The sequence below is a fragment of the Tenrec ecaudatus genome, chromosome X, assembly GCF_050624435.1.
Source record: "Tenrec ecaudatus isolate mTenEca1 chromosome X, mTenEca1.hap1, whole genome shotgun sequence".
Lineage (NCBI taxonomy): Eukaryota > Metazoa > Chordata > Mammalia > Afrosoricida > Tenrecidae > Tenrec > Tenrec ecaudatus.
This window is the reverse complement of record NC_134548.1, coordinates 11,777,844-11,849,932: the sequence shown is the minus strand read 5'-3', so window position 1 is coordinate 11,849,932 and position 72,089 is coordinate 11,777,844. Positions and strand designations below refer to the sequence as shown.

At 44.1% G+C, this 72,089-nt stretch overlaps 1 protein-coding gene across 1 annotated transcript; it reads left to right on the top strand.

Moving 5' to 3' along the window:
- The first annotated feature begins 30,869 nt into the window (after window positions 1–30,869).
- On the top strand, window positions 30,870–67,182 carry CLTRN (collectrin, amino acid transport regulator). Its single transcript, XM_075539414.1, has 6 exons — window positions 30,870–30,927; window positions 31,268–31,326; window positions 37,849–37,934; window positions 47,406–47,519; window positions 52,401–52,595; window positions 66,956–67,182. The coding sequence occupies exons 1-6, from the start codon at window positions 30,870–30,872 to the stop codon at window positions 67,110–67,112; spliced, it is 669 nt and encodes a 222-aa protein (XP_075395529.1). The 3' UTR covers window positions 67,113–67,182.
- The last annotated feature ends 4,907 nt before the right edge of the window (window positions 67,183–72,089 follow it).

Below are 72,089 nucleotides of genomic sequence, written 5' to 3'. Positions count from 1 at the left end.
TTGCCTTTGGTTGATGAAGCAAGTGAGCAGGGACTAGAGTCACCAGGCCACGGTCCTGGGAAAAAAGAGGGTTACAGTTTTACACAGGTACATCAGACAATAAATTGAGGGGCTCATGAATATGTAACAGATTTCATGGGAACAATCATGAATATGCATCAGGGTGGGATTATGGCTCTTGATAAGAAATGGCTCATCAGACGTCTTCAGGGTTGATTTGGTGATATCTTTCTGGGGACTTCAGGTTCCGAGGTGACCTGAAGGTTGTAACTGTCTTCTCTGTTCATGTTCAGCAGGTCATGTCGGGTCATAAGCAATGCTCACTTGCCGTGTTGGGATACTGTGCTGGGAAGCAAGGGGGTTCAGAAGAGATTGGTTATTAGCAAGGAAAGTGTGGGTAAATTGTGGATAATGCATGCTTTAGGTATATTTCAACACCCCATGACAACATCTCATGTCCTGAGGGTAGGTTCCTTGGGATAGTTACATTAATCAGGGTTACACTGGTCTCACTGATATGATGAAACGTATGAAGAGCGCTCTCCTACTGAACCATGTTTCCATGGTAAAAATGATGCTTGGATACAGTATATATGAGGAGGCTGCAAAGTGTTCATGGATAAAGGGAATTACAAGATAATGGAATTTTTCCCATAAACTTTCTGAAATCCTCTAGTGCTCCTTCTAATATTCTGTTGGATTATTTTTCTAATGTTTCATTTAGCCTCCCCCCCTCCGGTTGCGTGAATATTCTTCAAACATGCTGGCCTATTGTTTACCTGTGAAATTTTGATGAGTTTTGGTATCCATGTGCAGGGGCAGTGACTCATTTCCTATGGCTCTTCTTGTCAATCTCTATAACTCCTACCAAATAACCGTTTTCTGCATTGTTCTGGGTAAGTGGATGGGCAAAGACACTGAGAACATTCACCTGTGAGTCATCGTTCACAGACTCTGTGGAGATCGCCATCCTGCTGCATGTCAAATGAGCCCCCTGAGAAGCAAGAATGGAGAAATTTCACTACCAGAAAGAACCAGAAGTGGAGCATGTCCTCTAGAGCATGAGATTCCTGTGCAGCGAAACTCCTGGATCCAGAAGACAGCTGTGACACCAGAGGAGTGGCAGAGGAGCCACAGCAGAAGAGCACAGGACTCAGAGTGCAAGGCCGAGCAGTGGGCGTCCTAGCCCCTATAAAGAAACTCAGCGCTGTGGGGCAGGCAGCTGGTTGTGGATGGGGTGTTTCTGGGGAGTTAGTTTGCCGAACCATGGAGCTGAAGGTAAGTGCCTTTCGGTTGAGACTTAGAGTGGAGACGCATGTCCTTTGAAAAAACTTTGTAACATGTCCTGACTGATGAAATGTATCCTGAGCATTTACACCTGTGTTATTGCCTGTTAACTTTTTAAATAAACCATCATAGTGATTATTGTCTGTGAGTTCTGTGTGGCCAGTGAAGTGAATGAATGAAACTAGAAACTAAACTAGTATGATCGAAATCACAATGTTATCCTGGATTCATACAAAAGAACATGGAAGCATCTGTATTTGGAAACATGTTTTTCATCAAGAAAAATATCCCATACAATATGATAAATATAACTGCCATTAAATTGTACACATGAAGAATGTTAGGAAGGCAAGTGAGTTTCTACATAAATATTTACAATAAAAACATTACAAAGCTCAAACAAGTAAAAGCAATAATTATTGTAATCTAATTAAACAGGATTCTGTATGTTGATGTAGTTACCATCACTTATATTTAATTTCTGTGATAAAAAAACATAAGTCAAAACATCTGATTTAGAATAAAATCTCTGGGGATTCCACAAGGGAAAAAAATCTGTTAATGGTTCCAAAGGGTTTTGAAAGTATACATTTCCAGCTGTCATCCTTCCAACTAAAGGAGCCATACTTTATGTAGAGATTCACTTCACATTTAAATGTAAAATACAAAATACACAAATAGGGGCTGCGGAACGAGGAGGTAAAAAGCTTCTATTCTCCTATGTTTTAACTCCTATTGCTACTTAACTTGAAGCATCTCCTAGTCAAAACTGAGATAAGATTTTAGCACAGTTTTTTATCATTTAATTAGGGGCTCATACAACTCTTATCACAATCCATACATGCATCAATTGTGTAAATCACATTTGTACATTCATTGCCCTCATCATTCTCAAAATATTTGCTCTCCACTTAAGCCCCTGGCATCAGCTCCTCATTTCTCCCTCCCTCCCCATTTCCCCCTCCCTCACGAACTCTTGATAATTTATAATTATTTTGTTATATCTTGCCCTGTCCGATATCTCCCTTCACCCACTTTTCTGTTGTCCATTCCCCAGGGAGGAGGTCACATGTAGATCCTTGTAATCGGTTCCCCCTTTCCAACCCACCCTCCCTCTACCCTCCCAGTATCACCACTCACACTTTGTTGATTCTGAGTTAGATGGCTGCTTGTTTACCTTCAGGCCTTTAAGACCCCAGATGCTATATCTTTTGATAGCTGGGCACCATCAGGTTTCTTTGCCACATTTGCTTATGCACCCATTTACTTCAGTGATTGTATCATGGAGGTGAGCACACAATGATATGATTTTTTTGTTCTTTGATGCCTGATAACTGATCCCTTTGGCACCTAGTGATCACGCAGGCTGGTGTGCTTCTTCCATGTGGGCTTTGTTGCTTCTGAGCTAGATGGCCGCTTGTTTATATTTAACCCTTTAAGACCCCAGATGCTATGTCTTTTGATAGCTGGGCACCATCAGCTTTCTTCAACACATTTGCTTATTCACCTGCTTTGTCTTCAGCAGTTGTGTCGGGAAGGTGAGCATCATAGAATGCCAATTTAATAGAAGAAAATATTCTCGCTTTTAGGGAGCACTTGAGTGGGGACCCAATGTCCTTCTGCTCCCTTAATACTAAACCTATAAATATATGCACATAGATCTATTTACCCATCCTCATATGCAAATATATTTGCATATGCACATGTGTTTATTTGGACCTATATAAATGCCCGTTGCCTTCTAGCTCTTTCCTCTATTTCCTTTGACTTTCTTCTTGTCCCACTATCATGCTCATCTTTCTTTTGGGCTTCAGTAATTCCTCTTGGTTACATTACCCTTGATCATGCCCTACCAGGCCTCCTACAGCCGCCTCAACACCGGCTTGGATCACTTGTTGTTCCCTTGACCTTGGGTTTGTTAACACCACTACCTTTCACCACACCTCCCCCTCTTCCATGGTCCTCCAGAACTGTTGATCCCGTTGTTTTCTCCTCCAGATTGTTCATCCAGCCTGTCTTATTTACCCATCAGGCAGGAAGGGTTGAAAGATTCAGATTCCATAAGGGTGGCTGGACCAAGAGAATGGTCACCCAGTTAGTATTTGGTGGTGATGCTTCTCAGTATGGCTGGAGACCAGTAGTGGCCCAGGGGAGGCCAGGTATGTGTGAGGATCTTCCTGAGCTGTCACTCTTAACACAGAACCATGCCTATTATTTGTCCCTGCACTGTGCAGAGCAGATACTTTGTGGCAGGAGCAGCAAAAGAAACCCTCAGCCACCAGAAGAAAATACATAATAAAAATTAGAGCAGAAAAAAGTGAGTATGAAAACAGGATAACAATAAACAAGGTGTTGATTCTTTGAATGAATTAACAAATTTGACAAACCACTTGAAAACTTAAAAGAGAAAAAGATGCAACTGTCGCAAATAAGAAAGGACGGGGCGATATCACAACAGAACCAACTACAATTAAAAAAAGATAAAAATGCTATGAAGAACTGTACTCCAGTAAATTTGAAAACCTAGAATAAATGGAGAAATTTCTTGAAACATACTGCCTACTTTAACACAGACTGCTCTAGAAAACCTCAACAAAATACAACACAAGGAATCGATCAGCTCATTAAAAAAACAAAACAAAAAAATTGCAACGAAAAAAGTCATACACCAGACAGTTTCACTGGGGGAATTCCACCAAACATTCAGATTAAAGTTACACCAATTCTACACAAACTACTCCAGAATATTGAAAGGATTTCAAACTCTTGAACTCATTTAATTGTGGGATATAAAAAGACTTTTCCCCAGCTTTGTCTCCCCAAAGATATGCTAAACATCAGAGGCTGTTTGCCAGCACATGGTGGGAGGTCAGATGCTTAGAGACATCCTCCCTGAAGGCATTCAGCCATTAGTCTGGTCCACTGTAGGTGGAGCTCACACCCTACTGATAAGGATAGTAATTATTTCTTTGGAGAGCCGCAGAACAGGTCAAACCTGCTCAGGGACATCCAAATTTAGGCTGCCATCCTGATTCTAGGATTCGCCCATCTTGTCACAAGTGTACCCCAACCCCTCCCCTTCCTATTGCATGGATACCCCTAGATCGTCCTTCTCTCATTACTGTATGATCTATAGTACAACCCTTTCCTGTGACGTATATCTTAACCTGTGATTAGGGGGCTTGCATGATCCCAAAGATAATATAAGCCTGGGTTAGAAATAAAGATCTCTCTCTCTCCCGGCCCTCTCCCCTGGTCCCTGGTTCCTCCTTCCCCTGTTCACTCTCTCTCCTTCCCTCTGTCTCCCACCTCCATGTGTACCACCAAGAGGAGTTGAGGTGAGCATGTTACCATGAAATGTGTCTGACTCCTGGACAGGGCAAGATATGACAAAATAATAATTTATAAATTATCAAGAGTTCATGAGGGAGGGGAGAACTGGGAGGGTGGAGAAAAATGAGGACCTGATGCCAGTGGAGAGCAAATGTTTTGAGGATGATGAAGGCAGTGAATGCACAAATGTGCTTTACACAATTGCTGTATGTATGGATTGTGTTAAGAGTTATATGAGCCCCTAATAAAACCATAAAAAAACTGAAAAAAGATGGAAAGAAAAAAAAAGAAATGTGTCTAACTCCATTATTACAATTTCTCTTCTATCTCTCTTATTCTCTATGACTTTACTATAATCTTTACTTATTATCGCTGTACAATTATGCCTACCGGACCCATGATGATTTGTTAAGGGCTGGCTCCCCTGACAATTTAATAAAGTGAGTATAACCCTTATACCAAAATGAAAAACATTACCAGATTAGGACATTACAGATCTAATATATGAACATAGATGCAAAAATTATCAACAAAATCCTAGCTAACAGAATTTTAAAAATCAGTAACACACCATGATCTAGTGGGATTCATCCCAGATATACAAGCTCAATGAGGAGAAACTGAAAGCATTCCCTTTGTGAATTGGACCAAGATAAAAATGCCCTTCCTCACCACTTTTATTCAATATAGTCCAAGAAGTATTAGGCAGAGCTATTAGATAACAGAAAGAAAGCAAAGGCATCCAAATTGTCAAAGAACAAGTAAACTCCCAGATAAGATGATTTCTGTATGTAGAAACCCCCAAAGACTCTACAAGAAAATCATGGGAAATAAATGTGAAATATTCAGCAATGCGGGAGGGTATAAGATCAACATAGGAAAAAAAAAACCAGAATTCCTATATACTAATGAGGAGAGCTCTGGAAGGAAATCAAGAAAAGAATATCATTTACAATAGCTACTCAAAAGATGAAATACTCAGGAATAAACCTAATCAGAGAAAAATTTTAAAATTGTTTAAAGGAAACTAGAAAACACTACTACAAGAAACCCAAAGAGACCTATATAAAATGGAAGACTATACCATGTTCATGGATACTACCCAAAGCAATCTATAACTATAATGCAAGTCTGGTCCAGAGGCCAACATCATTCTTTAAAGAGATGAAAAAATTAATCACCAACTTTATATGGAAAGGAAAGAGACTCAAGGTAAGCAAAGCACTTCTAAAGAAGAACAAAGTAGGAGGTCTCTCACTTCCCAATGTACTTGTGTGTGTCAGGCTGGGTTGACTAGAGAATCAAATCCAGTGATGCTCATATATGTACAAAAGAGAGCTTTCTATCAAGATAATTATATATCGAGAAAACATCCCCGCCAAGTCCATAAGTCTTTCTACAGACTCACGCAGCCACATGCAACGATGCAGAATTCAGGAAGATCACAGGTTGGTGGGAGCAGAGTTGCATGGATCCAATGGCGGTGGTGGACACAAGGCAGCCATCAGGGTCAGCCAGCAGGAAGGTGAAGGCAGAGAGAGGGTTGGTTCTCAAGATACTCCCTATGAGAAGGCCACTCCCACAGGGAGGCACCAGCAGGCTGTGACCTGATTGACAGGTTGAATACCACCCCTACACTTTTCTATAGCTTCAAGTTGACATGTAACTACCACAGTTCTACATAGTCATGGTGGTCAAAACAGGTAGGTTCTGGTACAACAGGTACATAGATAATGGAACAGAATAGCTAACCCAGAAATAAATCCATCCACCTACAGACAATCCATTTTTGACAAAGCTGAAATACATGAAACATTGGAGAGCAGTCTCTTCAACAAATGGTGCCAGCAAAATTGGATTTCCATTTGCAGGAGAATGACCCATACCTCACTCCATATACAAAATGAACTCAATATGGATTAAAGACTTAAGTTTGAGACTTAGTTTTTAAATTTAAAAACTAAACTTAGTGGCCCTAATAACAGCAGAAACACACTAACAAACAATGAAAAAACATATGGCAAAAGCCAAAATAGATGACTGAGGCCTCCTAATAATAAGACATTTATGTGCACCAAAAGAGTAAAAAGAGAAGCCACAGACTGGGGGAAAATGGGGGCAATGATAGATTATAGTGGAGTTTAATCTATACAATCTATAATAAACCTCAACACTTCAACTAGAGGCATATGAATAAGCTAATTAAAAAATAGGCAGAGAATATGAAGGTGACCAACAGACATGAAAAAATACTTGAAATCATTAGATATTTGAGAGATGTAAATCAAATCAACAATTAGATACCACCACACCCTAACATTGATAGTGAAGTTTCAAAACAAGAATATAACAAACGCAGGAGAGGGTGCAGAGAGATTGGAACCCTCCTACACTGCTGGTGGGACTGTAAAACTGTACCACCACCGAGGAAAGCAAGATGGCGAGTCCTCTAACAATTGGGAAGAGAAATACCATATGACCTAACAATCACTGGACTCGGCATGGCTCTAAAGCAGTGGTTTAAAGTGGGTCTCAACCTTCCTAATGCCGGGACCCTTTCATCCAGTTCCTCATGTGGTGGTGACCCCCAACCATAAATTATTTTCATTGCTACTTCATCATTGTCATTTTGCTACTGTTATGAATTGGGCAACCCCTGTGAAAGGGTCGTTCTACCCCCAAAGGTGTCGAGACCCACAGTTTGAGAACTGCTGCTCTAAAGGAATAAAGAAGACAGCATGAGCTGATGGATGCATATCTATGTTTATTCCAGCACAATGTCCCTTGGTGGAAGAATAGAGAAACAACCTTTAGTATATTGTTAAGGAATAAGGATGAAACTCTGAACCACCTCATGACTTAGATGTATTTGGAGAATTTTATGCTGAGTGAAGTTAATCAATTGCAAAAGGATCAATATTATGAGATCACTGTTATAAAAAGAATCAAGATAAAGGTTTTCATATAAAGAGAAAAAGACCGATGGTTAGCATGGATAGGTGGGGGAGGGAGGGAAAGGGAAGCAATGGGCTACAAGAGGGAGATTAGTCAAAAAGTTGGGGAAACGTGAGGGAGCAGGGCAAGCCTTTGGGAGGTTCGATAAATTAGCTACACTGTTAAATGCAAAAAATATAATCTGAAAAAACATATAATCTGATATGTAAACCCTACCTAATTTACAATAAGCATTTTAGGAAGTAGACCATTACCACACCTAAAAAAATGCCAACATATCATTAAATAATCAGGGCTGGTTTTCTAGGAGCTAATTAATCTCAAAATGTAGGGGAAGCCTGTCCATCAAAAACATGAACTATCAATCTATAACAATTTCCTTGTAGGGAAACAAAATGCTTTTGCTGTACATTGAAGAGGAACATAGGAAACACTTTTTTTTTTTCTGCCTCTAACACCATGAGGTTGCGGCCAGTGTCAACCTGAAGTTGTGCAAGGACCAGCTTCCCTGTAGCATTGCCTGGGTGGACCCATATGCCCTAACTTTCTAGTGTGACTGTATGTTGGTGTTGAGATTCTGTAAGAACTGCTGAATTTGAGACATTGAATCTCTGCTTTGCTCCTCTGATGTCATTCAGAATGTCAAGTGTTCAGATGATCAACACCCAAACAATAAGAGAGATCACTGGCTCCCTACAGCTGCAACTTTCTTGGCTTTGGAAGACTCTATAGGGACAGCTCTGGCCAGCACTGCTTGTTTCTTCTCTAGCCACAAAACTGTAACCCTTGGGGGGTCTTTGAGAGGCATCCAGACACTTCCATTGTCAAGGCCAATACCTGGGTTCTCGGCCAAGTCCTTCTCATCTCACTTGCCTTGTGCATCCTGTGCCCCTTACTCTTCATTGACTACTCTCACCATGGCCACCTGCATCCTCCAGTGTTTACTGTGGTGGCTGTTTCTATAGTTTGGGCTCAAACCCCATCAATACTTGTAAGGCCCCTGCAACAGGCAGGAGGATGAAGCACTGCTTGGTTTCAGGGGCATCTAATTTCGTTGTTCTCATCTGCTCTACAAGATAGGTGACTCTGTAGAGTCTGGCCAGGAACCTCTTCCTCCTTCAGTGACACTGACACATACCCTTAGCTAGGCCATATCCTTCTCATACGCAATGAGTGCTTACTCACTGTCTTCTATTGCGTCCTGGCATTCCTGGAGCTCCTTGGCCCTTGGGAGTTTCACTGTAGCTTCAATGAAGGCATGTTCTGGACATTCAGCATATTGGTGGTCAGTGGTCTTTGGGTCATCTTCCTCCTTCTCTACCACACCACCATGGGAATGTCATGGAGACTGTGGAGATCGTCTCCATCTCAGCCTCCAGTCTGGTGGTCTGAATCTTTGTCCCCAAGAATATTATCCTGCAAAGTTCTGATAGGGACACCTTGCAAGGGATGAGGAATAAAACTGATTTTGGAGTCAATAAGCATTCTAATATTTTGTCCTGTAAAGAGAAAGGAGTAAGGTGGGCACAAATAAAACTTTCATTGCGACAGAATACTTGCACCGAGTGGTTAAAAATGCAATGAATACATATTCTCCAATTGAAAAGTTCTAATGTTCTACCGTCATTTCTGGGATACCTCCCCGATCCCCATCCCCGTTATCAGGTCCCAACGACTTAGATATTCCCTCCCACTTCATCGATCATTTGGGAAATTCTTCAAATCCTAAAAGAAAAAGCCACACAAAACCAATGATATGCTGACTACAACAGACACATCTTAGGTCCAAAGACACCAAGAGGTTGAAAGCGAAAGGACAGAAAGAAAATGTCTACACAGATAGTAACTCAAATGGGGCAGAGGTGGTGATTTTAATAGCAGAGGAAATAACCCATTATGGTTAACTATGTTTTAAGAGATAAAGAAGGATATCATAGAAAGACAAAAGGGTCAATCGATCAATTTGACAATTATGTAGGTAAAATAGAAAGGCAGCAAAAAAAGAGGAAGTCCCTCCATGAGACTGTGGACACAGCAGCTGCAACAATGACCTTCAACTTGGGAACAATTGTGAGGATGGCGCAGGGCTTCTTTTTGCTGTGCCTGGGATCACTGGGAGTCAGAACTGACTCGATGACACCTGACGGCAACATTAGACACCCTAAATATATAAAGCAAATACTGATCAAATTGGAGGACATTCTATAATAATAGTTAGATACTTCAATCCACCAATACAACAATAGACAGACTGAATAAATCAGTAAGGAAATATGAGGGGATTTAAACACCACCACTAACCAAGGAGCTTTAATGGTAGCATGAGTTAAGTGCGGGGCTGCAAACAGAAAGGTCTGTCATTCAAATCCAGCAGCTACTCCTCCTGAGAAAGATGGGGCATTTGGCTACCTTAAACATGAGTCTTCAAACCTTTGCCTCCTAATTTCAATCTCAAAATGTCTCCTAGCTGCAGGGACAGTTATTAGTTGGAAGTCACGTGGGCTCACCACTGATACCTCTCAGTGAGAGGGGGCTGGTGTCAATCACATCAATATAAACCAATTGTTGCAGCAGATGAAGGGGGAGGAGGAGAGAGTGGAGCACATCCTGGCCCAGGAGGCCTTGAGGATGATGTTCCCGATTAAAGCAGTCAGTCCACAGAGAGGACCACATGGCTGGCCCCACTACGAGACATGACAGCCCTCACTGACTTATAGCCCCACAGGGGACAACACCGGAGACACAGTGTGGGAATTGCACCCGATCTGATCCCGCCACACCGAGGCAAAACACTTCTTGTTGTATATTGTTGATTGTTTTTGCTCTGTCTTGTTTTTGTGCATGTTTTTATCTCCGCAGGTCTGTCTAAATAAGATAGGCTGGATGAACAATCTGGAGGAGAAAACAACTGGACCGACAGTTCTGGGGGACATGGGAGAATGGGAGGTGGGGGAAAGGAAGTGGTGTTAACAAACCCAGGGACAAGGGAACAACAAGTGATCCAAATTGGTGGTGAGGAGGGTGTAGGAGGCCTGGTAGGGGATGATCAAGGGTAATGTAACCAAGAGGAATTACTGAATCCCAAATGAAGACTGAGCATGATAGTGGGATAAGAGGAAAGTCAAAGGAAATAGAGGAAAGAGCTAGGAGGCAAAGGGCACTTATAGTTATCTAAATAACGGCATATACATATGCAAATATATTTATATATGAGAATGGGGAAATAGATCTATGTGCATATATTTACAGGTTTATTATTAAGGGAGCAGAAGGACATTGGACCTCCACTCAAGTACTCCCTAACTGCAAGAATACTTACTTCTATTAAATTGGCATTCCATGATGGTCACCTTCCCAACGCAACCGCTGAAGACAAAGCGGGTGAATAAGCAAATGTGGTGAAGAAAGCTGATGGTGCCTGACTGTCAAAAGATATAGCATCTGAGGTTGCTTTGAGTCTGAACCGACTCCATTGTGCCTGACAACATGAGTCAGAATTGACATAATGTCAGTGGTTTTTGGTTTTTGTTTCGACCTAGAGATATTGTACGCAGTTTTCAGGAGTATGTAAAGTGGAAAGGCTCTACGTGCCTACAAATGTGATTACTTGGGTAATTTTTTAAACAACTGATTATACAAATTTGAACATAGCATTGATGGGTATTTTGAGGTCCATAGGCCTTAGCTTGCTATGACGTCCATAAACCATACACCACAAACAGGAGCCAATACAGAGAGGTCAGTTGGGGCTCCTTTCTAGAACACAACTTCTCTACCCGGAGAATCCTCTTCACTTATGTCCATCTTGTAGCAGAAGACAATGCTGGTGTTCAGTGGCTGAGTGAGCAAGCACCTAGTCCCATCTCAGGAAGGTGTGCACATCCCTGCATTTTTCAGACTTTCCCAGCAAAATCACATGGGAGAGACTGGGCACTGATTTTAATAGATTGCCTGCCACCAGCTTCAAGGGGAGTGGATTTTTACAGTGAATGCCAGAGCCACTTACCAAATGCCAGAGCCACTTACCAAAATACCAGCGAGCGTATTTCAGCTCATGCTTTGTAAATCTTTAGGGAGCAGACAGCCTCACCTTTCTGCAACAAAGCAGTGGGTGACTTCAAACTGCTAACCTTGTAGCTAGCAGTTCAACCCTTATTCTCCAGCGCCACCAAGCCTCTTTAGAAAGAGTGACAGCCACTTGCAATGCACATGGTGCAGATTCTTTTCCTAAAGCGCTGGGCCCAGGCACAAAAAAAAAAAAAAAAGTGGAGAAGGTGCAGAGTGATCCCACAGCGCTGACAATGATCCACCTCCAGGGGCTCTGTCCAAAGGCCCAGGTGGAGTCAGAGGCACAGGGATCCTTAGCAGTGCAGTCTCGCGTCACCCCTGCCTGCTGATGACCTGGCTTCTGGAACCAAAATTCTCAGATCTGGCCTCTCCAGTTACTTGCATACAAGCACTGCTGGCAATGCCCTCTCCCAAAAAACAACTTCTCTCTGCTGCCCCCTAGGTCCAGGGGCTATTATTATTCCTACGAGTACAAAGTCCTGCTCCAGGGGAGTGCAGCCATCAGGCGACCCCGACGTAGAGAAAGAAGACTGGGTAAAGGAGTGGGCGATTTCCCGCATGCTCTCCTCCAGTCTCGTTCAATGGACTGCGGAGACTCGGGCCATTTTTGTGGACCCACTGCAGTCCCAGTCCGGGGTCCAGAGAGGTGGGAGCACTCATGCAGTAGAGAAAGTCCCATCCTTTCTAGAGATTCGCCGCCAGCCCTTATCTGCGCGTTTCTCTGAGAGTTCCCAAGTCCCGCAGTGCCTGCAAAGCGGCCACCTTAGCTACACCTCCCCGCCCCTCGCCACGCCCCTCACTCCAGGGACTCCTCCCAGGCCTGCAAACGCTAAAGTTGCCTGTGCCTGGGCTCCACACCCTCAAGCGGCCCTTACAGTCCTAACCACGCCCCCTCTGGCAGACCCGCTCCGGCGCTCCGTCCAAACCACGCCCCCACTAACGTCTCTCGCCCAGACCACGCCCCATCTTCATCTGCGCATCCCCCCCGCCCAGTGCTCCGCACAAACCACGCCCCCACTGACGTCTCTTGCTCAGACCACGCCTCATTCTCATCTGCGCTAACCTCCCCACCGCCCCCCCTCTGTCCCTGCCTCGCGCTTCGCCCAAGGGGTCAGGCTAAATTCTAACTTCCGCATCGGGGCCCTTGTTCCCAGGCCTTCAGGTCCCGTGGATCCCGATCCGTGCCTCCAGCCGTGCCATGCTCCTCCTGCGTGCCCTCTGCCCCGGGTGGGGACTGGGCCTGGGAACCAGAGCGGAAGGGCGGGGCCACCGGGGCTCAGGGACTGTAGAACCGGCTCCTAGTCAGTTTTCACGCCCTATAGGCCGATCTGTGCCCTTTTGTCCCTTACAGCCCCTGGATCTGCAGTGTTCCCCGGGGTGGGCAGCTCCCTTGTTCCCTAGGGCTACCCCTGTCTGCTCCCAGGGCCCCATTCATTCTTGCCCAGGGCCTGAGGACATCACCACTTGGACGATGCTTTCTGACAGCCCCCTGCACCGAGATCACTCTCCTCTCCCTGTACCCTCCACTTACAACTCTGGACCCCAGGCAAAAAGTGAAGTGGCTCTAACCAGCCTTCTTCCTTGGCCAGGAGTCTCTGAATCAGGGGCTTCTGTGGGTAGGACCCTTGCCTTTAGGCCTCCACTCCACCTCCCCTGAGCCCTATGTTGACATCAGGCTCTGGGCCAGAAACCTAGAAGACTAGCCTCTGCCTCGTGGTGTGTTGCGCGGGACTGGACGAGAAATTCTCAGTTAAGAAAGGTAAAAAAAAATTGTTGGGTGACAGATCCTTGTGATCCAATTAAGAGGGAAAATGTCCAGAGCTAATATTAAAAAGCACTGTTATGATGCAGTCCTTTACACAGTAATTGCCCAAGAATTCTTCATTGTAGACAGCTACATATCAGTAAGTTGGTTAGTTATGGTTCTTCGGGTGCCCCAAAGAAAGATCTTAGGATCCCACATGAGTTTCCTTCTCTTGTGAACGCGGTGGGAACATTCACAGACAACAGAACACTTTCCACAGAACACTTTCATCAAGCTCCCTCTGACCATGCATGAGAACCCCTGACTGAGAACCCTGCCTCATTTATATAAAATGGTTCAACTGTCAGTCATTTCTTTTTTTTGTTATTATTTTTTTCTGGTTTTTAACAAAATCATTTTATTGGGGGTTCATACAACTCTTATCACAATCTATGCATATATTCATTGTGTGCAGCACATTTGTACATTTGTTGCCACCATAATTCTCAGAACATTTGCTTTCCACCTGAGCCCCTGGTATTAGCTTCTCATTTTCCCCTCCCTCCCCACTTCCCCCTCCCTCCTGAACACTTGATAATTTATAAATTATTATTATTATTTTGTCATATCTTGCACATCTCCCTTCACCCACTTTTCTGCTTTCTATCCCCCAGGGAGGAGGTCATATGTAGATCCTTGCACTCGCTTCCCCTTTTCCAACCCACCCTCCCTCCACCTTCCCAGTATCACCAATTACCCCACATTCTCTCCACCCTCCAGGCATTGCCACTCTCACCCATGGTCCTGGAGGAGTCATCTGTCCTGGAGTTCCTGTGTTTCCAGTTGCTATCTGTACCAGTGTACATCCTCTAGTCTAGCCAGATTTGTAAAGTAGAATTGAGATCATGATAGTGGGGGAGGGTATTTAAGAACTAGAGGAAAGTTATATGTTTCAGCATTGCTACTCTGCACCCTGCCTGTTTCATCGCCCCCCCCCCCACAACCCTTCAGTAAGGGGTGTCTGGTTGGCTACCATTGGGCTTTGAGTTTCCACTCTGCATTCATCCACATTTTTAATGATATGATTTTTTGTTCCCTGATGCTTGATACCTGATCCCTTCGACACCTCGTGATCACACAGGCTGATGTGCTTCTTCCATGTGGGCTTTGTTGCTTCTGAACTAGATGGTCGCTTATTTACCTTCAAGCCTTTAAGACCCTAGATCTATAACTTTTAATAGTTGGGCACCATCAGCTTTCTTCCCCACATTTGCTTATGCACCCAATTGTGTCTTCAGCAATCGTACCAGGAAGGTGAGCACACAATGATATGATTTTTTGTTCTTTGATGCCTGATAACTGACCCCCTTGGCACCTCATAATCACATAGGGTGGTGTGCTTCTTCCATGTGGGCTTTGTTCCTTCTGAGCTAGATGGCCGTTTGTTTACCTACGAGTCTTTAAGACCCTAGATGCTATATCTCTTGATAGCCAGGCTCCATCCGCTTTCTTCACCACATTTGCTTATGCACCCGCTTTGTCTTCAGTGACCCTGTTGGGAAGGTGAGCATCATGGAATGTCAGTTTAATAGAACAAAATATTCTTCAATTGAGGGAGTACTTGAGTGGAGGCCCAATGTCCATCTGCTACCTTTATACTAAACCTATAAATATATGCACATAGATCTATTTCCCCATTCTCATTTAAAAATGTATTTACATATGTACGTGCCTTTATATGTACATAGCTGTATAAATGCCCTTTGCCTCCTAGTTCTTTCCTGTATTTCCTTTGACTTTCTTCTTGTCCCACTGTCATGCTCAGCCTTCTTTTGGGATTCAGTAATTCCTCTTGGTTACATTACCCTTGATCAAGCCCTACCAGGCCTCCTACACATCTCCTCACCACTGATTTTGGATCACTTGCTGTTTCCTTGTCCCTGGGTTTGTTAACACCACTTCCTGTGCCCCCAACCCCCCCTCTCCCATGTCCCCCCAGAACCACAGGTCCTGTTGTTTTCTCCTCCAGATTGTTAATCCAGTCTTATTTAGACAGACCTGTGGAGATAATATGCACAAAAACAAGAAAGAACTAAAGAAAACAAAACAACAACAACCAAGAAACCAATGACCAAAAAAAAACCAAACAGAAACGAAAAGTATGTAGTTCATTTAAGGACTGTTTTTTGGCCTTTAGGAATATTTTCTAGCTGAGTCTGATGGGATGCCATGCCCTGGCCCCAAAGTCTATTCTTGGTATTCCCTGGGGACTTTGTTGCTCTGTTCCCCTTGCTGTTCTGTTGTATGCCCTTAGTATTTTTGCCTCGGTGTGGTGGGGTCAGATTGGGCACAATTCTTACACACTGTGTCTCCAGTGTTGTCCCCTGTAGAGCCATGAGTCAGTGAGGGATGTCCTGTCTCCTAGTGGGGCCGGCCATATGGTCTTCTCTGTGCCTTGGCTGCTCTGAGCGGGAATATCGTCGTCAAGACTTGGTGGGCCAGGATGTGCTCCACTTTCTCTTCCTCCCCCTTCATTTGTATCTGTGTGCTCTGATTAGACATGTCCCTCTCCCTGAGCTGTAGCTTCAGTGTTGTCCTCTGAATTAAATTCTTCTAGGGGGACAGTTCAACTGTTGGTCATTTTTTTCCTGAAAACATTCAACTCACAGGAAGTGGGACCAAATATATAAGGTTCTGTGCTGATTTGTACACAGGGGGCCCAGTGACTCTGTAGAACAAAAGACCCAGCAATTTCTACCTGTAAAGACAAGACCTCTCCTTTTGAGTGGGTTTCTTCTTACAGAGACAGAGTAGAGCTGCCCTGTATGTAGGGTATCTTGGGCTGTCATCTCCATGGAGCATATTGCCAGGTCATTCTGCAGAATCATTGGGTGGCTTCTAGCCAACAACCTTTCTGTTAGCAGCTCAACACTTCACTGTCGCACCACCAGGGCCCCTCTGACTCAACACAAATGCACATCATTCTGAGCACAGAGCACTCTTCACAGTTAATCTCCTTGGCTGCAGATTCTCTTTCCTTTAAGGCCCTCTCTCTGTGGTTGCTCTTTCTTTGATCCAGGATTTCATGTATTTTAATAACCTGCCTTAAAGCTTCTATGGAAGGAGGGGAGAGTAAACTGTGGTTTTGTGCTGTCACTTCTGGCTCATAGTAACCTTATATCAAACCTAACCCACTGCCACTGAGTCGATCTTGATTCAGAGCGACCCCATGTAGCAACCCAGACTGTAAATCTTTACGGGAGCCTCGTCTTCTAGGGAATAGCTGGTGGATATGAACTGCTGTTGGCAACAAGCATCCCAGAATGGGTGATCAGGGGACTGAGAATCCTACTCCATCAAGCATGGCTGCAATAATTTTAGCATTGAAAGAAAATTTATAATCAATCATTTGTATTTTCCCATAGTTCTTTTAGAATTCTTGGAATACATCGAAAGCTACATAAAGTAGCCTAGAAAAGCAAGCATAGCATAACCTATCATGACCATGAGAAAACCCAAAGCAACAGTGGAAACAGATATGTACAAGGAAATACTACTGAATCTGGCTTTTCCACAGGGAATGCATGATAACATAGTGGCCTTCAGAAGATGAGCCACACACACACACGGACCCACAGACAGCCCATTTGAAAAATGAATTAGACACACTCGGTTTGTCTGAATTAATTTTTTTTCCATGTAGTAGGGATTTACTTTCTCCGAAGTTAACCACGACAACAACAACAAAATGTTACCCAGTGAAGAATAAGACAAAGTTCATAATGGCTAAAGGTATTAATTAACTTATGAAATTTGATGAGCCTTTCAAATCTCTTTGTTTCATAAGATTTTCTCATTTTTTAATAGGACATAAGGCCTCTGAGTGGAGACAAAAATGTTCCAAAGCCCAGGTGTCTTTTATTTATCTTAGATCCCAGAAATTATTTTTCTCTGGCTTGGAATGACAAGAAACAAAGCAAAACAAAACCAAAAAACTGTGTAGTGCACCTCAATATTCCCAACAGTGTGGACCTTAGAACTCCATTATCTGATTCAAATCAGGCCACTCCATATTACTCAGTAGTTAAATATTCACGGGCCCTGAGAAATAAAAAAATAAGTCAAATACCATCCCTCCAGAGAGCATGCAAAAGTAAATTAGGTTGGCAATAGATCCATGTAAGAATGTGAACATGACACCAACTATGGGAGCAGAGTAGACTGAGGGGAATCCAAACTCTGGGATTCAGTACTTTCATTATAAAATGAAAAGAAGAGCAGGTGTCATTAGGGATCCCAAAGCGAAGATATTTATAAATTGATAAGATAGGTTGATGATGACCATATGGGATAAGACCTTCCCAAGAATAGAGCCCGGAACAGCCAACATACTAACTATGGAGGAGGACAGATTTTTACAAAAAGAACTCCAAGTCAAGCTTTATGGATGCAAGCAGTGTAAAAGGTCACCAGCAAGCTCCTTGTATTCTTGAGCAATCGAAACCCTGCCATGTCCACGTGGGGAACACTTCAGGGAGTGTGGAGCACCCCTTGATGGTAAGTTACTGTGTAGCAGTCAATCACGAACTGCATTGCTGCTTCCTAAACTGTGCTGTTGGTGAAGGATACTGAAAGTACTACGGACTTCCAAAAGTACACACAGATCTGTCTCGGATGAAGTACAGCCAGAATGCTCCTTAGAGACAAAGGATGGTGGGACTTCATCGCATATATTTTGGACATGTCATCAGGAGAGACCAGTCCCTGGAGAAGGACATTACGCTTGGTAAAGTGGAAGGGCAGCAAACAAGAGGAAGGCCTTCAACAGATAGATTGGCACAGTGGATACAACCATAGACTCAAACATAAGAACAATTGTGAGGATGGCGCAGGACTGGGTAGTGTTCTGTGCTGTTGTACAAAGGGTCTTGCTATGAGTAGGAACCAACTCGATAGCACCTAATAACAACAAGCAGATATCAAGGAGCCTTGGCTACATGTTCAGTTCTTAACCACAAAGTTGGTGGTCAAACCTACCAGCTGCTCCTCTGGAAAAAGATGAGGCTGTCTGCTCCCATAAAGATTTACAGCCTCAGAAGGCCAAAGGAGCAGTTCTACTCTACCCTATAGGGTCGCTGTGACTTGATGGCAGTGGGTTAAGCCAGTAGTCACAAAACTCACCATATATTCAGGAGGTTTTCCCTGAGGGTATGACATATGACTTTTAAGGTTATCCATGTGAATAATAGAAATAATGACTCCTGTAGTTACCAATCAGTGACCTAACAGAATGTTGAAATTATTGAACTATATCATTAACAGCACAATCCAAATGATTGTAGCAGGATATCGACAGCAAGCAGCCAGAAACTCAAGCCTGATTCAGAAGAGGATGCGGAAGGAGCTATTTCCTGGTTGACATTAGATGGATCTTGGCTGAAAGCAGAGAACATGGGAAAGATTGCTTACTTGTGTTTTACTAAAAATACAAAAGCATTTGACTACATGGATCATAATACACTATGAATTACACGGCGAGGAATGAGGATTGCAGAACTCTTCATTGGGATCTTTCTGAACCTAGGCATATACGTTGGACACGTTCTCAGAAGAGACCAGGATATGGAGAAGAACACCATGCTTGGTCAGCCCCCAAGGAGGAAGACCTTTAACGGGATGGATTGACAAGTTGGCTGCAAGTGCGGCCTCAAACATAGTAACAGTCAGGAGTGGTGTTTGTGTTGCACATGGGGGGGGGTGGTCATTATGAGTTGGAACGAACGTGACAGCACGTAACAACAAGAACATCAACTGTTGTCCCAGCTTGACTCGGGCCTAAGCTGATACTTGTAATATCGCAGAACGAGGCCTATTACCTAAATCTCAAACAAGGAAAGTGGCCCATTCGGGTTCGGCAGGGTTTGTCCACCTCAGCAATATTGACATCTGAGGCTGGATTAGTCTGTTGTGGGGACAGTCTTGTGTATTGTAAGCCGTTTCCTACCCTCCCTGCTGTGTACTCACTAATGTCAGCTGCACCCCTACCCCGAGTTATGGCAACCAGAAGTTCTCCATGTGCATCACCAAGTGTCCTTTGAGAGCAAAATCCCTATGGGTAAGAGCCACTGATTTGCAATATAACACTTTTGCATAATAGACAAAAATATTTTTCCTCCCCATGCACCTAAATATTTACTGATAATTTGAAGTGAACAAAGTCATTTTGTTACCTCTTAGTTCTACTGAAAATCTGTGCCCGTTAATATAAATACCAGGCAATTTTCCCTTTTTTGGCAATTTTTCTTATATAGACATAATAATTATTTTCATTCATCCTTTGGGGAGGGGTCCCATTTCTTCAAATGTCTACAACTCCAGGGGCTTGGGAGGAGAGCGGATGTTTGAGAATAATGAGGGCAATGAATGTACAAATGTGCTTTACACAATGATGTACGTATGGATTGTGATAAGAGTTGTATGAGCCCCCAATAAAACGTTTAAAAAAAGAAAACAGAAACATCAAAAAGAATGAAGAAAATGCTCTAAAACTAAAAAAATTTTTACAACTTTTACTCTAGACAATCACTGAGTAGAGCCATTTAGACACCTGTCCTCCCGTCCTCTTGCTTTTGTGCAGACAAATGGGATATACATGTGTCCTCACATGCTTTTATGACTACAGTGACGTTTAAAAGGCATCACGCACAAATCTAAAAGAACAACACCCATGTTTTCTTTGCCTGTGAGCTCACACTGCATTTACCATCTACAACAGATCAATAGTTGTGTGCTGAGGAACCGTTGTTCAATTGTGCAGCGGGCTGTAAAGAGCCAGGGAGAAATCGATCTTTTTTTCCGGCCTCAGGAGACTTGGTGCCCCCTTTCTATTGCTCATGGCGACAGCGAGCTGGCAGCTTTATTTGTGTTCTCGAAGCTCGGGAACATTTGCGAATAAACAGTACCTGGTTCATTACCATGTTAGCTGAGAAGTGTTGAAGCTCCTGTATGTGCAAGTGCTGAACGGAGCATTGTAGCAAGTGAGTGAGCAGGCAGGGACCCTCCGGAGGTGAAATAGTTAAGCCTGACCCATCAAAACAACGAGGAAGTTTGTGCAAGCTTTTGGAATGTGGACGAAAACAAGGACAGTGTGTGGAGAGGAATGTTCCGAGTCTCCCGTTTGGTTTTCCACCTATTTTATTGAGAGCTTCTTCGAGGCTTCGAAAACAATTACCTGGGTTGGACTGCTTTTAGATTGTGATTTGGCCAAATGTTTACCTAGCAATTTGGTTTTTCCATAAGCAATTCATACACATTTGATTTTGTCATCTCCCCATTGTAAGCCCTTGTGCTTTCCTTCCTACTCCCCCACCCGTGTTTACCATTTCCATTTTCTGAGCTAGATCCCTAGGCAAATGCTATCCTTGGGATCATGTCTGCTTGATTGTTCTAAGGAGTTGTACCTCCTTGGCAGTCTTGTTCACCTTCTTTTGGACCTGTCTGTCATTCTGCTAAAAGTTGAACCGCTGGAGAGGGTCCGTTTCAAGCTTGAATGGTAACTAAGGCCAGAGTTGGAGCATTCCACCAGTCGCTATCTGACCTGGAAACCTGATCTTTTTCATGATTTGGGGGTTTTGTTTCACATTTTTCAGGACCTCCTAGTGTGAACCTTTTCAGAGGGATCTTCAGACTGTAACTCTTTATGGGACTAGAAAGTGTCATCTTTCTCCTGAGGAGTCACTGGTGGTTTCAAACTGCTGACCTTATGGTTAGCAGCCTAACACCTAAGTACTACACCCCTGTGTGTGTGTGTGTGTATACTATTCCATCTTTGTTCTCCTCGAGTGTCTATGTATCCATTTGTAGAATCTTTTATTAAATCTCCAAGGCATAGCACCTGGAAGGAACAAATAGGCTATTTGTCTGATGAAAGTCAGTTTTAAAATTCTAGGTGGAAAAAGCAAGTAAATTAAGTCTAGTAATATGTTAAAAAAAATTCACATGGGGGTTATCTAAGGGTGAGAGCAATATAAAGAAATTTTTTTAGATAGTGCACTATAAAAAAGATAATTCACCAAATGCTAAAAATCCTATAATCAGATAAGCACATACTGAAAAGGCAGTTGATAAAACGCAGTATCAATTGATAAAAAATAATTAGTAAACTAGAAGTAGACTTGCAATAAACAGCCATGGAGGGCCATATCTGACTTCTGCTGGCTTCCCCATTGCCACGAGGCAGGGCTCAGACAAGTGTCCATGACCCTTGACTTATTATGACACCAACCGTTCCTCCCATGCTACTTGATATCAATGCTGAGTCCCATTGATAATTTGTTGTTGTGGCAGTCACCTAATCTGGTGTCAATTTAATGATGAAGAGTGTAGGGGTGGAGTCTAGGCTGCCAATCTGCAGATAGCCAAGGAGACTTCTGTGAGCATGGCCTTCTCCTGAGAATTCTGGGAAATCTGGCACTTCCTCCTTGGAGGTGGAAGACACCTCTTTCTCTCGGTTCACTCCCTTGGAGACTTTCTACTGAGAAGGCTGACTTCCAGTGAGGCATCCCTGAGAAGATGCCACATGGACCTACCCGGATGCAGCCCTGAGAACTGGAATGGCCTTTGGAGACCCCAGCCAGCACTGAGATGCTTCTATCACCAAAGACTTTCTACTCACTGGCCTATAATCTTCTGCATTCGGTGTCATTGCATGTGTTTCATGAGTCTGAAGAGGGCTTTATAGATTGTTGTTGGACATAGGGGCTAATATCAGATTTATGACCTTGGACTGGACTGGGTTGGGATGTTTTTCTTAATGTACAAATACAATTACCGCTTAAATAAAACTCTCTCTTATACACATATATGTGTCCATGGATTTGTTTCTCTAGTCTACCCAGACTGACACAGTTACAATGGCCACACAGAACTCACAGATACTACTCACAATTAAGGGCGTTTATTAGGGACTGTGTTAGTCTGGGTAGACTAGAGAAACAAATTCATAGACACTCATATGCGTATAAGAAAGAGTTTTATATACAAGCACAATTGAATATTGAGAAAACATCCCTGCCTAGTCCAGATCAAGTCCATAAGTCCAATATTAGCCCATGTATCTGATAGCAATCTGTAAAAGTCCTCTTCAGATTCACAAAATACATGCAATGATGCTGAATGCAGGAGTATCACAAGTCAGTGGGTTGGAAGTCTTACGGGTCCAGTGGCGTTGTAAGCATCTCAATGCTGGCAGGGGTTTCTACGTGGTTTCTCCAGATCCAGAGGTCTGGTTACATCAGGGTAGGTCCATATGGCTTCTCCAGCTCACAGGGGTAGGGCCATGTGTCGTGTCACTAAAGCATCTCTCAGGGAGTGAACAGAGAGAGAGAGAGAGACGTGTCTTCCGCCTCCAAGAAGGAAATACAGGAGTTCCCAGAATTCTCAGAAGACCATGCCCACACAGGGGCCTCATTGGTTATATCTTGATTGACAGGTAAGACTCCACCCCTTTACTTGTAATCCTCTCAAATTGACACCAGATTATGTAACTACCACAGGGCCCTTATTAATTTATGACAAGTCAGGATCAACAAACAGCAAGGGTCCAGCCATTGGTCTCCTCAGCCTGTGGCCAAGTTTTTCTCCAGTTCTCAGACTTTTAGCCATGTGGTAGCCAAATCTCTCTTCTGTTCTTAGTCTCTCAGCCATGGAGTCCCTTGGCTTTGGCCTCCATGGGCCAGGAAGCCAGCCCACCTGTCACTCTGTCCCACAATTCCACAGTGTCAGGCCAGAAGCCCCATAGTTTCTGCGCTGCTCCTTCTGAGTCTCCCTGCCACAACCTGTGATACCTCTGCTCTCAGCAATTGCCACTCTTTGAGACAGAGATCTTAAATGTGCTCTTCTAAGGTCTTGGGATTTATCTGTTCTCTGCTACAGCTTCAAAGACAGCTCATTCTTAAATAGGCAAGTGGTAGTAATGATAACTGACCAATCCCCTCTATTGTGTTATATGTGCCCTATTTGTATAGTCCCATCCAATCATTTAGTAGGATAACAGACACTTGGGTAGAAGAGTCATATTAAGAAATTTCATCTCACCATAGACATTTAAAAAACCGACTCTACAGACTCCCATTCATCAATTGGTCAGGCTCCTATAGTTTACACCATATTGCTGTGATTTTGGAAGTTACACCACTGGAATTTCAAATACCAGCAGGCTCACTCATGATGTACAGGTCTCAGCAGAGCTTCTAGATCAGCGGTTCTCAACCTGAGGGTCACGACCCCTTTGGGGGTCGAACAGCCCTTTCACAGGGGTTGTCTGATTCATAACAGTAGAAAAATGAAAGTTAGAAAGTAACAACAAAAATAATTTAATGGTTGAGGGCTCCCCACAACATGAGAAACTATATCAAAGGGTTGAGGCAGTAGGAAGCTTGAGAACCACTGTTTTAGACTAAGAACGGACAAAAAAGACGGAATGAGCAGTCGACTTCTAAGGGATTTGCTATGGAAATCCATATGAGTAGCAAGAAACCATTGATCTCATATACCTCCGAAAGCTGGACAATGAATATGGAAGATGGGAGAAGAAGTAATATATTTGAATTATAGTGTTGGCAAAGAATATTGAAAGTAGTCTAGTCTTCCAAAGGAGCAAACACATTCTGTCATGGAGGAAGTAAAGCCAGAATGCTCTTTAAAGTGAGAATGGCAAGACTTTATCTCATGAACTTTGAATGTGTTGCCAGGAGAAACCAGTCCCTAGAAAAGGACATCATGCTTGGTAAAATAGAAGGCCAGCAAAAAAGGAGACCCTCCATTAGATGGATTGACTCAGTGGTTACCGCAATGGGCTCAAACATAGCAAGTCTGAGGATGACTGGAAGACAGAGCAGTACTTTGTTTTGGACATGGGGGTTCCTGTGAGTCAGAATGGGCTCAACAGCACCTAACAAGTCTAGGTTCCATGGGGTGGAAACATTCCCCTTAGTCCAAGGAAGAAGACCATGGTCCATGTTATTTGAACCTCATCTCACCCAGTTCTGAGAGTGCCACTGCAATGAGACAAAATAGCGTGAACAACTACATAGTACTGTTGAAAAGCAGGAGAGAAACTAAAAATTATCTGTAGATGACGTGAGTTTGTATAATGGCTTCCAAGGAGGTTCAAGGGAATATGTTTTGTTAGCTGTCATCGAGGCAGTTCTGACCCACAGGGACCCTATGCTCCACAGGAGGAAACTCTGCCAGATCCTGCACCATCCTCCCAATTGTTCCCATGCTTGAACTCATGGTTGCAACCACTGTGTCCCTCCATCTCCTTGAGGGTCTTCTTTTTCGCTGCCTCTCCACTCTACCAAACATGGTGACCTTCTCCAGGGACGGGTCCCTCCTGACAACATGTCCAAAGTATGGAAGACGAAGTCTTGCCACCCTGACCTTTAAGGAGCACCCTGGCTCTCCTTCTTCCAGTCTTACCACCCTGATCTTTAAGGAGCACCCTGGCTGTCCTTCTTCCAAGACAGATTGGCTTGTCCTTTTAGCAGTCCGTGGTATTTTCAATATTCTTCCCCATCATCACAGTTCAAATGCATTGATTACTCTTCAGTCTTCTTTATTCAATGCCTAACTTTCACATGCATATGAGGCAATGGAAAAATACCCTGGCTTGGGGCAGGTGCGCCATAATCCTTAAAGTAATCTCTCTGCTTTGCAGTACTCTGAAGAGGTCTTGTACAGCTAAGAGTGTAACTTTTTATGGGGGTAGAAAGCCTCATCTTTCTCCCACAGAAAGATTGATGGATTCGAACTGCTGATCTTGTGGTTAGCAGCCTAACTTGTAGCTGGCTATGCTACTGAGGTGTCACCGTACAAAAAGGGCAAAGAATCTAATAAATAATTTAAAGGGCAAAACTACAAATGGCTAATCAACATACAAATTGGTCAGCTTTACTATGGAGCAAAGAATTGCAAATCAAGATAGTAATTAGATACTGCTGTACCATTTTCCTTGCCAAAAAGTTTGAATACTAATAAGGTCTTGTCCAGGATATGGGGGAAAGGACGTTTATATTCTGCTCAAAAGATATAAACTGATTGAGAGGAAATGACCATGTATTGAAATCTTACCTATGTATATACATTTTGACCCTCGATTATGAATTCTAACATTGCATACTAAAGATATTAAAGATATTATGAGAAATATAAAATGGAGAAGTGTTCTTTGAAAGAAAGATTAGAGCATTATTTCTAAGCATCAAGAAAAATAGTAGCAAGTTTAAAAGCACATAACAAACCCATAACGTGAATGCATTATTAGATGATTATTACAATGATGATCTTCTTTTTAATTTTTAAAATCATTTTATTGGGGGCTCATACAGCTCTTATCACAAGCCATCCATCCCTCCATTGTGGCAAGTTCATTTGTAGATATCTTGCCATCATTTTTTTCCAAATCATTTTCATTCTACTTGAACCCTTGGTAACAGCTCATTTTTCTCTCCCCCCTCCCTCATGAACCCTTGATAATTTATCATTTTTTTCCATGTCTTACACCCCCTGCTGTCTCCCTTCACCCATTTTTCTGTTGTCCATCCCCCTGGGAGAGAGTTATATGTAGATAATTGTGATCAGTTCTCCCTTTCTACCCCCACCTTCCACTTTCCTTCCTGGTATTGCTACTCCCAATATTGGTCCTAAGGAGTTTCTCTGTCCTGGATGCCCTGTGTTTCCAGCTCTTATCTGTACCCGTGTACATGCTATGGTCTATCCTGATTTGTGAGGTACAATTGGGTTCATGATGTTGGCTGGGAGGGGGGGGGAGAATTAAAGAACTAGAGAAAAGTTGTATGTTTCATTGGTGCAATACTGCACTGTAACTGGCTCATCTCTTTCTTCAATAAGGGGATGTTCAATTGTCTACAGATGGGCTTTGGGTCTCCACTATGCGCTCCCCCCGCCATGCATATTGATATGTTTTTTTGTTCTGGTTCTTTGATGTCTGATCCCTGATACCACCAATACTTCATGATTACACAGGGAACAGCACTGGAGACAGTATGGGAATTGTGACTGATCTGACCATACCACACTGAGGTGAAACACTAAGGGTGCACAACAGAGCAGAAATGGGGAAAAAAGCAATGAAGTTCCCAGGGAATAGCAAAAATAGACTTTGGGGTCAGGGCATGGCACCCCATCAGACTTGACTGGAAACCATGCCTAAAGGTCAATAAACAAACAATTTATAGGCTTTTCTCTTTTTTGTTTTTTTATTGTTGTTTTGTTTCTAATATTTTAAAAATCATTTTATTAGGGGCACATACAGCTCTTATCACAATCCACACATACATCAAATGTGTAAAGCACATTTGTACATTTATTGCCCTCATCATTCTCAAAATATTTGCTCTCCACTTAAGCCCCTGGCATCAGCTCCTCATTTTCCCCCTCCCTCCCCACGCGCCCTCCCTCATGAACCCTTGATAATTTATGAATTATTGTTTTGTCATATCTTGCCCGGTCCGACATCTCCCTTCACCCACTTTTCTGTTGTCCATCCTCCAGGGAGAAGGTTATATGTAGATTCTTGTAATCGGTTCCCCCTTTCCACCCCACCCTCCCTGTATCACCACTCTCACCACTGGTCCTGAAGGGATCAACCACCCTGGATTTCCTGTGCTTCCCGTTCCTATCTGTACTAGTTTACATCCTCTGGTCTAGTCAGAATTGCAAGGTAGAATTGGGATCATGATAGTGGTGGGTGGGTGGGGAGAAAGCATTTAGGAACTAGAGGAAAGTTGTATGTTTCATCATCGCTACCCTGCACCCTGACTGGCTCATCTCTTCCCCATGACTCTTCCATAAGGGGATGTCCAATTGCCTATAAATGGGCTTTGTTTTGTTTTCTTTTGTTGTTTTGCTTTGCTCTGTCTTGTTTTTGTGCTTATTATCGTCTCTGCACATCTATCTAGATAAGATAGGCGGGATAAACAATCCCGAGGCGAAAACAATGGGGACATGGGGGTTGGGGAGGCAGGGGAAAGGAAGGGGGGTGTTAATAAATCCAGCTACAAGGGAACAACAAGTGATTTAAAGTCGATGGCGAAGAAGACATAGAATGCCTGGTGGGGCTTGATCAAGGGAAATGTAGCCGAGAGGAATTACTGAAACCTGAATGAAGGCCGAACATGATAGTGGGACAAGAGGAAAGTAAAAGGAAATAGGGGAAAGAACTAGGAGGCAAACGACATTTCTAGAGTCTAAATACAGGCATGTACATATATTTATATATGTATACATATATTTATATATGTACATTTGTATATTTATATATTTTTAATATTTATATATATAACAATAGGGAAATTGATCTATGCACATATGTTAAGGATTAAGGTCGTGGATGGACATTGGGTCTCTACTCAAGTACTCCCGCAATGCAAGAACACTTCATTCTTATAATCCCACTTTCTTTGATGCTCACCTTCTGGACAAGATCGCTGAAGACAGAAAGGGTGCATATGCAAATGAGTTGAAGAAAGCTGATGGTGACCGGCTACCAAAAGATATAGTGTCTGGGGTCTTAAAGGTTTGAAGATAAACAAGCGGCCATCTATCTGTGAAGCAACAAAGACTACATGGAAGAAGTAGAGCGATGTTCTGGAGGAAGATGTAAAAATAAACACAACATGCAGTGTTACAATACAATGTCAAGTTCAGTGAAAAGGTGATAGTAGGTTGCAATTTTGTTTTTCAAAAGATCTGCATCTGTATTCACAGTGGGAGCCAAAAGAAGATCCAATGTTAAGAAAGGTATGTTCCAAATATGACAAAGTATTTCTGGTGTTCATCCAGGCTGGTGGTATGATGGGTAAGAGTTGCTTTTTTCATAGCTGCATTTTCTGTACAGATCATTTATTGATTTCCTTCTTGCCTTGGGCCCCGCATGAGACCACCTGCCTTGAAGAATCTGATTTCAAAAGAAAAGCGTCTCTTCCCTGCAGCATAGCGTACCCTGAGCAACATCTCCTCATCTGACTCTGCCATCCTAGTCCCACACACAACTACGGAAAAGCAAAGAGAGACTGACCCTCGGCACTTTTACATAGTAGTTGGCCAAATCTGGGTTCTATATTTGGTTTAAACTAAGACCAGCAGTACATGCCCTGCTTTGTGACCATCTCAATCTCTAGGAATATTGACTGGTTCCCATCATGACTTTATCTAGGCTTATCATTTCACGAGGTGGCTTCATCTAGGCTGATATAGTCCCCCCTCCCCTCAGGTCTTCCTCATTAGGAAATGACCTTTTCATCCAATGGTGACATTGCGGGATTGACCCAGCTCATTCTGGAGGCCTCTCACCATGAGAAAACATCTTCTCAATCCTTATCTCAATTCTCAGAGCATCTCTGAGGTTTTGTCGACATGGCAGTTTTGAGTCTCAAGGAGTTTGTGTGGTGAAGAGAAAAATCACATGTAGTCAGCTTGGTTGTGAATGTGACCCTCAGCTCACTGTCCCCTATGTTCTTTGACACCTACACTAAATCCTCAGTGTCATATGGAAGTGATGATCCCAGGAGTAAGGTTTAAAATATAGTGATGCTCAATACCCACCCCCATGAAGGGGTCACGGAAGATGTGAGTGCTATTGCCAAAGGTGGTGAAAAATCAGGTGGTGCCCAGCTATCAGAAAGAATCACATCTGAGGTTTTAAAGGGTGGTCTAAAGCAAACGGCCATTTAAGCGAGAGGACAGCTGAGTCCACACGGAAGAAACACACAGGCCTGTGCAATCCAGGGTTTGCAAGTAATAAAACCTGAACCTGGTGGAGGGCATGGTATTAGAGCTTCAGTTCTGAACACTGGCCTTTCAGAAGACCGTGGATGGCAGTGAAAACCCCACACCCATCCGCAGGATCCTCCATGAGGACTAAGGCTCTGGTGAATCACTTCTGACTTGTAATGAGAAAGGCTTTGTTATCAGGCAGAGTCCATTGCGGGGTGGATCCCTGCAGCTCAAGTTAGGTCCAAATATGGCTCTTTGTCACTGAGCTCCCTCTTGATCCAACGGATGGTCGTTCCGGTTCTGTAATAGTTTCTGCTTTGTTTTTGATTGAGGTTTGATTCTGTCATTGTTGGGCCACTTGTTTTGTGTTTTGTTTGGATTTCATATGCTTTTCCACTTATGCAACCCAGGATAGGGATCCACATAGAGACAACGGCAAATTAGTGATTCCAAAGGACATATCCGGGGAGCTGGGTGGGAGATGGAGAGCCAACAGCAATACGTTCAAGGAGGAAGAACCATCCTGGAGTAGATTGTGGCGATGGTTGCAGAATTCTGATGCATGTGATTGAACTAGTGAAATGGACGCTGTGTGCATTGTATGTTGGTGAAACTATTAAAAGGAATTAAACTAATTAAGAAAAAAAACTGGCGGTGAAAGCATCCCCACCAAAGCAGTAACCACTTCGCCAATTCTTCCATGTGAGATTCACTGACACTGCTTCCGTTCTTCATAACAATAGCAATTTTGAGGTGTTGGTTTGAGGATTGGAGGAATGATCCAGACAACCTGATGTATAGCATTGTTGTTGCTAGGCGCCGTTGCGTTGATCTGGCTTCATAGCGACCCTCTGCATAACAGAAGGAAACACTGCCCAGTCCTGAGCCACCCTCACGATTGTTGTGTTTGAGCCCATTGTTGCTGCTACCGCTTCAATCCATCTCATATAGGGTCTTCCATAATAGGTGGCTCTTAATAACTAAAGTCAGTAGCTACACTAACGAATTCCCTTAAAAACTCACATTCTCAGCACCAGCATCTCTTCGGTTAGTCAGTGGCTACAATCGTGGGCCTGCCCTTCCCTGTGGGATGTCCCACGAACTGCGCTTTCATCCCCTGGAGCTGAACAGAGCCAACAGTGCCCTGTGAAGGAGGACACCGTCCTGGGGTGTTCACCTGCAGAGGCGAGAGTCAGGTGGGGCCACGCTTGGAAGGGCGCCCTTTGTTCTCCAGAGGCAGAAAGGAGCGCTGCTGGCCTTGCACATTGCCATAGCCTGTCCGTGGAGCAAATCTTTCAGGCCTGAACAGCCGTCAGTTCACCTCCAAGACAAGCTCCCGAGAGGACTGGCTGCCGTCCACCGGGCAGGGACCCAGACAAGACCAGGAGGGGCAGGGGCGACTCCCACGTGCAGTCTCGCAGAGGAAGCCTTCCTCTCCGGAGGGAGGCTTTGGCAAGGAGAGGACTGACTGGATGGCCAAACAGCGGTCTTGTAAATAACTGACAGGAGAGGGGCTGCTTTGGTGAAAGCATTAACTCAAAGGATGGGGGTTAATCATTAAACCTCCTAGGGGGTGGTTGGCTTGCTTCTCTGATATTCTAATCCCGCACAGAAAGGCCAGGAGAGCGCCAAGGGGAGGGTGGGTATTTGCTCTCCCTTTGCCTGTGTTTTCCATTCAGCGAGAATGTTGTGGCTTCTCTTTCTCTTAGTGACTACCAGTCATGCTGAACTCTGCAAACCAGGTACGTTGTCTTGAAACCAAAAACAAAGGAAGAGTTTTCTGAATGACATAACTTTGACTTAACAAAAATTTTTTAAAGGAAAAATCTCTAGATCTCTTAAGCTGCAGATGTGTTGAGACTTGAAGTTTAGCCTGTGACCATGTTATCGGATGGGAAGGAAAACATGTTCACCATCTAAGATGATTGGGGATAAACTTACAGGCCGATTTGGGCAGTGTAATTATAGTCTGGTGTGTTGTGATGTCAGAGACATGAAATCATGGGATTAATCAGGCGTGCTGTAGCAGATTTGTGATTGTCCATTGCTCTCTCTCCCTCTCTTTCTCTTTCTTTCCGGCAGATGCAGAGAATGCGTTTAAAGTGAGACTTAGCATCAAAACAGCTCTGGGAGATCAATCCGTAAGTCCCACACGCAGAAGTTTGTTTATTGTTTTGTTGTCTACTAACCTTGTGCTGCTTGCATTAATGAGCCTCTCTGCATAGCAGCCTTAAACTTGAGTAGATCTTTTTGAAAGACCTCACTCACGTCTGATATCTCCTTCAAGTAGAAATGTTGCTTCTAAGGCCCCTATCACAGTAGAACTGCCCTTTACAGAAGCAGCCTGCCTCATCTTTCTCCCACGGAGCCATGGCTGGGTTCCATGATGACCTATTTTGACAGCTGAATGCTTTCACCACTATGCGACTAGGGCTCCTTAACAAAGCATGCATAGATTAGAACAAAACCAAACAATCAAAAGATCCATTGCTGTTGAGTTGATTCTAATGCGTAGTGACTGTTGGGCAGAGGACAACTGTCCTGGCATTGTGGGTTATGGATTCATTGGACTGCTAAGCCACCGGGAATCGGTTGGTAGTTCAAGACCATCACTGATCCTCCAGAGAAAGGCAAGGCTTTTTACTCCTGTAAAGAGTTACAGTCTTAGCTGATATCAAAGAGTTCAAGGAGAAAGAAAATGTTTTGAAAATGATGGGTGGCAGCCTGTGTGATCATGAGGTGTCGAAGGGATCAGGGATCAGGCATCATCAGAACAAAACATCTTACCATAGTGAATGAGGTGCGGAGTGCAGAGTGGAGACCCAAAGCCCATTTGTAGGCCACTGGAGATCCCCTTACAGAAGATTCTTGGAGAGGAGATGAACCAGTCAGGGTGTGATGGATCAATGATGAAAAATACAACTTTGCGCTAGTTCCTAAATGCTCCTCCCCCCGCCACTGTCATGATCCAAATCCTACCTTGCAAGTCTGGCTAGACCAGAGGATGTACACTGGTACAGATGGGAACTGGTGGCACAGGGAATCCAGGGTGGATGATCCCTTCAGGACTACTGGTGTGAGTGGTGATACTGGGAGGGTAGAAGGAGGGTGGGTTGTAAAGGGGGAACCAATTTCAAGGATCTACATGTGACCTCCTCCCTGGGGGATGGACAACAGAAAAGTTAGTGAAAGGAGACGTGGGACAGAGGAAGATATGACAAAATAATAATTTATAAATTATCAAGGGTTCATGAGGGAGGGGGAGGGGGAGGAAGGGGAAAAAATGAGGACCTGATGCCAGGGGCTTAAGTAGAGAGCAAATGTTTTGAGAATAATGAGGGCAACAAATGTACAAATGTGTTTTACACACTTAATGTATGGATGGATTGTGATAAGAGTTGTATGAGCCCCTAATAAAATAATTTTTAAAAAAGAGGAGCTGATAATAAGGGCTCAAGTAGAAAATAATGTTTTGTACATGATGATGGCAATAAACATACAAGTTTGCTTGATGTAATTGATTTATGGATTGTAAGAACCCCCAATAAAATGATTAAAATTTTTTAATGCAAATATAAATAATAAATAAATGAATGAATAAATAAATAAAGGGTTCATGGCGGGGGGGGGTAGGCAAGGAATGAGGTGATACCAAGGGCTCAAGTAGAAAGAAAATGTTTTGTAAATGATGATGGCAACATATGTTCAAATATGCTTGACACAATGGATAGATGGATTGTGATAAGAGGTGTAAGAGCCCCCAATAAAATAATTTTTTAAAAGAAATAAAAAGAAAATTATGGTGGCAACAACTATACAGTTATGCTTGATTTAAATGAATTATGGATTATTATAATATCTGTAAGAGCTCCCAATTAAAAATAATTTTAAAGCGTTACAGTCTTAGAAACACACAGGGGCAGTTCTACTCTGTCCTATAGGTCACTATGGGCCACATTGACCGGTGACATTGAGTTTTGATTTGGTTATAGGGTTACCAAGGCTGTCCATCTTCATGGACAGCAACTGTCACATCTTTGTCTCATGGTATCTGAGGGGTTCTAACTGCCAGCCTTGTGGTTTACCGCAGAGTGATTAACCATTACACCACGAGACCTCCTTACCTAATTAAAAACAGGTCATAGTAAAATAGAAATTGTTACTAAGATGGGCTTGCTTAAAGTGTTTAATATATCGTACATGTTAGAAAATGCATGCCTTTGGTATTTTCCAAAAATCATGTAGCAAACGAGACGATTTCTGTCAGGTTTATTTCATAGTGTTACGTTGAGATTTGAGAAGAATTGAAGAAACTTTCACAAAAGAATTGGCAAACACTGTGCTTTGGAAGAGCTACAGGAGGTAGAACTGTTCCTCTTCCCGCCCCGTGCTTCTCACTGAATAGAAAACCGATGGTCTGAGAAATAAATGCATAGAAAATAGAAGTTAAAGTGTACACCCGGAGCACCTCAGTGGGTTATAGGAACAGTAAAGGCAGCTGAATTAATCGGATGATTTTTCTGAGTCTAATTGTGAATTTCCCAATGTGGGCTGGGAATGTTCTTCCAAAGGAAAGGTAAACATGAAGATGCAGCAGTGCTGAACTAATATAAATAACCACGAGAAGTCCATGAGGGCATTGACTTCAGTGGGGAGCCTGAGGACTCAAAGCAGGCGCAGAGTGAACCAGGGGATACAAGAAGGCCATGCAGAGGGAACAGGCAAAAAGCTCTCCCAGAGGGAGGTTGACGGCTGGAACAAAGGTTGAGGTGTCTGGTCCTGGGGAGGGGTGTGGGGGAGTAAGCTCGGAGACAAAGGGGTGGCCAGATCATAGAATAGAATACGGGAGTGGGGAGCAAGGGGGCATTTGATGTTATCTCTTTCCACAGTGTAGAAGGCAAACTGCCGGGGGACCAGAGCTGAAGGAAACAATTAGGAGGCAATTAGAGGAGTAATTGGAGGAGTGGAGATGAGAGGTGATCTTCATTTGAAGTACAACGATGTTGGGTGGAGAGAGGGAAGTGAGAGAGGGTAGGGATTGTAGAGCCTTGGGGACCCTAACAAGCAAAGGAGAAGGTGTTGGCGGGTGAAGCCCTTTTTCTGCTTAAACAACTGATGGATGGTGGTCTCTGTGTGCACCAGGGAACCAGATGGGAATAAGAGAACCAGGGCTACTGTTTTGAGCATGTTGAGTCTGAGGTATCATTGCTACGTAGGCAAAGGTCAGAGGTGGCTCGAGACAGACATCCTTAAGTAAGTCATTGGCAAAAGACCAGATGTGGTAACAAAAGCCTGGGCTTGGTGACAGTGTGAAGGGAGAAAAAAAATAGAGTGGCCAGAGCAGAGGTCTAGGCCTAGGAGGGCGCCTTGAAACCCTTTAAAACGTAAAGCCCATGTAGACGAGGGTGGCCTGCAAAGTGGATGGAAGAACAGACAGGGAGGTTGAGAGCCAAAAATAAAATTAACCATACAACAACCCTATCGTATCACAATAGGAAAGAATGTGCTTCAGGATAAAGGAAGAGTCCAAGACCATCAAATGTTGCTGAGAGGCCACACCAGACGAGAGTGAACAGTGTTTGTTGTGTTAAGCAGCGGGGAGGCCATGGGTGACTTCAGAAAGAGCTGTGTCTGTGGAGTGGTGGGACTAGAAGGCAGATGGAGTGGCTTGAGACTGAGCATAAATGTATTGGTTTCCCACAACTACCATCCCAGAGTACCACACACTAGGTGACTTAAAACAATATTCTTTCACAGTTCTGGGAGTTTCTCTCTGAAAGGTCTAGGGAAAAGGCCTACCTTGCCTCTTTTAGTTTCTGGTGGTCTTAGATATATCTTGGCTGGTCCCTGCAGAACTCCAAGTCTCCCCACCCTTTCACATGGTCATCTTCCCTGCGCCTATCTATTGGGTCTCTTTTCTTTTCCTAAGGACTAGGCATTATCCAACTCCAGTGGAACTTAATGGTGACTCAACTAACTCCATCCACAGAAACATTTTTATTTTTTAAATTTCTTTTTTTAATTGTTTTATTAGGGGCTCATACAACTCTTATCACAATCCATACATGCATCAATTGTGTAAAGCACATTGGTACATTCATTGCCCTCATCATTCTCAAAACATTTGCTCTCCATTTAAGCCCTTGGCATCAGCTCCTCATTTTCCCTCCCTGCCCGTTCCCCCCTCCCTCATGAACCCATGATAATTTATAAATTATAATTTTGTCATATCTTTCCCTGTCCGACGTCTCCCTTCACCCACTTTTCTGTTGTCTATCCCCCAAGGAGGAGGTTATCTGTAGATCCTTGTAATCGGTTCCCCCTTTCAAACCCCCCCTCTCTCCACCCTCCCAGTATTGCCACTCACACCACTGGTCCTAAAGGGATCATCCGCCCTGGATTCCCTGTGTTTCCAGTTCCTATTTGTACCAGTGTACATCCTCTGATCTAGTCAGATTTGTAAGGTAGACATGGGATCATGATAGTGGGGGAGGAGGAAGCATTTAGTAACTAGAGGAAAGTTGTATGAGAAACAAATTTTCAAATAAGGCCACGTTCCCTGGAACTAGGAATTAAGACTTTAACCCTTTGATGGGAACACAGTTTCTCCCCTAACAAACAGTAAACATGTGAAAACTGGAGCATGGAAAACCCTTTTGAGAATTGTGGCTGAGAAGGGCTGAGAGTATGTGCAAGAAAGGAGGATTGAGCAAAGCAGCTTTCTGTCCCTCCCCCACCTCCCCTGGGGGAAGCTTAAGCCTGTTTAGAAGTAAGCGGACAAGTCTAGTGGGGAGTTGCATACACATGAGGCCATCCTGAGATGGGCAGAGGGGAAGCGTTCTTAAGGGAGGGAGAGGAGGAGGCGGACAGGATGTATGTCCCTGGTGGAAGTGTTGTATCTGGACATCTGGAGGATGAGTGAGTTTGAACGGATGACTGCAGACATTCGTTTTCTATGAAGCAAGAACATTTCATGAAAGTGGGGTGTGATGAAACCGTTTGGGATTTGGGAGCCCTTGGGAGATTTGAAATAGTCACTGAGAGCCAGAGAGAGCTGATGGAGAAATGGAAGGGATTACCAGGCCATTTGGGGATGCAGGCATCGTGAATTTAAATCAGTAGGTTCTGCTTGGTACCTTTCTCAGGTTACACGCGATGACTCATCGAAAACACGAGGTCAGCCATGGCTTTATTCTAAGTGGGCTTAGATGTTTATACACTTAGGTCCTTGTCACTCACGGTCTTGTCACTTGCAAGGTATCCAAAATGATGGATAAGCACAGGAAATTAATATGTGCCATCAGGGAACCCTGGTGTCACAGTGGGTTAAGCATTGGCCTGCCAACTGCAAGGTCAGTGGTACAAACCTACGAGCTTGTCCACAATGATCTGCTTCCACAAAGAGTTATGGTTTGGGAAATCCTGGGAAGGAGTTCTACTCTGTCTTATCAGGCCACTAGGTCAGAATTTATTTGATCACAGTGGGTTTGTTTGTTTGTAGCACCTATTAGGTTTCAGGTATATGCACAGAAGGTAGCTAAGCTGCTATGAATGTTCTTATTTTTGGCTTTTCCATATGTGTTCTTCCTCTTGGGTTCTTTCTCCTGGGAGTGAAAGGGCAGATGCGTGGGGGATGCTGAAGCATAGCTGTAGTGTCTCTTTCCTTATCTGTTCTAAGTGGTTAATTTTCTCAACAAAGCAGGTATTCATCCTTTTAGGCATGAAATCGATCTCTGAAAATTTTGGAAAGCCCTAGCAGAAGTAGGTTAGCTTCAAAGCTTAGGTTTCAATCCCCTAACACTTACTCAAAGGTGCTCTGGTGATGTAGAGGTTACACATTGGGCTGTGAACTACAAGTCCTGCAGTTCAAAACCAGGAGCTTCTCTGTGAAAGATAAGGCTTTCTACTCCTGTAAAGAATTACAGTCTCAAAATCCACAGGGGCAGGTCTACTCTGTCCTAAAGTGTCACTGTGAGTCAGTATTGACTCAATAACAGTGAGTTTGTTTTGTTTTCTTTTATTAACACACTCCCCCGGGAGGAGCGGGTTCCGGTAGAGTGACAACACGCTTTCGCCACTGTAAAATGGCATGGGGCTTTGCTCTGTGACCCAAATTTGACACCGAGGGAAGACCTCCGGCCAGCTCCTGCTCTTGGCTCCAAGAGGAAGCCATGACAGGGCAGGTGAAACCCACCCCAAGCTCGGACAGCCGAATGCACTGCCTGCTCAGAGGAGAGAGAGCTGTCTGGCGTCTTCAGTTTCCCGTCTGCCCCAGCTTGTGGGTGTCTGGTGCCCGTGAGCCCCAAGCCCGCCACCCCAGGTCCCCAGGGGGCTGGCAGGCTGATGGGGGTCCATGTGCTCTTTTCAACCAGGCGTTTCTTTTCTTATGGTTTGGTCTCCCTCGGTTGGGTGGTTCCAGTTGGCCTACGGCTGTTAGGTGTCATGAAGTCCATTTCAACTCAAAGTGGCCCCAGGTGACAGAGTAGAGCTGCCCCAAGAAGCCCTTCCCAGGACATCATGGTGGGATATTTCAGGCCATGGTCCCCAGACTTAGTGAGAGCGAATGAGAGCGAGTGGGCAAGAGAGCAAGCCACTGTGGCCCCAAACCTACAAGTTTCCTTGACCTCTTCATTTTTCATTTTCTGCTGTTTCTCCTCTTTCAGTATACCTGGGACACAAATGAAGAATACCTCTTTCGGGCCATGGTGGCTTTCTCGATGAGAAAAGTTCCCAACAGAGAAGCCACGGAGTAAGTAACCCGTGAAAACATTTCCTGGTCGATTTGTCGCAGACTATGTGAGACAGGGTGTGGAGTCCAAAATTGGCTGGTAAAAAGCATGCTTTCACTGAAGTTTGTGAAGAGACATGAGACATTTGGCTTGGACACTTGAGAGATGTGTCGTCTAGTTCAGCTTACTCTTTTTTTTTCTTTTCTCTTTTAAGCTTACTCTTTATAGCATGTTCCAACTATGTTCTTTTTCGAATGGGCACTTTGAAGATAATTATTAGTAAACATTTGTTCTACCTTCTAAACATAGCTAGTTAGATCCGTACTTAGCTGGATTCCAAAGAACTCTCCTCTCATTTGGAGAGGAGTAGAGTGTCTCCCCACGGTTGGTATCTCTCAGAGCACCTTGTCTATGTAGTGAACGCTCTCAGTTCAATTTGAAATCATCTCACATTGAGCTGTTCTTTGGGAGGCATGCTCCTCTCTGTGTGATGGTTGCTTCCACCCAGAGGACTCCATTGGGGCAATGTGCTGGCTCTCTCTCTGCTCCCATCTTCACGCTTCCCTTGAGAGGTGAAAGGAGTGAGCTAATTGGTGAGCTGGCGGGAACCACTGGTTGTGGGTTCCTTTGTCTTTGGGATCCAGCTGACCCCTAGCCAGCAGGCATTCTCAGGAGAGTAGCAGGGCTTGCTGGGGCACAAGCATACCCATGAGGCTGCCTTGTCCTTTACACTGGAGCCTCATTGGGGCTGGGTGCGGTGGGGGGTGGGGGGATGGCCTGCCATCGGGGTGTTAAATATCCCCGACCTGCCCCAATTCAGCCCTCCTGGGTTCAGAAAAGATAAACATACCTAGCTCTGGGATTTAAAAAATAAAATTAGGAAGACAATTTGCTGGCTAAAGTCACAGATTCCTACTAAGTTCTTTAATGTGGTTTCCTCACTGCTTCATTCTTTTATCTTAATTCTAAAGTATTTCAGAACCTGGCAAAGATGGTTACTCTTCATCCATCGCTTTCAACTCCGTGATATCTGATATATGGTCTGTGACTATAACGTAGAAAAGTAAACCGCTGCCATTGAGTCAACTTCAACTCCTAGCAACCCCGTATATAGGATTGCTTATCTTTATGGGAGCAGATGGCCTCACCTTTCTCCTGTGGAGAGGCTGGTAGCTTTGAACCACCAACCTTTTGGTTAATAGTCCAATGCTTATCTCATAATACCACCCAATACAAATGTGTGCATATAGATGTAAATATATATGCATATACACAGATCTATTTATATACATATATGTGTGTTGATATAAACATATACAACATAAATATAAATGTATAGATACACACATATAACATATGTTATAAAGTAGAATCCTGGACCTTGACACTAATCCATTCTAAAAGGAGTGTCGAGATGTGATGCAGTCGAGTTCTGAATCCATTTTTCCCATAAGATGTAACTGAAAATGGATTAATCCATTCTTGACCACCAAGTTTTTACCCTAACCTTGCCTTTTTATACAAAACATTACGCAGAAATTTCAAAGTAAATAAGTTCAGAGTTAAATAATATAATTTAAAACATTTTTAAAAGTTTTAAAACAACTACAGTATGGCCCATACCTTGAGATGGAAGAGGATCTGGATCTGTGGACACAGATGTGGAGAGAAGGGATGGAGACAGTCATTGTTTGGAAGGGGAATTCCCTTCCATCAAATCAACTGGTAGTTGCTTTTCAGGAGTTTTTTCCCTTCTTTGCCTCTTTCACTAGGACCTGGCTGGCTTTCTCTTAAAAAAATGTCTACTGTGGTCTGCTGTTGTTTCCTTAACTGTTTGCTAAAAGGGTTTACTAAATTATCATTGACAATATCAATAAGGTTAACCAGTTCCTTATCATGGTGATTCTTTAAAAAAAACTTTCTTAGGCCCCATGTTCCTTATCTAAAAACAGCACAAAGAACCATAAAAACTAAGAAAATTATAGCAAACTGCTTGGAACACAGCTGCAAAAAGTTTAAACAATGTGTACTAATGTGCCAACAAACGCTGCATGACTGAAACACGAACTGCTTTTGGTGACATAAATCACATGCGTTGGGTCAGATTCTGAAGTTTTATTCGAGCTCCGATGCAAAATTTCTCAACATTTCATGTCCAAATCCAATCATGTTGAGTACTGATTTGGTCGAGTTCCAGGGATCTACTGTCTATGCATGTATGTGTGTGTGTGTGTGTGTGTGTGTGTATATATATATATATATAAATGAAATGTTTCTATATACATATATCTCAACTCACTGCCAAGGAGTTGTTGCCAAGTCACAGACACCCTACGGGCCAGGGTAGAACAGTCCCTGTGGGTTTCCTCTTCATGGAAGTGGAAAGCCCAGTCTTTCTCTTGTGGAGCGACCGGTGTTTTCGAACAGCTGACCCTGCGGATTGACGCCCATCTGGCAACCACTGTGCCTCCAGGGCTCCTAACTTATCCACATATACATACATACATACATATTATGTTTATTTGGTGCCAAATATGGCCTTTATTTGGCATCTATATGTATGTGTATATATATATATATATATATATATATATATATATATATATATATATATATCCCAGTGGCATAGTGGATAAGTGTGGTGCTATTCAACTGTAGGTTGGTGTTTCAAATCTACCAGCTGCTCTGAGGGAGAAAGGTGTAGCAGTATGCTTCTATAGAGATTTACAACCTTGACCTCCCACGAAAGCAGTTCTACTCTGTCCTATTGGGTTCTTATGAGTCATATACATCCAAGAAACCCAGACCAATTGAATTGAGGCAAAGTGCTGCCCGGTACGGGGCATGTACTGGATTCCTTGCCAAGCCTCATTTTTCCAGGGTAAATCTTGTGAGCCACAGAGGAACAGCGTGCCATTGTCTCCATGGGAAGGGGATTAGCGGTCTTGTGCTTGTCATTGGGCCCCTTTGAGTTCCAGAAACAAGAGCTTGATTCTTAGCATCCCTGGAAAGATTTGGCCCTGTCTGGTGCCGTTGATGAGAAGGGAGCGTGGAGGCAATTCTGAGAGGATGACATCAGACCCCATATGCCCGGATGCCCTGGACATTGTTATTGCCTCATCAGTGATTGGCTTAAAGGAACCATTGGCATGTGCTAATAACATGCCTTTGCAAAACCAAATGTTCAAAATGACCATTGTAGAGAATTTTTTTAAAAAATCGCAGCACACTTGGGTTTCCCATGAGCCGGACCAATGCCATTTCAGCTTACTGATTACATCAAAGGAGCCCTGGTGGGGCAATGGGTTGAAAAGTGGGCTGGTAACTGAAAGGTCAGAGGGTCAACCCTTCCGGCTGCCCTGCAGGAAAGGGATGAAGCAGTCTGCTTCTGGAAGGAGTTACAGCTTTGGAAATCCTGTGGAGGCAGGACCAAGATGGGTCAGAATCGACTCGATGGTAGCAAGAAAATTTTTTAATGAATTGGGATGAATGCATATATCAAATCATTCCATAGTTTAATCATGTCCAGCGAATTGTACATTTACTACCACAATCAGCTTCCAAATATTCTTTTTCTATATGAACCCCTTGATGTCATCACCCCTTCACCCCGCCACCACCTTTGTGGCCCCCTCCTCCCCAAACCCTCATTCCACTTGCTGACTCTACAGGTTCATCGGTCCTGGTTTTCATACTCCCCAAACTGAAAGACAAGAGGATGCCCTCTAATGACATACCACTCCTGAGTACCCCCTCACATGTACAGTGCAAAACCAAACAACAACCCCCCAAATATATATGATTTTGGATCTCAGATCATTACATCCAAACCTGTTTTGCTCCGTTTAAGTGTCTGCTGGTTGAAGAGTTCTTCATTCTGGGCAAATCTTTGAGCAAGAACATTTGGAAGAAAGACTGGAGAAGAAGCCATGCTCCAGTTGGACACTATCATTGGAAGGAACTTGTATCCTTCAGAACAACTGTGAGCACAGCACGGGGCCGAGCAATGTTGCACATTGGATCTCTCTGAATGGTGTGGAGCAACAACATAAACAATTTAGCTCCTGAACTATGTACAGCTGCTCCCTTTTACTGCAGCAATGCTCGCTCCTGACGTTTGCACTTCCCCAGGGCCACTGTCGCCTCCACTCTTTTCAGGGGTGGCACAAATGGCTTCGCAGAGGCATCTGACCGCTTCTGATTTCATGAAGGGGCCCAAAGCTGATTCCTTTGTGGAGGAGGTCACCAGTGTGCACCCTCCAACCATTTTACCCCCCCCCCCCTAGGACAATTTCTACTTCTCTGCTGGGTTTTAATAATACATTGCCATGACTGCCCAGGACTCACAGACCATGCTTCCCAGTATGCAGTTTATTAGGGAAATAACACATTACAATTTAGGAACAGGTATGACTCAGGAAAAAACTTCTTCGGTCAGGACAACTTCTGAAGCGGCTCCACATGCAAGCCTCTCTCTGGCTCTTTACCCCTTGGCTCTGCTAGGGCAACCATTTCAAAATCCTTTAATTCTGTCAAAGAAGCCCCCGCCACCACCACCCCCCTCACTCCCTGTTGTTGATACCTCCTGCTCAAAGGTGCTCAGCTCTCAATGGGCTGGGAAACCCACCACTTCCCATCTCCTGTCAGTCTCCTATTTCTCTCACCATCTCTATTGTAAAAGCCCTCTCTCTGTCCGTTTCCTCGGGCTAGGAGGGTCTTAGCATCTGGGGTCCACAGCATGTGATTCGCTCTTTCTTGGTTCTTGTTTCTTGGAAGTTGTGAAGGCCTTTCCACCTCTGGAAGGACTCATTTTAAGCCTAGCAGGATGGCAAAATGGACCAATCCTCTCACGACACAGCTCCATACACCTTATTTGCACGGCCCCATCCCCCAAGGGTGCCACAAGCCTTATTTACATTAGTAGTAAACTATCCAATCCCGTTGGTGGGCCACAAGGGCCTCATTTGCATAGTCCTACAAAGTCATATGGTGTGCGTCCCAAAGACTGGCTTGAAGGGTCATATTCATGCTTCTCTGCAAGGTACGTTGCCAGTGTCTCTGTGGCGTAGTGGTTATATACTGGGCTGCTAACTGCAAGGCCAGCAGTTTGAAACCTCCAGCCATGCCTCAGGAGAAAGATGACACTTTCCACTCCCATGAGTTACAGTCTCAGAAATCCACAGGAGGCAGTTGTATCCTGTCCTGTAGGGTTGCTATGAGTTGGAATAGACTCGATGGCAGTGAATTTGAGTTTTGAGTGGCTTTCAACGTTCACATCTGGGTAAGGAAGTTGGGGGAAATTCTGTGGGATACAGTGGACATAATTACTAGTGGCCCACTAATCCCTTTCTCTCTTTTTCCCCACCCTATCCTTGTGGGGAAATGACCGGCCTAGAAGTAGGTTCACCTTGCCTGAGGTACGCCCCTGTGAGTTTCCAAAACTGTAACTTCTTCTGGGAGTAGAAAGGCCCGTCTTCCTTCCTCAGAGCAGCTGATGGTTTCAAGCTACTGACCTTGTAGTTAGCAGGCCAACGCATAGCCAGTACACCAGCACAGCTCTGGGCAGACTATTCATGTAGGACAATTACTCCTTCAGCTGATGAAGACCCTTAGCAGTTAAAACCAGTCCCCTTCTATGTTACTATCGATCTTGGAGGAATGACGGAAGTGGTGTGACGTACACTACTAGTACAGTGGGTGGCATAATAATAAATATTTGATGCGTTTGGATACATTGAAGGACTATTGAAAAACACACTTCAACCATGATTTAGACTACCCTTAAAGGGACTGGAGCCAATCAATATCTTGCAATATGAAAACAACTCTATTATTTTCAAAATAGGTTTGTATCTGCTATTTCATTAGCTATGGAACCCAGAAGAACTGTCCATTAATCCATTGTTCAGTCTGTTTTCTTAACATTTATCTTACTGTGCCCAGAAAACGTTTTATAAAGATAACTCAGATATTGTAATTAGGGGGCATACCTGACATCTAATAGGCGGCATGCTGCTAGCCATCCCACAATGCACAGGACAGCCCCCACAGCATAGAGCTGTGTCCCCCACCGTGGCGTTGACAGTGCCCAGGTAGAGCGCTCCTGGCCCAGGTCATTGTACTCATCTGTGGACCAGCCCTTCTTGAGAGCACCTGCCACATTTACTTTATCCACTTCCCCACTGGTGGACACTGAGGTTGCTCCAGTTCTCTGTGATAACGCACAGTGCTACCATCAACAGCCTCGCCAATTTCTCCTGCGTGCGTGCGTGCATGTGTGTGCGCATGTGTACGCATGCGTGCATATGCATGCACGCACGAGAGTTTCCGGTAGGCGTGCTCTCAGGTCTAGGAGGCCCTTCTGAAGGACCTTCTGATGGGTCGACCAGTGGACACTCTCACAGTCCTGCACCAGGTTCCAAGTCCCTGTGTGCTTCCCAGCAGGGGATTTAGCTTGTGAAGGGTCGCCAGTTGGAAGACTTTCAAGAGTCTTTCAATTTTTGCTTATCTATCAGGCTGGGCAAGCTGAATAATTCACAACACCCCTACCCCACCCCCAAAACTGTTCTCCACTGCTTTAATCTGTGTTCCCAAACCGTCTGAACTTGAGGATTTCTGCCAGCAGAGGTCATTGTGCCCCAGTGCTTCTCCCCTGCCTCAGTTCCTAACTTCCTCCCCACTTCTCATACCCCAGCACCCCCATCCTTGTCCCACTCCCCTCCCTGCCTCCACACTCCTCCAGCCCTCCCCCTCCATATCCCCACCTCACTCTCCCATCCTCCACCCCCACCACTAGAATCAGAAGATGGGAAGTCTGTGGATATTTTGGCTTTTCACATCTGTGGATATGCTACCACCACTTGTTGGGCAGAGGTCAGGGATCCTGCTAAAAACTCTTTAGTGGACAGGACAGCACCCCCCCCACCCCCAAGTCCCCATCTCCCCCTTCTCAAAATGATCCAGCTCCGCATATAAATTCTGCCCCATCAACAAACTCCGCAGCCCATCAATATGACCATCTCTAGGAAAATAAACGACTCACCTCAGTATTGCCACAAACAAAATTCTTTTATTAAGAGCAAGTAGTTAACGATTTGAACTGCGGAGGGAAGCAAGCTTGTTCTCTTCAGGGTGGGCGCTGAAGGTGGGACTTGGCCGGCCCAGGGCTGGAGCAGGAGGAGGTGAGCTGTGGGTGGCACTGTTCCAGGAGAGAAGGCTGGGGACTGGGCTCTCAAGGCGTGGATGGCCTCGGCAGCAGGCAGCGTCACAGCAGCAGGTTGGGCAGCAGGCGAGGACGGGAGGGTGGTGGTGGTGGTGGTAATAGTGGGCAGCAGGGCAGCAGGTGATGTCGGAAGGGCAGCGGCGGGCGGCGGCGGCAGGGCATCAGGTTAGGACGGAAATGTGGTGGTGGCAGGACTCTGGGCAGCAGACGCGGACGGTAGCACTGCATTTTGGGCCCCCGGAGTCTCAGGTGGAAGGAGCGGGTGGCAGGCTGAGGAACAATCGGCAGGCTGATATTGCAGACACCGCATTTCCAGGCGGACCCCCCTTTGGTCAGCGGCCCCGGTCTGGGGACGAAGGGCAGCAGCTCACCATTCTTCACTACTGGCCTGAAGGCAGATGGTCCCGGTGGCTCAGGGTCACGGACCTCAAACCTCAGGGGCCCTTCGAACTTGCTGGTTTCTCTGTGGCCCTGGTTCTGGGGCTGCGCCACGGCCTTCTTGGCCATGGGATTGATCAAGTTGATCTCGCGGAGGCGGCGGAGCCGGAGGCGGCGGGGGAGCCCCAACCTCTGGGTGTAGAGGCTGAATCTCCTGATGGCCTGGAGATGCATCCAGTTGGACAAGCGCTGTGAGGACTCAGTCTCCCTCAGTACCCCGGGCACCAGGATCATGGAGTCAGGGGGGGTGTCATGGGAGAGGGGTAGAGACGGGTGCTGGGCTGAGCCCAGGAACTTGCCCAGGTAGTTGCCCATGGAAGTCGCGCAGCAAGTTCGAGAGAGGCCTCCAGGAGTGCCCTCAACGTCTGCCTATGAGGTCTGCCTGGAGCGCATTGAGTTCCCGGTGACAGTTGGAACCCGAGGGGGTGGGGGTGGGGTGGAAGGGAGAGGGGAGGCCACTAGGTGAGTTCGGGTGTTCTGCCTGGAGGCGACCTCTTGAGTTTGGGTATTCCGGCTCTCCTTTTGAGTCCAGACAGCCCTGGGGACAGAGGGGGCAGAACTGGTTGCCACAACAGCCTAAGGGACACCAGCAGGTCCATTTCATCCTTTTCTCTTGTGGATGGTCTGCGTTTGACTCAGGGCAGAGGGGCTCAAGGGTTGCTTCCATTTGGGCCCTACATTTAAAAGGGAGAAATGCTAATAATAGGTCTACCAGAAAATTCTAGATAATGCCACAAGCATACTAAAAGTAAGGTACACTCCACTCGGCCATGTAACACCGAAAGTTCCAGTCGGTACCAATTCACAGCAACGTTATGCATGACAGAAAGAAACACCGCCTGATCCTGACAATTGTTCTAATGTTCCGCCTCATGCTTGCAGCCACTGTGTCCATCCACCGTGTAGGGGGCCTTCCTCTTTTCCACTGCCCTGCCCCTCGAGTTTATCTTGAACACTGTCCACCTGAAGGGTCATTTAAAAACAAACGCTTAAAATGATTCTGATGATCATATCAGTGAATGTGATGTACATGCCATTCTTCTACAAAGATTCTTACTGTTCCCACCCCCCATCTTTCTCTGTGTGTGAAATTTCTGTCTGAGGGATACAGTGGGAGTCATGGATGATTTATTATTTTCACCTTGGCACTGCTGAGCTTATGTGGACTCTTCCTGTAATTTTCAGCGGTCACACATTCATCTCCAGATGAGCTTCTCTTTGAACACGAAAACATTTATTTGGTGTTGTCCTGCTCATCATCGATTAGAATAAGTCACATTACCAACTCACAGTTGAGAAGCCTTTGCCTGCCAAGCCAAGTGCCCCAAGGCAACTGGGTAATTGATTCAAACCCTCTGTCACCCAGGTGTGTTCAAGGTGCAGTGAAAGAAACATTTCCTCAAGTGGATGGCACAAGGCATCGCTTGGGTCGGAAACCAGGTTGGGGTGAGGGAGAAAATATGTAAGTCATGAGCGGGTCACAGAGTGTGCCCAGGAGGCCTCAACAGCGAGGATCCAACCCCGAGTGTAAGGGGGAACCCTGGGGAGGCCAGCTTGCTATCAGCTGAGAGACGAGGGAGCTCGAGATCCTAAGTCCCCTCACTGGTCCATTCCACTTATTTCTTTAAGTTTGAAGTCAAAGAGTGCATTTGCCTGGTGTCCTTGTTTTCTTCATAAGACGTTTCTTCACGATACTAAAAATGATTTTGCGTATTTAGCTAAGGCTCCCCTCTTCCTACGTCTAGAACCTCCGGGTGGATGGTCAAATGCCATTGGGTATAATTTTTCTGACCATGTCCTTTCCCTCCCTCTCCCTTTCCATTGTCTGCAGAATTTCCCATGTTCTACTTTGCAACGTCACCCAGCGGGTGTCCTTCTGGTTTGTGGTGACAGACCCTTCGAAAAACCACACCCTTCCTGCGGTGGAAGTGCAGTCAGCCATAAGGTAATCACCCCTAAGTAGGCTCTCTAGGGAGACACCAACTTGTGGGGAAATTTAGCAATTTCACCTGTTCTGAAGTCTATTTCATCCCCTCTTCACATGTGACTCAATTATCAAGAGCTCAGGGTCAAGGGTTTCATTTCATTGATCTTAGAGACTCATGTAGGGCATTTAAGGGCAAATTGCCGCCAAGGAGATTTTGGTAATACCTGGCAAAATTTTGGGAGGAGAGGGATGTTGACACAACCAGGGACACCACTGACATCGAGGAGGCAGAGTACACCAAAGAATCATTCTGCACCAAATGTCATGGGGGCCATGGCTGAGAAATCCTGACTTAAATATTAGCTAGGAAGGTTTAGTCCTGTGCGCTTTTGGCAAGAACACTCTGTATGGCATGATCATGCGATGGTTCATCACACAGACTGGAGCCAGAATAGTTGCTTCTCGCTAACTCTTCAATGCAGGCAAGTTACTTAGCCTCTTCGTGCTTTCACCCCATCCTCTGTAAAATGGGGTTAATACCACTCACAGAGTTGGCAAGAAAACAAAATGAGTTAATAGCTGTAAGGAGTTTTGAGGGGCAGGCCACATCTTGTTATTTCTTAGATCAATGTACAGCCTTGACTGCTAACAGAGACACTTTCTTTAAAAGGTACTTTCGAGACTCTACTTAAATTAAAAATGAACACATATCACAGATCTTATTATCTCAATAGTTAGTGAGGGACCTAGTAAGAGTTTAAAACGGGTTCAAAGGAGAACTCAAGGAACCACCAGAATCCCCAATTGGAGCCAATCAACATGAAGAGCTTTATTATTATTATTATTATTATTATTTATTTTTTACATTTTATTAGGGGCTCATACAACTCTTATCACAATCCATACATATACATACATCAATTGTATAAAGCACATCCGTACATTCTTTGCCCTAATCATTTTCTTTTTTTTTTAAATCTTTTTATTGGAGCTCATAAGGCTCTTATCACAATCTGTACATACATCAAATGAGCAAAGCACCCTTATACATTCGTTGCACTCGTCACTCTCATAATTCACCTTCCACTTGGGTTCCTGGAATCAGCTTGGTTTCCCTTTTTCCCCCCATCCCCCTCCCTCCTATTATTATTATTTTAAGAGCTAAATTCTTGACCTTCACCCCAAGCACTAGTCTACCTTCTAATGTTAATTGAAGCTTGGTTTAACAACCCCCACCTCCAAACAAAACCATGGTCATGGAGTCAGTTCCAACTGATGGTAAAGCCCTGTGTTACACAGTAGAATTCCATAGGACTTTCTTGACCATATTCTTTATGGAAGCAGAATGCCAGGCCTTGCTTCCCATGGGTAGGGTTGAACCCTGATCTATGTCAGTGGTCAAGAGAAAATAGCTTTCACCACCCAGGGACCTGTGGTTCTCATCCTACCCACCAGAGCTTTCATTTCCACACAGCCTTCCCCATTCACAGCCTTGAACCAAATCCCTTGTCACATGACATATGATACTTCTCATACTCCCTCCGTGGAGGGTCTCATTTCCTGTTTAAAATGGTGAAATATATTTATAAATGGACACACTAGTCTATCAGCTGGACAGTAAGCGGTGATGTTTCACCAGGCACAATCCATTTCATTTTCTGTAGAAAAGAATATTTTCTATTGTGTCAGCGTTCTACCACTTAAAGATTTTCAAAATAGCTTGATGGCGTATTCTTATATCTAAGAAGCAGAAGGATGCAATTTGTATTTACTTCAAGGGATGTCCATTTCTTGTGTGTCACAACTGTAAATTCAAATGCTGGGGAAGCACTGGACTATGACAAAGGAAGACCCACGAAGAGCCGACACCTTTGAATTATGGTTTTGGCAAAGCCTATTGAATATACCACCAATTTCCAGAGGAACAAAGAAATCTGTCCTAGAAGAAGGCATCTAATCAGCATACTCCTTAGAAGAGAAATAGCGAGACTTTGTCTCGCTTTCTTTGCATGTATTACTCAGATGGACCACTCCCGGGAGAAAAACTGCATGCTTGTTAAAACAGAAGATGGGCGAAAAAGAGGGAGCCCCTCAACCAATGGCTGCAGCAACGGGCTCAAAGATACCTACTATTGTGAAGTTGGTCCAGGACCTGGTGGCATTTCATTCTGTCATATCTGGGATTGCTGTGAACTGGAGCCAACTTGATGGCACCTTAATAAAAGCACCTAGAAACTGTCACGAACACGGATTTACATGTGTCTGAAAAGCATGTTAATCTCTTTCCCAAAGAGAAATGCTAAGTGGAAGAATTCATTTGCTTTCTATAAAATGTTAACATATAAGATAATGAACATATAGTAAAAAGCCAAAGGTTTATTGAGCAAGCATCTATTTCCCTAGTTGAAGCAAACAAGAAGAGGAGCTATACCAGCGATTCACAACCTGTGGGTCGCGACCCCTTCAGCCGTCAAATGACCCTTTCACAGGGGTCGCCCAATTAATAACAGTCGCAAAATGACTGATGAAGTAGCAACGAAAATGATTTTATGGTTGGGGTGGTCGCGGCATGAGGAAGGTTGAGAACCACTGCTCTATACCAGTGGGAACTGCTTAAATCTGCTTTAACAAGAAGGTTTGGAGTAAATCACCTGTGCCCTTTCCCTACTAAGTAATCTGGTCCACAAACTCACTGTCGCCGAGTCAATTCCGATTCATCGTGATCCTGTAGGATAAACAGGGTGGCCAAGACTCTAACTCCTTTCATGGGAGTAAAAGGAAGAAGAATCTTTGTCCCGAGGAGCAGCTGGTGGCTTTGGACTGCCCACATTATGGTAACCACTACGCCATTAGGGTCAAACCCACCACTTGGGGAGTTGGAGTTAGGGATATTGCATTTCACATGAAAAGGCCTTTTAATTCAGTTCTTATGAACAGGAAGGTTGCCAGGAAAATCAAGGCACAGTCAGTTAATGTGAGGAGGTTGATGAGTGTTTGGGGATGAAAGTCAAGGAGTTCTCCAATTGGCAATTCCCTTGTGGAGGCGGAATTGGTCTGTACTTGAGCTAGAACTTCCAATCAACCTGAGACGTGATGGAGCCAAGGTCCATCTTGGTCTTGGAGTGAGAAAGTAGCAATGGGCCAACCAGATAGCTTGAATGAGAATGCAAAGCCAAGGCTCATTTTCTTTTATTTTCTCCCTGAATTATACCTTAGTCGTGAACTTTATTATTTTGTGGGAAGGTTTGTATTCCCAGATCATCCCAAATCAGTTATGAAACCACAGAAGGCTCACATAGTTGGAGTCAATGCCTTTCAAATTGTCCCTCGCCCTGGGCTCTCCGACTGGGGTTCTGCTTCCAATCAATAAATGATTAGGCCAGGTCTTGGCACCACTTTTTCTAATAATGGGCTTCCCTGATAGCTTGGGGCTGGTCGGCAGAGATCCTAAAACCATCGTGATGAGGCTCTGCACCTGTGCTCTCTAATAGTCACCATCAACACATGTGGCTTGTCCAAAATAAGATATGTGAAAGCACAGTGATTTTCCAAGACTTGGTACAAAATAAGGAGTCCCTGGGTGCTGCCAAGGGGCCCTGCCTGGTGGTGCAGTGGTTATGCACTGGGCTGCTAACCACCAGGCCCGCAATTCCAAACCACCAGCTCTCTACTCCCTTGAAGAGTTCCAGTCTCAAAAGCTCCCAGGAGCAACTCCACCCAGTCTTATAGGGTTACTGATTCAGCCTGGACTGGATGGCAGTGAGTTGAGTTTTGGTTGGGAGGTGCAAGCAAAGCCATGGAAGCTTAGTGGCTTAAAGTGCTAACTGCTGACCTCACCAAGCGGCACCAAAAGCATTATTAGCATAAAATCAAAGGCTCTAGTGCAGTGGTTCTCAACTTTCCTAAGGCTGCGGCCCTTTAATAGAGTTCCTCATGTGGTGACCCACCCAACCATAAATTTATTTTCATTGTTACTTCATCACTGTCATTTTGCTACTGTTATGAAAGGGTCGTTCCACCCCCAAAGGGGTCAAGACCCACAGGTTGAGAACCGCTGCTCTAGAACTAGACTCTAGAATAACAATTGAAATGTTTCAGCAAGTTGAGGAAGCACTCGCTTTTCTATGCCAATAAATTTGGAAGACAGCTAGCTAGCCAATAGATTGGAAGGCATCCACCTTTGTGCCCATTCCAGAGAAGGGTGACCCATCAGAAGGCACAAGTTATAGAACGATATCATCAGTATCACATGCAAGTAGAATTTTGCTGAAGACCTTTCCACAATGGTTGCAGCAGTACATCGACAGGGAGCAGCTAGAAATTCAAGCAAGTGAGACTCCGTAGAGGAAATAGCACAAGGCATATCGTTGCCGACCGTGACCTGAAGCAGACAGTATCAGAAAGATGTTTATTGGGGCTTGTTGATTATGCAAAATTATTCTACTGTATGGATCCTAACTAAATATGGATAACATTGAGAAGATTTGGGATTCTGGAGCACTTCAAGTCAGCTGTGCAATCCTATAGAGCTATTGGTATCTCCGTGATCTACCTTAAAGTTCCATGAGTCTAGTCTAGAAGCTGCTCCTAGGAAAGAAAACGTGCAGGCAGAGCTCAAAGCTCAGGACTTCTGGATGTTATTATGGCATTGCAAAAATGCACTGTAGTTGTGCATCAGTTAGCACCTCTCTGGCCGGTAGCACTGTAACTGACCAATGAAAAGATAACTAGGAAAACCGCAACACAAAGGCCTTCCCCAAACTTTTTGGTCAACCTAAAGTCTCCTGCCAAAGGGATGCTTTGTTTCCAAAAACATGCATAAATCTGGAGGGGCAGGGTCTGTAGTTTTCTGCTTCTCATGTTTGCTTTTGTCTGCTTTGAATTATCCACACACTTTAGAATGAATAGGAACCGGATCAACAATGCCTTTCTTTTGAATGACCAGACTCTGGAATTTTTAAAAATCCCTGCCACTCTTGCACCACCCACTGACTCAGCTGTGCCCGTCTGGATCATCATATTCGGTGTGGTCTTTTGCATCGTCATCGTGGCAATCACGCTACTGATTTTATCAGGGATCAGGCAACGTAGAAGGTAAGAGATTTAAAGGGAGTGACTTGAGAAGCAGGAGCCCTGGAGGTGTAATGGTTACTCTTTGAGCTGCTGTCTGCATAGTTGGCAGTTCAAAACCACCAGCAGTTCTCTGAGAGAAACAGTGGGCTTTCTACTCGCTTAACTCTTGGAAACCCACAGGGTGCATGATGAATCATCAATTGCGACGCAACGGGAGTGAGTGAGAATTTGAAGAGCATTTGCCCGATTTATTTTGTGGCTTGGAAAAATAAGATTTTCCCTAGGTTGATTGATCTTGCCTTAAACCTGAAACTTTTAAAAATTTATGATTAAAAATTATATCACCCAAGTTCTTCTTTGGGGTCCCTTTTAGAATCGAATGCCCCTGACTTAGCCAAGGCTACTTCCATCACCATCTTCCTCTCTATTCTACACCATGTATCTTGATTGATATTAAAAAAAACATTTTATTGAGGGCTCTTGTAACAATCCATGCATCAATTGTATCAAGCACATTTGTACATATGTTGCCATCATGATCTTCATGATTTTCTATTGAACCCTTGATGTCAGCTCCTCTTTTTGGATTGATTTTTTTATAACAACGGTCTCATATAATATTTGTCTTTTTGTCATCAACTAACTTTATTCATGATGTTTCATGTTTTACAGTTTGATTGTTACTCCTTAGTATTGTAGAGTATGCTGTAATGGATATGTACCAAAATGTGTTTATTCATTCTTCCACAGATGGTCATTTAGGTTGCTTGGCTCTTCCCACCATTGTGAATAATGCTTGGATGAACATGGGCGTGCATATATCTATTCACGATATGCCTCTTATAGGATATAAACCGAGTAAAGGGATTGTTGGTATTTCTGTTCCCAGTTTTTGAGGAAGCGCTGTATCGCTTTCTCCAGTGGTTGTACTGCGTTGCAGTCCAGCAATATATGAGGATTCCAATCTCTCCACACCCTGTCTAGAATTTGTTATTTTCTGTTTTCTTGAACTTGGCTACCAATGCGAGAACAAGGTGGTATCTTATTGTTGCTTTGATTTGCATCTCTCTAATGACTAGAAAGGACATTTCCCCCCCATATCTTTGTTGGCCACTTGGATGTCTTCTTCGGTGAACTATCTCTTCATGCCCACTGCCTATTTTTAATTGGATTATTCATGTTTTTCTCTTTGAGATATTGTAATTTTCTGTAGATTTTTAGAGATGAGTCCCATGCCTTATGTATCATTTCCAATCCCCGCCTGCCCCCTTTTCTGTTGGTTCACTTTTTGCTCTTGATGAAGTCTTTTGGTAAACATAAGAATCTTTTTTTAAGGAGGTTCCAGTCATACATTTTGTCTTCTTCTGTGTGTTTTGTTATATTTGGTAGTGTGCTTTATGCCATGTATTAGGGTCCTTAGGTTTGTCCCTATTTTCTCATTGATGATCTTTATGGTTTTCGTGTTTACATTTTGGTCTTTGATCCACCTTGAGTTTGTTTTTTGTGTATGGAGTGAGGTATGAGTACTATTTTATTCTTCTGCAGATTGAAGCCAAATTTTGCCAGCACCGGTTGTTGAAGAGACTCTTTCTCATTAAATGTATTTCAGCCTTTTGTCAAAAATCAGTTGTCCATAAGTGGATGGATTTTTACTTCTCTATTCGCTTCCATTAGCCTATCTGTCATTATACCAGGACCAGGCTGTTTTGACTGCCTTGCTTGTGTAGGGAAGTGAGAGGCTATGTTCTTCTTTAGGTAGTGCTTTGCTTATCCTGGATCCTCTTACCTTTTTCATATAAACTTGGGAATTAATTTCTCCATTTCTTTAACGAATGATGTTATGATCTGTATCAGACTTGTACAGTTATAGATTACTTTGGCATTTTCACAATTTTAGGTTTTCCCTATCAATTAACATGGAGCATGTTTCTGTTTATGTAGGTCTCTATTGGTTTCTTGTTGTAGATGGTGTTTTGTTTGGTAGTTTTCTTTGTACAAGTCTTCTGTTTTTCTGCTTAGGTTCATTCCGAAGTATGATATCTTTGGAGTGATTATTGTAAATGGTAGTGCTTTCTTGATTTCCTTTTTAGAGTTCTTTTTCATTAGTGTACAAGAATTCAATTGCTTTTTATGTTGATTTTGTACCCTGCCCCATCGCAGAAGTTTCCAATTATTTCCAACAATTTTCTTGTCGAATCTTTGGGATTTTCTATGTCTAGAATGATATAATCTGCAAATAGAATTTTACTTCCTCTTTGACAATTTGCTTTCTTTTTGTTTCTACAATCCTGGCTTAAGACTCCCAATATAATATTGAATAAGACTGGTGATAAAGCACATCTCTGTCTGGTTCCTGTTGGCAAGGGAAATGTTTTCAGTTTTGTACCATTGAGCAAGAGATGTTGGCAATTGGTTTTGTGTTTATAGCCTTTATTATGTTGGGGAATTTCCCTTTACTATATTGAGGAGTTTTCCTTCTATTTCTGTTTTGCTCAGAAGTTTTTGGTTGTTTTTTTTTTGCTAGAAAAGTTATATTTATTATATGACATCACAAAAATAAATATATGAAAGTAAATGTTGTTGTAAAAGCAATGAGGAACACTTTAGAAGATTAATGTTTAGAGCACCAGAATTCCATTGCAATCTTTTAAAGGGGAAACCACAAAAGAAAAAATGTAAATGAGGGGAGTAAGGAGGTACACCTTCCCTTTGTATGCACACCTGCAGCTATTTTTTCATTTGACATTCATAATTCTGTGACAACAGGTTCAGATTAGTTTTGTTAATGCTGAGCATTTTTATCAGGACTGAGGGTTGGATTTTGCCAAATGCCTTTTCTTCATCAGTTGATATGATCCTGTAGTTCTTTCCCTTTGCTTTATTTATATTGCCAGACTTGATCTTAATAACAGTGTCATGATTTTGTAAGCTGGATACCCAAAGCAGGCATTTGGGATAGGCAGTGTTAATCTTTTGAAGCAATCCACACACAGATACCAACAGTCCCCTAGTTCAAACTATGTTTCCACACCTTGGCCTATCTCTTCTTGACACAGTGCCCGCAGACTGCCATCCTGTCCTGGATACACTCATCCAGCCTTATGCCTCTCGCCCTTTGATGGATGCTCATCTGTTTAGTGTCTAGGACATTCCATAGAGCAATCAATTCCTTGCATCAGAATCACTTGGAAGACTTGTTTAACATGTAGGTTCATTGACCCTACTGCAAACTTAATAAATTGGCATCTGTGAAGAAGACGTGGTCTGGTGAATGTCCAGTTGAATCTAAGTCACTTAAATGTTTGAGTGTTTCCATTTTTACTCCTTCACTGTGGATTCCCAAAGGAGTCCTGTAGGCACCGTGGTGAAGCACTTGACTGCTAACTGAAAGGTCTGATATTCAAACCTACCAGCTGCTCCAAGGGAGAAAGAGATAACAGTTTGCTTATGTAAAGACAACACCTTTCGGAACCCTGTGGGGGCCATTGCTACTCTGCTCTATAGTTCACCAGGATCAACTCCACAGCAATCGATTTGTTTTTATATAGATTCTCACGCCCCAAGTTCATTTACCTGGTCTCTAGAACCATTTGCAAATGTCAATGTACAAATTATATGATTTCAAGAGGGCGAGTTCCGGAGTTAGTAAGTGGAGCAGGAAGAGAGAAGATAGGCTTTCTCGGCATGATGGAAGGAGAAACCACTTATATTACAAATACTTCCTATCCAGAGGGGAGCCTTCAACTCTCATGAAACATCTTGATCCTTCTAAATCGTCCTTTCTAATATGAAGGGAAATGGAGTCTAATAAATGGGATTCCCAGAAACATGCCTTACTTTTCAAAGGGTTGGTGCCTGTACCAGCCATGTCTGATTTATTTGGTCAAGGATGAGTTGTACTAAATGTTTCTCCTGAGGTTTATTGCTGTCTCTATGCTTCATCTGTTACTAGTCGAAAGTAATAATTTGCAGTCTTGGATTCCATGATTTCCCCCACCCCCAATTGATAACTTGAAATGCTATCGAATAAATGTGGTTTCTGTCCAGTCTTCCGATGAAACTCAAAGATTCGGGTCAAATTCTACTTGCTCCCTTTTCTTGGTGACTATGTAATTCAAAGGGACTTAGTGAAAATTGTTTGTTTTGGGTTGATTAAGAAATAGTCTCTTGAAAGATTTGAATATCTGCGCTGAATATTTTGAAAGTTTGTGTTACTCCTGAGATATTATGATTCTTTCCATTCCGATGCTCATTTGTTTTCGTTGTGCCATGGAATGGATTTCAACACATAGCAGCTTTCTAGGACAGACTAGAGCTATCCCAGAGGGTTTCCAAAGCTGTGACTCTTTACCGAAGCACAATGCCTCATCTTTCTCCCAGAGAGCAGCTCATGGGATCACCCTGCTGACCTTCGCTGAGCAGCTCAACGCTCAACCTACTGTGCTACCAGGCCTCCTTTCTAAGGCGTGTAACCGTGGCAGATTCACCCCCTCTGATTTTTTCTTGCTGTCCTCATTCGTACAATAGAAGGAGTTCGAAGAATGGACTTTGCCAATAGAATGCATAGAGTCAAATGGTTTATCTCGGAGGTGCCACCCTTGCGTAAAATCCTGTCACTCTACTGACACCAGGAAGCACAGACAATGAATCCAGAAAACAGTTTGGGAGAATATGGCATGTGGGGCTAGAGTCAAATTGGTTAAAGTTTGCTGTCTACACTTGGATAACTTTTACTTTCTCCCGAGTAACTGAAGTGTGGTGGACGTCAATGAGTAACTTGTGGGGACAAAAAGAGCCAAGAGAGTAGAGCAATTCGTGCGGTGCCTGCCACACAGTTAGCACCCAGCAAGTGTTGGCTGGTACTATTATTTTATTATCCTGCCATTTACCATGCTTTCAGCTAGTTTGTGCTGGGATCAGCTGTCTCCTTCCTCCTGAGCAGGTGCTGCAGTCACATAATAACTAGGTGCACAACGTCCTAATGGGTTGCCTGGGAGAAGTCACAACCCTGCCTTCACAAATTCATTTCTTACTCACACTAGGAAAGCAGATGGACCATTCTCTTGTGTAAACCTGGTGAGCATCAATAATTAGCAAATATAGTCAGGACAGCTATGATAACCTTCTGAAGATAAATTGATTTGTTGTGTTTTAAATTTGAGTCAAATGTGTGGTTGGCTTCCCTCTGGCAAATTACTGCCACAAAGATGAGGAGAAGGTGCAGTTAGAAATGGGGAGGGCTCCCCCCGGGGAGGGCTCCCCCCCCCCCGGGTTGTGATTAAAGACCATTTACAACCATGAAAAAGAGAAGCGTCAATAAAGAGTCCAGCCATTGAATGAATACGTTATATAATAATGAGAATACTTGGTCGAGAAACCCTGGTGGCATAGTGGGTGACAGAAGGAAAAAAAATCTCAGAATCAGAATCCCAGGCCGGACCAGAGGGTCATCAAAATCACCATGCGTTTGGTATGCAGAATGGTGCCCCTGTCATCTAAGACATGGAAATGTAAACTTGTTATTGAGGAAACTTCTCAAGCAGGGCTTTAAAATGTTTGCTTTTGTCCGTGACATAATACATTGCTTATTTAGAGCCGCTGATGGGATGGAAATTACAGTCATTGGTGCACAAATTAGATGAACTCAAATTTTAACAGCTGAGCCCTTTAGTATGACCTTGACCAAGTCACCTAACTTCTCTGCAGCTCAGTTTTCCCATCTGCAAAATGCAGATAATCTCTCTCTTTTTATATACTTTTTCTTGGGGGCTCTTATAGCTCATATCACAATCCATACATTCATCCATTGTGTCAAGCACATTTGTACATATGTTGCCATCATCATTTTCTTTCTACTTGAGCCCTTGATATCAGCTCATTTGTTCCCTCCCTCCCCCAGAGATAATATCTCAGAGGGCTTTCAGGAGAATGAAATGAGATGTGTCTAAAGGACCCTGCAGTTGTTCTTTTGAGGTGTCACCAACTTGTTTTTGACTCATAGCAACACCATGTTCAATACTGCCCAGCCATATTACAGCTCCACCGTTTTAATGTTTGCGCCCATTGTTGCGGTCATGGTGTCAATCCATCTCACTGCGGGTCTTCCTCTTTTTCACGGATCCCCTACTTTAGCAAACAGCATGTCCTTCTCCAGAGACTGGTCCCTCTTGATAACTGGACCAAAGTTTACGGGTGCATACTAACTGTGTTTCTACCCAGAGAGATTTGTTCATCTGGCACAAACCGAAGCCAACCAACCAACCCAGACCTCCAACAAACTCACTGCTATGAAGTAGATTGTGACTCCTAGCAACCCTATAGGACCTCGCAGAACTGTACCCTGTGGGTCTCTGAGACTGTACATCTTTACAGGAACAGAAAGTCTCATATTTCTCCTGCAGAGCAGCTGGTGCTTTTGAATTGCCAACCTCATGGTTAGCCACCCATTCTGCAACCACGACGCCACCAGGGTTCCTTATTCTTCTGGCAGCCTGTGGTATATTCAATATTTGTCGCCGATACAAGCACATTTGTAATGTCAGTTTCTTGTACTGTGGTGGCTTGCATTGGTGCTACGATGCTGGCAGTGATGCCACCAATACTTCAAATCCCAGCAGGATCACGCATTGTGAACCCAAATCAGTGGAACTTCCAGGTTAAGATGGGCTAGGAAGAAGGGCTTGGTGATCAATTTCTGGGAAAAGAAGAGAAAAGAAAACCTTATAGATAGCAGTGGAACTTTGTGTATAACATGTACTAAAGAGTAGTATGTACTAAATGAACAGCAATTACTACTGTTCTCCAAGATGAGCGTAACCCATTGCTATGTTTAAGGGGTGCTGGGAAAGCATTTCTCTTCCATTCAGATATTGCCATCATATAATAGAAAATTCTTCATGAGCCACTCAGTCATTGCTTGGGATGTTACTCATTAACCTTTATTTTAAAATGTGGACATTTCTGTGAGGCCTGCGGGTCACCATAATAGTGACATGCTGGTCAACAAACTCACTTAAAATAAATTCCCCTGTCAGTTTCCATAGCATAAATACTTCGATCATGGCTGGAAACGGCACCTCTCTCAAGTGTGGGTCAGCCACAGTCAGTCCATCATTAGTCCCTCCCTATGAAATGATTCCACCAGGCTTGCTTATTGCCATCTGGTTTGTTGAGGACAGCTGTTTGTAGAGAAATCTTGGAAAAATCATTATTCTACTTTTGAGAAACATTTAAGGTGTTGGGAATGAGAGTAAGCAACCAAGATGAGCCTGCCTTCTTCTCTGGTGTCCGAACTAGATCAATGTCTAGCCCCAGTCCAGAAGCAGACGTCTTAGTTATCTGGTCAGCTTTCTGATGATGGTGATAGTGGTGATGATTGACAGTTATGGTGGTAATGATGTTAATGATGTGATGTATGTATTATTGTAAACAGCATCGGACCCCAACTCTTGGTCTTGGTTTTATCATTTTTTTTCCACATAGTTATAGTGATGAGAAGACCAAATCAAAAAATATATTCAAGTACTTCATACACTGAAAAGGGCTATATCAATAAATCAACTGACAAGATGAAAGTACCACTATTATCATCACCATAAAAAATCCGTTACTAAGTGCTAATTCCATATAACCTGTCATTTTGTACTATACAGGGAGAGTCACAAGCACAGCACCATTTCCGCCTTCCATGTGCATAGTAGCATTGATCTATGAGCACAGGATATAAATAGACTGGTTAGAAGGTTCAGTCCTTAGGAAAGGGCCTTAATAGTTCTCTAAATCCATCCTCCAGAAACCAAAGCCCAGAGAAGTAAAGACATTTTCTTTCTTTATTGACTACTCTACTCATTCTGTGATAGATAGTGTAGTAGAAGTAGCATGCAAGAGACAAACATAGGAATACATGGATGAGCCTTTGCCTACAAGGAGAGTGTGACCTTGTAGCTGGCAACAAAACTTCATCAAGTACTCAGGACATAGGACCCCAGCTATTGCTCATAGCCGAGGCAGGTCAGTGAATTCACTTGATTTATTTCTAGTTCCACTTCTTTTCCCTGAAAATCTGAATAGAGGACCCCGGAGATCTCCGCACTTCTTGCTTCTCACACAAGAGGACAGGGCTCAGTCCACGCTGATGTATGCAGAAAGTCTTAGTGATGTCAATAAATAGTCTTGAAAATAGAGGTGCAGAAATGAGACGTTATGTCAGATTCAATTCTGGAGGTGTTTGTGGCTTTTGCCGCTCTTACATCTAGGTACAAGTAGGCATCAATTGTGTTTTGAAAAGAGCAAGGGGAGACTAAATAGAGTTCCGGGTCAACTTCTTTCATCCATCTTGTTCCACCCTGAAAGATAGCGCTAAGTACTACTTATCCAACTCGTGTGGCACGGCAGAAACTGGAGGTGTTTTGTATAATTGTCTCATTGGTTAGCATTAGGCTGCTAAGCACAAGGTCAGCAGTTAGAAACCATCAGCCCCTCCAAAGGAGAAAGACAAGACTTTCCATTCCTGTAAAAGGTGACGTCTTAGAAACCCACAGTGGCAGATCTACCTTGCCATACAGGGTAGTTATAAATTGGAATCTACTTGATGGCAGAGGGAGATTTTGAGCAATATCCTGAAGATTTTATGAATGTCTTTGGCTTTCACATGAAAGAATTTCTCTTGGACCCAGAAACATACAAAGCAACTGGCCTACCGTCTAAAGGTTGAAAAGTAGCAGCAGCTTTGTAGTCAACTTCGATGCCAGGAGAGTCCAAGTGCAACTGGCCCCCACAGGGTTTTCTAGGCTGTAATCTTGAGGGAGGCAGATTGCCAAACCTTGCTCCCTCAGAGACCCTGGATGGGTTTGAATCACTACCCTGTAGGTTAGCAACCCAGCATTTAACCATTGCTCCTGACCTGCTGGGACGGTATGTGTCCTTATAGTTCCAGGCCTTCGAGACTGATGAGGAGGGCCGAACCAATTCCCAAATCATTGATTCTGCCCTTTTTGTAAAAGCAGACTTTCCTTCCTTCCTTCCTTCCTTCCTTCCTTCCTTCCTTCCTTCCTTCCTTCCTTCCTTCCTTCTTTCTTTTCAACCCTCTGCCCTCCCTCTCTTTCCCCCTCCCTCTCTCTCTTTGAAGGCAGACAAGCAATTCTCTGTCAGCATGGACTACCACTCCTTCATCTCTAGCAATTCCTGCTTCTCAATACGCCCTATCCCCGAGGCTGCCTGCTACTTAACTTTGGGTTGGTCCCTGCTTGTAAAAGTCAGATGGCCTTCCTAAGCTTCCAGAAGCCAGTTTCAGAGATTTTAATCACAGTCTGTTGGCTCTCTTCCTGAACACCCGAAAGGCGGAAGTCGTTAACACCCAACTTTATTTTTCAAGGAAAAAGAAAGCATGTTTTTAGCAGAATAGCACAGCAGAATGACTCCGACAGATAGCCAAGTTTTATTGTGCTTCGTAAGAGCAATGCACGGGCAGGGAATGGGTTTATTACAGCACACACCATGCAACGTGACAAAGTACCGCTTTACTGTTGGATAACCTTTGAGCTGCTTATCATGCCCACCAGCCAGCGAGCTCCTGACACTGCAGTTTGTGAAGCCCAACAGTGTAAAGACTGACTGGACCCGAGGTCGCGAAAGCAATCTGGACCTAATTTGCCACCCATACGACCGAGCGAGTGTGATATAGTTCCGCAGTGACTGCCCTTAGACATTCTTCAGCTTAGGGAGACACCACCCTTCTTCTAAAGCCAAGAATCCCGCCTCCCTCGATTTCAGCTTCCTTTGCAAGTTCTCTCCCTTTGCCCTGGGATGCTGAATGGTCTCTTTGGCCTTTGTGGCTGGCACAGAAAGGAGACGTTTCTGGTAAAGATCTGTGTGTCATGCCTAGGTCTCTGCCAGTTTCCTTCGAATTCCAGAACTTTCGTTCTTTGTTTATATTTAACTAAAGAAGTTGACAAATAGACACCTGACAACCAATTCCTTATAAGATATCATTGGATTGACATCTATTTCACTAGGCTCTATTCACTCAGGCCAGTGTGCAACAGGAATTCCATACCTCACGTATAGTTCACGGTGAGATTGAACCATTAAAACTGTATTTATTAACAAGTGTATAGATTGTTATAGTTTATTAATAATCGTATAGATTTTGTGGCAGTTGTTGAGAATATATACAACACAACAGGCAGGCAGTCAACACTTTCTACCGTTCTGCACTGTACAACTCAGTGATTGATACTGAGTACTTTCATCGCGTTGGACAACCACGCTTTCTCTCTTCTCTGAGTGGTTCCTCTTCCGGGAACAGAAACTCACTGGCCCCTAAGGTTTCTGTCTTGCTAGTTGCTGTCGTCAATTTGATTCTATATGGATTGTCCTTCAAAAAGAGTACAGTGCTTAAGACAGACTATTTTTTTTTGACTAGTTAAGTTAAACTATTGTTTTGTTTTAAGATGAGTTCAGGGGATATTTTTTCTTTTGTTTTGTTTTCCAACAGTTTTACTGGCAAGTAATTTACTTATCATATCATTCAGGAGTTCAATCACATGAAGGAGAATTGTACAATCACCCCTACATCATCTTCAGAGTAGGGGCTATTTTTTATTTAAAGTTTCAAGATGATCTCAGGGCAATCATTTCCATCCTACCAGCAGTGTGTGAGAGTTCCTGTCTCTATATGCCCTCTCCAGAATTTGTTATTTTCTGGGGTTTGTCTTTAACTTTGCTGTTAATGCTACAGTGAGGTAGCAGCTCCTCCTGTCATTGTTTGGCTTGGCATCTCTCAAATGGATGGATAGTGGCAGCGAGTGTTTCTTCAGATGCTTGTTGGCCACCTGGATGCCTTCTTTGGTGAATTGTCCGCTCTTGTCTTTGGCCCACTTCTTTTTGTTCAATCATTTTATTGGGGGCTCATACAACTCTTATCACAATTGAATCAGTCATGTTTGTACATATGTTGCCCTCATTCTCTTCTAGACATTTACTTTCTATTGAGCCCTCAGTACTAGCTTCTTTTTTTCTCCCTCTACCCCCAGCCTCATAGCCCTCCAATAGATTGTACATTGCTATTATTTTCATCTCTCACACCGACCGCTGTCTGCCTGCCCCCATGTTTTCTGTTGTTCTTCACTCTGTAAGGGGTGTATGGTTATGTGTTGATCACTGTGATTGATTCCCCCTTTCTCCCTTCCTCTCCCTGTCTTCGCCCTAATCTTCCGACATCTCCATTCTCACTCCTGGATTCTGTGTGTCGTGAGCTCCCATCCCTTTCTATACCTGTGTACATGTTCTGGGCTAGTCTGAACTGGGGAGCAGCACTGGGGTCATGGTTGTTGGTGTGTGTGGGGGAGGGGGGTGAGGAAGCCTCAAGGAACCAGAGGGATATAGTGTTGTCTTCGATGCTTTACTGCACCCTGGTGACTCATCCCCTCCCCGTGGATCACCTGTGGGGGGATTGTTCCACTCTCTACAGATGGGTTTTGGTCTCCGCTTTAGACTCCCTTGTTCTCAACGGTACACTTTTGTTTATTATGTGTCTGCTGATACCTATTGCCTGGTTCCTATGTCTCCTCATGATCACACTGGACTTGTGCTTTTTCCATGTGGACCTGTCGCTTCACCGCTTGTGTAACTTCAAGCCTTTAAGACCCCAGACGCTGTATCTTTTAACAGCTGGTCACCATCCGCCCTCTTCACCATATTGGCATATGCACCTGTTCTGTCTTCAGCAGCTGTGTCGGGAGGGTGAACATCTCAGATTGCTGATTGGTTAGAACAAAGTGTTCTTGACTTGCGGGAGGATATGAGCAGAGGCCCAAAGTCCACCCCCTACCCCAGTGTATTGCCATATACATATATGTGCACGTGACCCACTTCTTCACTGGATTAGTCATCCTCTTTTCTTGTGGGTGTGTCAGCGATTGTCTCTTGACGGAGCCTCCCTCTAGGTGGATGCACTTCTGAAAGAGGGGTTCCCATCTCTTGGACCTTTCCAGGTATTCTTCCACGTACACCACGTCAAAACAGCAGTGTTGCTTTCCTCGAGGGCCTTCAATCATGTTCCTCTGAAAAGATCTTTGAGTTAGGGAAATACATTGAAATGGGAAGGGGGCAAGATCCGGGCTGCAGGGTGGTTAGGATAAGGTTTTCCAATGAATTTCCTGTGGGACGGTCTTTGCTATGCTCCAAGTCTGAGCAGATGCACTGTCCTGATGGTGCAGCCTTCCTGGCTTTTTTCTCACTCTTGCAATCCCCCACCCCCCATGGCCATCTGTGTCCTTTGAGAAAATATATCAAGATGAGCCCTTAGGGCCCAAATAAAGTGCCTGTAATCTGAGCTCACCTCGCTGCCTGGAACTGCACTGGCCCAGCAGAAGCCACTTTTTAATTAATCATTTTAGGGGGGGGTGTCTGACAAATCTGATGACAACCCATCATTCAATTGTATCGAGCACATTTGCACATATGTTGCCATCACTATTTCCAAAATATTTTCTTTCTACTTGAGCCCTTGGTATCAGCTCCTCTTTTCCCCCCTCCCTCCTCCACCCTCTTGAATCCTTGATCAATGATATATTTTTGTTGTTATTTCATGTCTTACACCGTCTGTTATGTCCCGTCACCTACATTTCTGTTATTCATCCCCCTGGGGGGTGGGCTATATACCCAACCTTATGATGGTTCCCTCTTTCTCCCTCTCTCCTCCCCCCCGCATCCCCCTAACCTCATGATATTACTACTCCCACTCCTGTTCTTGAGGATTTTATCTGTCCTGGATTCCATGTGTTGAGAGCTCTAATCTATACCAATGTGTGTACTCCAGTTTAACCAGATTTTTAAGGTAGAACTTGGTCATGGTAGTAGGGGTAGGAAGCATTCAGGAACTAGAGGAATAGTGTGTGTTTCTCCAGGGCCATACTGTACCCTGGTTGGATTGTCCCTTGCTCGTAACCTTTCTGTGGGGGCATGTCCAAATGTCTACAAATGAGCTTTGGGTCTCCACTCCAACCCCCCTCATTCACATTGATATAATTATTTGTTTGGGATCTTTTGATACCTGATACTCAATCCTTTCTACACCTCATGCTCACACAGGCTGGTGTGCTTCTTCCATGTGGGCTTATTTGCTTCCTTGCTAGATGGCCGCTTGTTTAACCTCAAGCCTTTAAGACCCCAGACACTATATCTTTTGATAGTCAGGCATCATCCCCTTGCTTCACCACTTTGCTTATGCCCCCATTTTGTCTTCAGTGATGGTGTTGGGGAGGTGAGTAGCCATGAGTGCCAGGTTACTCTAACAAAGTGTTCTTGTGTTTAGGGAGGCCTTTAGTAGAGGCCCAATATCCATCTGGTATCTTAATACTTAACACAAAAATATGTGTACATTGATCTCTATCCCTTTCATTATAAATTAATATATTTACATATATCCATGCCTATAGCTATACCTTTATTCATAGCTTTTGCTTCCTGCTTCTTTCCTCTATTTCCTTTCACCTTCATCCTGTCCCACTATCATACTCACCCTCCACTTGGCTCTCAGTAATTCCTATTGGATACGTTGCACTTGGTCAAACCCACCAGGCCTCCTCGGCATCATTTTTAGATCTCTTGTTGTTCCCTCATCCCTGAGATTGTTGGTTTGCCACTCCCCCTCCCCACCCCATCGTCTCCCATGCCCCACCCCCACACCTGCCAGTCCTGTTGTTTTCTCCTCAGGATTGTTTGTCCTGTTGTTTTCTTCTCAGGATTTTCTGTCCTGTCTATGTTATATAGGTAGACATAGGGCAAAAGAAACACACACACACACACACACACAGCCTGTCTGCTGACCCTTATGAGTATTTTCCAGTCAGGTCTGATGAAGTGCCAAGCCCTGTCCCCTGAGTCAGAAGTCTATTTTCAAGATTCCTTGGGGACTTGGTTACCTCCCGAATCTGTGCACTTGGTTGAAGAAGAACAACCTTCCCTGATGGAAGGAGGACCATCCTTTGGTCAAGGGTATATGAGTAGCTGCGCTCCCCTGCTAGAACCTTTAAACAAGTCTCAAGGAGGCCACTGTTTTGATTGGCAATTTTTTAAAACGAAGGCACTCTAATGAGTCTAAGAAAAACATAGTACTGAGAGAACATGTCCCTCGTATGAAGTCCAGTATTCTAAGTAGACCACTTATTTTGACCCATCTAAACATGCCATCCATGAATACTTTTTATCTAGCTGGTGCCTTTTACTTCAGCAGCTCTCGATTTGACGTTTCCCTGACCAGACACAATCCCATCAGCTCCCACCTCCATGGTCAGATGCTCCTTCCCCTTTCTGCTCTCCATCTTCTGTAGAAAGCCATCTCCTCCTTAACCCACATCGTTCTTTTTATGTGCTTGTAGGAAGAGCAAGGGACTACCTGAAGTAGAAGACGCCGAAGATAAATGTGAAACCCCCATCACCGTGGAGAATGGCATCCCCTGTGATCCCCTGGACACCAAGGAGGTGCACCTGAACGAAGCCTTCGTGCCGGAGGGCGAGCGCCTCACCCCTCTCTGAAGGCCGCTGGCCGGCTTCTGCAAGAAGTTCAACCCTGATTTTTGAGCAACTGCCTAGCACTCCAGAATATCAAAGCCGCTGATGTATTTTGCTTCACTTGCTTCTTTTCAAAGAAATTGTGAACATCTGTGAATGTAGAAGGCTATTGATCACAAGGATGAAGGCCATTGGAATCATCAGCTGCTGACTACTCATACGATCCAAAACGATTGCTTTGAGTACACACGTGTAGGTGTAGGCATGTGGCAGTTGGAGTTATCGATTGCAGAATGCCACCATATTTATGCATTTTAAGAAATAAGTTCAGGTCAATATAGACATACAGATATCTCTATATATATATATGCACACTTCCCAGCAGTGGGGAATATTTGTAATCAGATGCAGAAGGAAGTGAAAATGGATCCTTTCAGAGACCTATTTAATCACTCTGGTCTCTGACTATGGAAGCAAGAGTCGAAGTGTTGACTGTAAATGGAATTGATAAAAATGGAACCGTTAGAACACAAGGTGGGATTTGATCCTGTCATCTTTCCCATGGTGGCTTACATTTCGCGAGACTCTCAGTCTCTAGTAGGACAGCTCTCCTGGTTGACAATTTCTGCACAGTTGTAAAACTCCCATCCAGGCTCATTTAATAAAATGCTAGTCTTCGCTTTTCTGCTTGCACAACTGGTGGTGGTCTCAGATCTATTGAAATATAACAGCTTGGGACTCTGGCCTGGGCATTCCACACTGAGGAAACCAGTGAGGCGGGTGTTTACTTTTCATGTCGAATCTACTCTCCATCCCTAGAAAGGAATGATTTTCATTTCATAGAGCCTTGTTTGAAGACACCTTGTAGCCTGCAGACTTGATTTCAGTTCCAGAGAGGCCACCTAGCCTGCCTTCCTTCCTCCCTCCCCTCTTTCTCCTCCTTCCTTGCTCCCCACCTCCATCTCCCTCCTTCATCTTCACTTCCTTCCTCTAGTCTTCTTTTCCTGTATTCTATAGTGGTGAACCCGATCAAACATCATCCCGTCCTCTGGGAGATGAACATTCCCACACTCAGGGTTCCAAATACATGTGTTCATCAACAACCAAGACAGGGTAGCTCTCCCTATGGTTCCTTCGGGGCCCTCTCCATTGGGGACCACCCAGAGTTCAGGTTATCTAGGCAGGCGTACAGGGGCAATGATGGGAGAAGCTGTGGGAATGGAGGAGACAGCAGAAAATCTGATCCTCCATCATTTTGCCCACTGACAAAATGGTGCCAGCATCACTCCTGCTTGGCACAACAGAACTGGGCTGCTCATGGGGACTCCATGTTGGTCTCTTAGGGGTCATCTTACAAACAAACAACCCAAATGATCACATCCAAGGACAGGACTTATCTTGACTACTGCCTTTCAAGCTTGAATGTGCTTATCCCTTGGAAATCCAGTTGAAGAACAGCCTGTGGCTTAGTAGCCTGCAGTGAGCCTTGAGAACTTACACTGCTTAAGGGGCTCCCAGGGGAGGCTTCTGCTTTGGTCCCCAGACAGAGCTATGGCAGCCTTGGGGAAAAGTTCAAACAGAAAATGCAAACCCTCGCACTCATATGGCCCTGTTGTCTTCTGAGGCCATAAATCTTTAGGTAAACAGAAAGCCTCATCTTTCTCCCTTGGTGATTTTGAACTGCAGACCTTTCAGTTAGAAGCCCAGCTCCTAATCCACTTTGCACACACACACACACACACACACACACACACACACGAAGTTTGATGATGGGATAAGCATGAAACCAGAATGTGATGATAAAGAGATGGTAGGGGGTGTATGCACTTTTCCAATGACTGCTCTGGAAATTAACTTTGGCTGCAGATTTTGTAATGTGTCCTAGTGGAGTCAACCTCAAGTTCCTAGGCAAAGCATTCTTTCTAGGTGAAAGTTACACTCCAGGAACAGTGTGGAGTTTCACATATGGTCATGCGTTACAACTGAGTCAATCCTCACTCTTGGAAGCCTCATGTGAGCTGGGCCGAATGGCCCCATAGTGTTTTCTTGGTTGTAATCTTTATGGAAACAGATCACCAGGGTAGTCTTTCAAGGTATCTCTGGGTGGGTTCCAGCCTTCGGTTGGTAGGCTAGTGTTGAACCGTTTGCACCACACAGGGCCCTTCATTTGGCACATAGACATCTGGTAACTGGGAAGACACCGTAGGAATCCAAGCAGTGTGCACTAGTGAACATAGTCGAAGACCTGTGTTCTTAAGGGGTGGGAATTGGTTCTTCCGGCAGGGAGGAAGTCAGCCTTCCACATTACAGTGGTTTGTTGCTTTCCACAGTGCAACAGTGTATGGATCTGCAGCCTGCCTGTGGTCCCACAGGACCCTTGGTGGTGTCGTGGTTACAAGTTGGGCTGCGATCCACATGGTCGGCAGCTCAAAACCACCAGCCGCTCCGCAGGAGAAACACTGTTACCGTCTTGGAAACCCACAGCAGGGTCACTAATTGCAGTTTAGATTTTGGGGCTTCTATCGTATTGCATTTTTTGGAGGGTAAGGAGATTAGGAGAGAAATTCCCCGACACTCAATAATAATAATAATAGTTGAGAAACATCGATCTTAGATATGCTTCTTATTGTGCAGGTGTGGGAGGAACTGAGCTTGCTCACTGGACCATTTTATCTACTTCTGATTCTGCTGGGAGCCTTGGTGAAATAGTGGGTTGTGTGATGGGCCATTAACCATCAGGTCAGCAGTTCAACACCACCAGCTGTTCCTCACGATAAATGGGGCATTATACTCCCAGTGAGTTCCAGGCATGGAAACCCACAGGGGCATTTCTACCCTGTCCTACAGGGTTGCTAGGAGTCCAAATTGACTTGATGGGAGTGTGTGTGTGTGTTTTAACCATTTTATTCTGCTAGTGAGGGGATTTAATCCTTTGGTAAAGGTCTGCTCCATTAAATATCCATTGGGAAAAATTTCTACTCTAGCAGAGATGTACTAAAACCTTGAGAGTCAATATCAAAGTGACGTATAGTTGATGTCTTCTGTCTACTGCCTTTGACACTCTAGCAACTAGAGAGCTGTCAGCCATCACCTGCACCTCACATTTTAACTGAAATGATCCTGTGATACGCCACAAGGGAACACAAAGGACTACATTGCCGGGTGATAGGTCCTGGAAGTAAAATGTGGAAACAGAGCTGCCATTTCCGTCTCCAAGCCCTTAGCCCAAACTCAATGCAACACAAAAGACGGAAGTATCTGAAAACCAAGACAGTTTAGAAAACGTTAGCAGGGATGGTGACATTCGAGCTTGGTTTGCTGAAGAAATGTAAATGGCTTTTGCCATTTCAGACAGTTTCATCTTCCATCTTTCCATAAGAGCTAACCACTGCAGCACCCTGTAGACGAAATCAGTGAGTTCTGTCTCTCCCCCACAGCCTGCCTTCTCCACCCCGACAAAAAGTAGTTAGTGAATGCTCATTCTTCGGGTGACATCCTACCGGGGACAGGAAATACAAACAGAGAAGGAATGCCCTAGGAGGGACTCCATCATTTATTTAAGATGAGATTACATGTATTACTAAGAATACCATTCTCTTTTTTGGGGGGGGGGTGTCTTTTGGCTTCCTGAGTGAGTGAAACATTGCTAGTGGTCAATTCTTGAGTCATCCCACTCTTTATTTTCATAGCATTCCTGGAAAAAGAATGAAGTCTTGCCATCCTATGCCTCTCAGGAGCACACTGGCCGTATTTCTTCCCAAACAGATCGGGCTGTCCTTTGAGCAGCCTACCACTCGTCTGGTAGTTGTGCTGTGGTGGCCTGTGTGTTGCTGTGATGCCGGAAGCTGGGTCACTGGTATGTCACACACCAGAGGGTCACCTTAAGTGAACAGTTTTCAGAGGAGCTTCTAGACTAAGAACAGACAGAGCTCCGAAATGCTGTGGTTCACTTTAACAACACGCAAAAACAAAGTTTCAGAGTCTCGTTGGCTATTCATTTCAGTCTTTTCTTTTTCTGTCTTTTGACTGGCCTTCTGCTTTGTTCGCATGTGATGTTCTTGATGCCATATCACAATGTATCCGGACTTCTTTCTTTAGTGTCCAATGCATCCAAATATGTTCTTGAGATGGTCTCTCAATTCATGTTGGCTATGCTTAAATGCATGTGGGACACACTTAAGGTCATATTTTGGCATTCATGGACTTGTTTTAATTTTTGTCAACTTCAGCCTGAGCTTACATATGAGCAATTGATGGTCTGCTCCATTCTCATCCCCTGGCCTTGCTTTCGCATATTGATCTCATCCTATCACAGACAGCAGTATGCTTCAAGATACATCTTGAAATGGACTTTTTAAATGATAAATGCCCCACCGTTCCTCTGCAATTTGGCTTTACAGCATACTAAACTATGGCCTAGGTGATCAAAATGACCCTGGAGTTCTCCTGGTAGGATTTTGGAAGACCAATGACTTCTTCATTGCAAGCACCCTTTGGTCAGCAAACATGAATAGCAACTCTACAAATAGACCTTACTGGATGGAATATACAGGGATCATGCCTTCCAAAGTGAGGGGCTTATCCTCCAGCACTAAATCAGTGTTCCACTACCATTTTTAAGACTTTCAGGACATAATTTTCCAGAAGGAGACCATCTATCTCTTCCTTCTCCCTAGTCTGTTCTTAGTCTGGAAGCTCCACTGAGACCTGTTCACCGTAGGTGACTGCTGGTATTTGAAATGCCAGCAACATAGCTTCTGGCACGACAACAACAGGCCAAGCATCATAGTGTGACAAAACTGACAGAAGACTAACTTGGGAGTAAGGATATTAACCCTGCTCAATTGACTAATAGATTCACACTTACTGTCTTGGGGGCACCATTCATTTGCTCTCCATCTCTGTATTCTGGCTTTCTCTCCCACCACCCCAAGGAAATGCTCCTCCCAAGGGTCACAGAAGAATTTCTGCTTGTAGAGGGCACAGCTTTTTGAATCTCTC

Bases quoted from the DNA above. Each gene is read 5' to 3' on its own strand.
- CLTRN (XM_075539414.1), top strand. From the start codon at position 30,870: ATGTTGTGGCTTCTCTTTCTCTTAGTGACTACCAGTCATGCTGAACTC. The intron at 30,928-31,267 runs GTACGTTGTCTT...TCTTTCCGGCAG, and splicing joins TGCTGAACTCTGCAAACCAG to ATGCAGAGAATGCGTTTAAA. The intron at 31,327-37,848 runs GTAAGTCCCACA...CTCCTCTTTCAG, and splicing joins CAGCTCTGGGAGATCAATCC to TATACCTGGGACACAAATGA.